The following is a 65,651-nucleotide window of genomic DNA, read 5'->3' as shown; positions in this document are numbered from 1 at the left end:
ATTATGGATTGCACTTTAAATATAAACAAATTCAACGGAAACACACAATGGAATATCAAAGACTACCATAACATAAAAATCGCGTAATCATTTAAAAAATAATATTTACAATTTTAGAATTTCGTCAGCGGTAATATTAAATTAAACTTTGAATCTGAATTAACGATGCAGATAGAGTTTGAGGTACACTAAACAATACAAGTAGCAATCTTTCTTCTACTTCTCATTTCCTTTTTTGTTAATAAGTAAGCGATGTGAATTTGTTTCTCAACAAAATGAGGTCATTGGCTGGAAACCTGTCTTACCTGCCCCCGTACGTCCGACAATGCCAACCTTTTGTTTGGGTAAAATATCAAAACTTATGTTTTTAAGTACCGGATCCATGTCGCGTCTATATTTCATCAATACATTTGAAAATTTTATTCTTCCTTTGGTTGCCCATTTTTCTTCTATCCGAGAATCTCCAGTTTCCTTTTCTACTTCTAGGCTCTAAAATGACAAGATGCTCGTTATATTTAGGTGTTGACAGAGGCGCCTCCTTTAAAAAGATAATTGTTATGTAGAAATATGTCCACCAACATATCTTTAAAAATACATTTTAACATCATTAGAAGGAAATATTATTATTTAAGATAAACTTTAGTATATATCAAAACAGGGCGGTCGAAATGCTCCTTTGCATGCACACGTATACAGGATAAACGAAATACCAAAGATATTGGAAGTTAAAAGTATCATAAACGTCGAGAAGATTCGTAAAGGTATTTATATTTGTTTTATTTAATGATATGCTTTATTCTGACTGCGGTAAACGACAAAGACAGAATAGGTTATCTGGAAGGAAAATCTTATCAAGTGTCTTTACTTCATACTCATATAACCGTTCAATAGATGTAAATCTGGCCTCCACTTCATTCACCATGCGGGTGCTGAATTGGACAATTGTGGTCAACTAAAATTACATAATCATAAAACATTTTAGACAAAAAATGCTCGTTAATGAAATAGATGCATATTTTAAAGTTGAATCAGTCACGCACTTAACAAGCAAAAGAAAGGCGGAAACTGGCGGTCGAATTGATATATAAGCATGAATTTGGAAATATGTTCCCTTGTAATCCCTGATACAAGAATGGAATTGAAAGAATATTTCAGGCGGTGATACTTTTATGACAGGTACAAAAAGAGAATAACAAGATATCGTCAAAAGTGCACTTGAAAATATATAAAAAGATTTATCGGATAATTGGAAACAGCTACTGAATATTAAAGGCCTTCTACATATTGGAAAACTCATATTAGGGATATTGAAATCATCACGTTGAACGTCATAAAAGATACATTCATCAGTCTGAAAATATCCTTTGTGGCGATACTTTAACAGATTTTTTTCGGGTTTAACAACATTGGATAACATATTAAAACTAAATCAGATAGAAAATTATTTCAGAAACTGCAGATTTGTAAACGATTTAAAATGATACTAACATTAATAGACATGGTCAGTGACAGAGCAGCTAAAGCTGGCGAGAGAGTGCCTTTGGTGGCCAGAACAATCACAGTGGTAACGATTGCTAGAATAGAGCCTCCAAGATCAATTCTTAGACCCATCCATCTGACACACGATTCAAACAGGAATAATCCCACCGAGGTGTTGTCCGAATACTCTTTACATCTGCGATTGGGAGATATAAAGATATACATTTCAATTACGACATAAATACTCATTGCTACATGTGCTACATCGATAATACGAAGCATACTCTCAGGATATTAAGTTCAATCAAGAATAGAGAATTCACATTTGTTTGGTCTTTGCTTATGTCTTAACAAAGCAGGCAAAATTTTGGACAAAGCTTGTTGAAATGTTTTCTTATGCGATATTTATCTATAATGAATTAATCGAATCATGCTCATTTCAAATTTAACAACATTATACTTCTGATATGCATATTTAAGAAACACGTGCGATACTAGAGTTTGTAATATGAGACTTTATATATCGATTAAAATTCTATTTAACAAGCGTTATAAAAATATGATTTGTTGGAATTCTTGAACTTAAACTAAACACAACGCATTTATGTTCAGATATCTATTTTTCAAACATAACGTATATGGCTATTATTCCACAAGAGTGGAAGGTAGAAATTTAGCAGCATTAAATAACTAAATTATGTTTGGAAATATAGAATGTACAAAGCTTCATCGAGGTCAAGCTTACCTTTCCATAAAATTATTTTCCTGTGCGAATGAAACAATGGTACTCAAGCCGTTGCAAGATGTGTTAACATGGCTTAAAAGTGGCGACCTTACGACATTTTCTAGTCTTTTAAGATTTCGGATTGGCACAGTTGCTATAGTTTTGACAATATAGACAAACACTACTACAGGAATAACCACAATGAGATAGCTAGGAAAATTGTAGGCAGTAGAGACAAGGGAGGCAATTATAAGGAACAGGGCTTGTAGTAGATTATCCGTCAAATTTGGGATGAATATGTCAGCTGCAAAAGAATTAAAAACAGATCAACATCAGACTTTATCGTCATACGTTATACAATATTGATATAGCATTACATCGGTAGCCCATTAGTTCCAAAGCAATACATTTTTTGTTTAAAGGATGACTTAAACATACACTATATCATTACGTTAATTGACGATTATCAGGCCAGGTTCCAAAATCACTGTTTTGTCATTAGTAATCCTAAGAACATTTGTCATAAAATCATTTACATCATAAATTGATATCTGATTCTTTGTCACCTGGAAAATGTACTGACCATCTTCTACATCCCTCGAAAAACGATTAAGAATTCTGCCTGTTGGATTGACGTCAAAGTACTGCATTGGTGCACTCATCACTCTCCCTACGACCGTATTGTGTAGGTTAACAGACGCTCTTATCATAACCTGAATGATGCATAAAAGTATGCATTTTAGAAGTGTTATGTTTCTTCATACGTGTATGTTACATAATTTAATCGTTGCTGTAATGTAGAAGAGACATAATCATTAGCACATCCACATGTCTGATATTAAATATAAGACAAACATCAGTTCAAAAAACGTAAGATGCAATCGAAGTATTATTTTCGATAAAAGTAAATCTTAGCAATAGGACGTCATTCGGATATTACTATAAAACCATTTCCGAGAACCTAATATATAAGATAAATGAAATGAGAGTTAATTAAGGTATGCTTACGTTTTAGTTATTGTTTGTAATGAGACCATAACAAACATGCTTTATAGGTAATGGTTATACATTTGTTTAGAGGTTTTTTGTTTGATATCTCAGTAAATACTACTTACCACTGCCGATACCACACCTTTCACTACAGCTAGTCCAGCTATCCCTGCAGTCGTGGCAATATAAACAATCAAGTACCAGTCCGTATCCTCCATCGACTCTTCTATTTCGAAATAGAGTGATATGTTCGAAGGTGGTGTTGTTGGTGTTGAGACACTTTCAGACAATGAGAAATTGGCATCTGTTGTATTACATTCCACAAGAAATATCCCTTGCACGTCGGTTGTCTGAAAGTAGATTCAATAAGTATTACGACACCAGTTTAATCTTACTTAAAATACACATAAACGCAGAAGTAGTAGAAGCAGTGTTAAACGTAGCAGTAGTAGTGGGAAAAGTAGTAGTAGCAGCAGCAGCAGTAGTAGTAGTAGTAGTAGTAGTAGTAGTAGTAGTAGTAGTAGCAGTAGTGGCAGTAGTAGTGGCAGTAGTAGTAGTAGTAGTAGTAGTAGTAGTAGTAGTAGTAGTAGTAGTAGTAGTAGTAGTAGTGTAGTAGTAGTAGCGGGAGTAGTGAGAGTAGTAGTAGTAGTAGTAGTAGTAGTAGTAGTAGTAGTAGTAGTAGTAGTGGTGGTGGTGGTGGTGGTGGTGGTGGTGGTGGTGGTGGTGGTGGTGGTGGTGGTGGTGGTGGTAGTAGTAGTAGTAGTAGTAGTAGTAGTGGTGATGGTAGTAGTGGTAGTAGTAGTGGTGGTGGTGGTTGTAGTAATAGTGGTAGTAATTGTAGTAGTAGTAGTGGTAGTAGTAGTAATAGTAGTAGTAGCAGCAGCAGCAGTAGTAGTAGTAGTAGTAGTAGTAGTAGTAGTAGTAGTAGTAGTAGTAGTAGTAGTAGTAGTAGTAGCAGTAGTAGTAGTGATAGTAGTAGTAGTTGTAGTAGTAGTAGTAGCAGTAGTAGTAGTAGTAGTATCAGTTTTAGTAGTAGTAGTAGTAGTAGTAGTAGTAGTAGTAGTAGTAGTAGTAGTAGTAGTAGTAGTAGTAGTAGTAGTAGTAGCAGTAGTAGTAGCAGTAGTAGTAGAAGTAGTAGTAGTAGCAGCAGTAGCAGAAGTAGTAGTAATATCAGTTTTAGTAGTAGTAGTAGTAGTGGTGGTGGTGGTGGTGGTGGTGGTGGTGGTGGTGGTGGTAGTAGTAGAAGTAGTAGTAGTATCAGTTTTAGTAGTAGTAGTAGTAGTAGTAGTAGTAGTAGTAGTAGTAGTAGTAGTAGTGGTGGTGGTGGTGGTGGTGGTGGTGGTGGTGGTGGTGGTGGTGGTGGTAGTTGTAGTAATAGTGGTAGTAATTGTAGTAGTAGTAGTAGTGGTAGTAGTAGTAATAGTAGTAGTAGCAGCAGCAGTAGTAGTAGTAGTATTAGTAGTAGTAGTAGCAGCAGCAGTAGAAGTAGTAGTAATAGTATCAGTTTTAGTAGTAGTAGTAGTAGTAGTAGTAGTAGTAGTGGTGGTGGTGGTGGTGGTGGTGGTGGTGGTGGTAGGTGTAGTAATAGTGGTAGTAATTGTAGTAGTAGTAGTAGTGGTAGTAGTAGTAGTATTTGCAGTAGTAGTAGAAGTAATAATAGCAGTAGTAGTTGTGGTGGTGGTGGTAGTAGTAGTAGTAGTAGTGGTGGTGGTGGTGGTGGTGGTTGTGGGGGTAGTGGTAGTAGTAGTGGTGGTGGTGGTAGTAGTAGTAGTTGTTGTAGTAATAGTGGTAGTATGTAGTCACTGTATTTGTGGAAAGGTTAGTGTTCACGATGAGGTAGCTGATGCATTTTAGTTGTTGAAATCATATTATATTCGAACTCAACATACTGTTCTTTGAATCCAAATTCCAAGCCACCATTCACTGAATGCGACCGCAGATATGACAAGAACATAGAGCAACAACACAAAGGCTGCCACTGCCTTGCCTCCTGCTTCTCGAATGTAGTTTAAATAAGCGTCCACGCTGATATCGCCAGCTTTTGATGTTTCTCTATCCGTCAGAATACCTGCAGAACACAAAATGGTGATATATATGATATATATATTTATTTTTATATATGTTAAGCAATCTATACTTGTTTCTAATTACAACTTCACCAATGAACACAAGGGATATGTATATGCAAAATCGACTTTGTTGCGGACTTCTGGGCACTAATGGCATTACGAATACCTGATGGTAACTACAAAAGCAGAGAGATTATGAATGTATTCCTATAAAACTTCAGCACTGAATAACAACTGATAAAATTTCAACACACATACCTTTTTCATATCTGTTGTAATAGTTTTTCGATTCATTATAAACTGCCCTTTGCTCTTTCATGGTTGTATCAAACGATTTATCCGGATCTGTTCTGCCTTCATCTGGTGTTTTCTCGTCTGTAATTAACAATCCATATTGAATAAAAATAAGATATGTATGTAACAGAACATCGACAATCTTATTAATTCATTTTCATAGGAGCTTCAAACATTGAAGATAATTGGTATTGTAACTCGACGACAAACGCTACATACACAGCTGTGGTGTGGTGGGATTCCGTAAGCTTGAACATTGAGATGTGGAAACTATGAAAGAATTGGCAATCGAGGAACGCCTAATTCGTCAGTTATCTAAAATTCTATAATCATTATATTTCGCGTCAAGTTTGGGATAAACCGCATTGATATTTTATTTAGATGACTAACAAGCACAGCAATCGTTAGTGGAAACTATGTATCGATGATTTCATGAACAAGCGATCCGTTGTGTTGCTAGCCATAATATTTTATACTAATTGATATAGTTTAACATGTGCATGCACTAGTCACACCTGAAACACAACCCGTAAAAAGCCTCGTTTAATATATCTTACAATATCTTACATTGCACTGCCTTCAAGGTAAAAACTTTTTCATTTCATATTACCAATATCGGTGCTGTCCTCGTTGCAATTAAATTGTTTCATCAGTTTTGTGTAATGTCCGTTTTTGGTAAACAGGCTCTCATGGGTTCCATACTCAATTATTTGACCATCGTCCATAACATATATTTCATCGCAGTGTTTTAAATACTGAAAAATACAATTATTATATAACCATTTAAGTTACAAATATGTTTTGTCGTCAACGTTTAGTAGAGAGATACATTCCTTATTTGTTTTTATAAATATACGAATTTTACTAGTTAATTAATACAGTATTTGAAAAGAAGAATAAAATGTCATTTTTTATGAATCTCAAATGAGTTTTCATAATCGTATACAATAAAACAAAGCAATTAAATTGACAAAAATGTATTTTTAATATATTATGTTGTCTTTGATTGAGTGCTTTGATAAATATCATTATGAAGTTTTGATCGTGAGGGATGAGTTTACCTGAAGTTGGTGAGTTACCAACACCACGGTCTTATTCTTCAACACTTTATCAATACAGCGGTGAAACAAATGCTGTCCGACCTGAACGTCAACTGCGGAGAGCGGGTCGTCAAGGAGGTAAATGTCTTTTTTACTATAAACAGCTCGTGCCAGGCTCACACGTTGTTTCTGACCTCCACTAATGTTTATTCCCCTATCACCAATCTAACACAACATGAATATAGTCTCACACGCTGTTTCTGGTCTTAACTAAGATTTATCCCCTTTATTGCCAATATAAAACAGATTATGAACAAAGAGAAATAACCACCATTACATTTTACGGTTTTGGTTGTCATGGGAATGTTTCACATGAATGGGAACGAGTTCGAATCGTACTTGTAGATATAATTTTTTTTTATTCAGAAAACAGCATTGACGTTGGAAAGGAATGGTACATTTATTTTTAATATAAGTATATCCTTTATACAACGTTTCCGGTTGTGATTAGAATACATTCAAATCTTAACATAGTTTTGAGCATCGGATTATACAAATCTTAGAAATGAAATTGATATTACTGGATAGCCCAGAAGTTATCGCATTTAGTACAGTGATGCTAAATATTTTGGTGTATTGTGTTCGGGGTCTGAAGATGTAGATAGAATGGATGTTACAATCTGTACTTTCGTTTCAGAAAATGAAATTAATCATTCTTACAGTCATTAAACCAACTAATGTGCTTCTGTAATTGTGTTGTCAACGTGCTGGAAAAACGCCTATATGTAGTACATTTGAAATTGCAATGTTAGTATTTCCTTTTACCTCTGTCATGTCACCATTTGCAAGTATTTTGAGATCTGGATCCAAACTGCAGGCGTGCAAAACCTTATTGTACCTACACAGAAATTGATCAACAATCAGATATATATAAACAATATTGTATAACAACTTTCACTGGTAGGTTAAGATATTTGGTCATTTTAAAATTGGACCATTGCCAGGTGGTGCTTAACATATGATATACTGAATAGTTGATAATTTAACTTATTTATCAAATTCAATAAAACATATTAGGAATGATGTCAATAAAATGTGATCTCGAAAAGAAATTCTAAAGAAATATGAAAGTCGGGAAAAAAAAGAAAAAAAAAAACTTTGTCGATGACATACCATTCTCGTTTATAGGGTCTTCCGAAAAGAACATTTTCTCGTAATGTTCCGTTAAATATCCAGGCCTGTTGGGCAGCATACGCCACGGAACCAGCAACAGCAAGATGACCAGAAAGCAGAGGCATCTGTCGTTAAAGGAAACGATGGAGGAGAATAGGCGTTTGATGTTCGTTGTCACGTTCAGACATGTACATTTATTTCAAAATCATTTCATTTAATGGATGGAAATTGCACTCATTAAATTTGGACTTGTGATCAAGAATGATTTTGTAAAAACCTGATTTACTCGGGACGGGGTAGTTATTGTCCATTCGTGTTCATTACAACATTTTAACAAAGGTTTTGCTTTCAATTGCTGTCTTTAACTACTTCTTGTTACTGTTGCACGTTATGTATAATTTGTCATTTTAAGCAGGTTTCATTCGACCTATGATACCTTGAAACATATGGATCACATTCAGGTTGGGCATAATATACATTATGAATATAGAATGCCCTGATTACTCAAAACATAGCATGTGGAAATTGGTTTGATTATACCTCATTAAAGAACTGTTTTCTAACAAATATGAAGCTTAAATATTTTTTCTTTTCTTACCCTCCCAATCAATGCTTGCAACAAGGACGATTTTCCACTGCCGACGGCTCCGCATATTCCAATGTGTTTACCCTGAATACGAAAGATGCATTCCAATTGGTTGTAATAACATAAATAGTAGGAAATCATGAAGGGAATACGTATAACATCAAGATTGAATGTTATAAACAATAATATTAGTAATTATTTGGTGACATTTCGATGACTACACGTTCATGCTCTGTAATCTATTGACGTTACCAACCTAGAAATATATCCAGTTGTATCATATAGCTATATAAACGGCAATTAGTAACAGCTGCATTGTATTATTCCATTTTAGGTTAAAAGAATTGTGGTATTCAAAAGTATAAAATGCAATACACACTTTCGACTAAAAGTGAGATTTTTGCATATGTTGTATGTTGAAAAGTGTCACTTGTTTACAGAGATATCTTGGTAATTAGCAGTGAATGGCTAACAAATAAAATGCAGAAAATATTCGCAGTTATGATAAACTGAAGCCAAATCACAATGGTAGTTATGCATATTTGATATTTGTTAGCTATCTTCACTATTATCACCTTTGTAACTGTCATGCTGATGTTCCGGAATACTAGTAATTGAGTAGAGGTTAGGTCAATCGGTTCTATACAAAACAAAGAGGAATTAACAATTAATTTACAAACATCTTACATCAGAGGAAACATATCGTACAAAAAATGAAAAACTTCGAATTACATTTTGTAACGCATTGTATGGATGTTGTAGGAAGAGGCTACATACCATTACATAGCATTGTAAAATTCATATGCATTACCAAAGCCTTCAGATTAGTTCATAAAACTATTACAGAACATACCAGTGGTATCCTCAAACATGGGGTTATCCTGTGACGTGTTATTGTTCTCAGTACCCCACATTAAAACGGTATCCCGGAGCTCAATATCATTGTTTGGATTGACGACTTTTCGATTTGGCGGCTCGAATTCATCTTCCAGCATAAACCGCTAATTTGTTGATAAAACACGAACAGATAAAAGCATTGGTCGTCAGTCTTTACTTTTTTCGTGAGTGTAAGTGATATTTTTTTTTATTAGTTTTGTTCAGTTTTTGCAATAGTTCCACATTAATATTTTTATCATTTTTCTAATGAATAGTTTTTGTTGCTGTTTTTGAACAGAGGAATTTTGCATAACATATCGAAACATTGCTTCAGGTCAACTTATTACAAATAATGTAATTTATTCGATGAAATAAACAATTGCACTTCTAAAGAGGATAAGTAAAAACAGCGTTTCATAAAAATCATCATCAATGGTTGGGTACTACCTTTATTCTCTCAAAACTGATCATTGTTTCTCCAAATATACGACCAGCGTACGGAACATAAGCAACAACAATCCTCAGAAACGCAAGGGTGGCAACGATAGAAAAGCCCTGTAACACAGACGATACTATAACTAATAAAGCGATTTCTTCAAAGTATATAATATATATAAACTCTCTCTCTCTCTCTCTCTCTCTCTCTCTCTCTCTCTCTCTCTCTCTCTCTCTCTCTCTCTCTCTCTCTCTCTCTCTCTCTCTCTCTCTCTCTCTCTCTCTCCCTCCTGTCTCCCTCTATCTTCCTCTCTGTATGTCCGTCTGTCTGTCTTTTCTCTCTCCTCTCTCTCTCTTTCTCTCCTACTATGTCTGTTTGTGGGGGTGGGGGGGGGTGGGTGGGTGTGTGAGGGTGTGTGTGTGTGTGGGTGTGGGTGTGTGTCTTTCTATATATATATATATATATATATATATATATATAATACATGATGTATATATGTTTTCACGTTTGAAAAAAGAATGACCGGATCGAATCGGTATGTATTCTTCACACCTATGACATACAAATGATGATACATAAGACACAATGGAATGGCTTTTTTTCTAGAAATTCGGAATACAACATAGTAGAGCCAAAAAATGGCATTATAAAACTGTGCCTTCCTTCTGAGACTCTTGGTGATACCTATGATGGAAATGAGAGGCAGAGCAGATGGGAAATTATCTTTATGAGATATGTAACTTCATAGCAGGTCGAAATAAATAGTAATAAGAGATGAACTCAATATGCTAGAAAAAAACCCAAAATGTCCTTACCGTCGATGCTGTCAGTTCATTTCCTGCATTTACATATGCAGATATAGTAGCCACAGTAGCGAGTGATGGAGTGATCGGAATTATGGCATTGGATATTAGATTTAATATTGACATCTGCAAGAGTGGTTTAGTCTCGCTGTTTCTAATATCTGTAGAAATTTTCAAAAAATATCTTGTGAAAATATTAACTTTTAAAAAATAACAATTGAAAATAATGTAGTTTTAAAAATTATTGAAAATATTGAAATCAAGAAAAATAATCGATTGCTTTTAGTGAGTATATATATATATCTTGATAGCCAAAACAAAACAAACCATTTATGATGTGACTTTTATCAAAGAAACGTTAATCATTACAAAAGTAAATATATTTTTTTCTTTTTTTATTATCATGTTTATTGTTATTTTGCAAATGAGAATATGCAGCTTAACCTATTATAGATTTCTTAAACGATTCCTCCCAGGCATACATTTTTATCAACTTCATGCTAGAGAGAACTTCATTCATTTTCCGTATCTGTCAAGAAAAAGATAAAAGCAAGAAATCATATGCTAATGATGATTGGTGAGGTTTTTGTTGTACGTGTACTTCTGATATTGCCAGACACCAGATTAAAAAATTCCATTAAGAAGAAGACAGAGTTATCAACAGTTCTTGTCGAAAGGTTGATTAGAAATAGATATCACTGCTATATAAGAAAACCATTTGTTCTGTTTTTGGTTATGTATACATCATTAATGTATTTTCGTTTGTCCAAAATGAACGATTATTTTTTTATAATTTCTATCACCGCTCCTGTTCAAATGTCACTTCTAACAGTACATTGACAGTACTTACCCGTACATCTGTCCATACCAACGTCCTTCGTCTGAGATATGATATAATTTCAATTAAGATGACCTAGATGTTAAAAAAATAGCGGATTGAAAGTAATAAATAATTAAATGTGACTCTTCTACCATTCATAAATGTTATCCTTATATAGTCAGTAAATGTATCGTTGACTTTGTTCTTAAGAAAATTATCATTCCAAGAGGAAGCAAAAATCAAAGCCAATGTAGTGTAAGTTTCGCCCTCGTGAAAAGGAATGTTTTCGCATACTTTCCCCACCTAAAACCAATAGCGATGTTTTAACCTTTCTAGACCTTATTAATTACCTTGGATCATACGTAGTTTCTGGTCAAGGGATACTAAGTATGAATGTCAGGGTTATGTCAGTATATCTTCGCTCTATGAAGAGCTTTGTTAATCATACCAACCTTAGTGAAATGATCAAGTTTTAACTATAATTGATAAACAAAAAATACAATGTCATACACTTAACTGTATATCCACGAGGTGATCACTTTAATCACTTTTATGGTTAATTAATGAAATTGCATGTATGAAGTTATATAAAAGATTGAAAAAGAATTGCCGTATGATCACCACGAAAAATAGATTAATAATCATTATTCCAAATCCACATAATTCAATATCATGAGCACATTGTAATATTAAGGATCGTTATTCATCCTACATTGCGTTGACATATAAATTTCAAATTTTGCAAAATTATTTTGGATTTGTTTTCATCGAGCAACCAGTGAAAACATTTTTATTGCATGACCATTTGACATAGAATAAAGCATCTTTCACACAATCAACCAATCCATTAATTTAATAATTATCTCGCTCAGTAACTTTGGTCGGACAAATACAAAACCAAGAGAAAAATACAAAACAAAACATGCCATTTAATGGCGTATGAATAACACTGACATCGTCATTTAGGTATGTAATCAATACATCTGGCATCTTACCTGGATGATATAAAACACGATAAAAGTCGCAAGGGCTACGAAGCCCCATAGGCCTATAAGGTGATAGATATAGGCAGTTCCAATGATCAGAAAAACGGGCAAGGTTATTAGGTAAACGACAAGGGGAGTGTTAAGATACATCCGCAAGGCGTCAGACCCATATATTGTTATAACCTGAAACAAAATAGTGTATTTAGTGGTTAATGAGGTCAATAATGCATTATCTTTGAGCAATAAGGTCACGAGACTAAATATAGACTCTAGATAATTAAGTGAATGGTTATCTATTTCATTCATAGCATGACACGGAAACCATATATTTGTCTTGAATGTTTTAAAGCCAACTTTGTTGTTTATATATATGAAATATATATGTAATTTCTGAATAATTTTTAAAACAATTGGTATAAAAAGAAGTAATGACATGATGTTTTATAAGTCACAATGCCGTTATTTTACAGCGCCTCTAACACAGACCAATAATACATACTTCTGACACAATCTTCCCATTCATGTTCTTCAACTTTAGTAGTTTTTTGAATGTCATTCCAAGAACTGCTGCTCGAAACCTGATTCCTGTAAATACACGATTGTAAAGTTATATATATATGTATATATCCCAAACAACAAAATTGCAATAACATTTTAGTATGAAACGTTTCACGATGAATTCTTTCCATTCGTTCGTTGACGCTAATATATATATATATTTATATTCTTTTTTGTATTCATCTACTTAATTTGTAGGTAGATGCACCGGTAGACAGATGTAGATGGACATATTGAACTATAATGTTATGACCCCTTATAGATCATAGTTAAATCTTTGATTTACTTGATGCTGGATTTACAAGTTTTGACAGCAACATTTAGCACTCATAAAATCCTTGATCGACGACACTTAATTTATTTTTAGGATACGTGTATTAATTACCACATTTCTACAGTAAATGCTATTTAGTAATTTTGGGATACCCTCAATGCCAAAAAAATGCAAGAGCATTGCTTACCAATTAATCATTATTCACTAGTATAGTAAAATGCATATTTTGGGGTTTGAATTATTTCAAATATCATTTACCTGTTTGTGTCCCATAAAAGAGGACAAAGGTATATAGACAAGACCTTAGAAAATGTCCAATAATGGATACTACTGATATTCCAATGACGAACGACAATGATGAATCCGCGCCTTCTATATACCGAATAATAACAACGGTGATGTAACCCTGGAGGAAAAACAAAGAAAATATACATAATAAATGCCTAAAATATAGAAACCAAAATCGTCTCATAATATAGAATTATAATAGATTTCAAAATAATTTACTGAGAATTTGGCAAATTGGGAATATATAACTTCTCTGTGAATCAGGCGATATGAAATGAAAATTCGCGAGAGTTTCATATCATACGATATAGATACTTATGTAAGATTCTACATATGTAAATATTTTTCGAAACATTTTTCAAGGCTGTGGAAACGCACAACTATCTAAAAACCATCGTGTATACAACGATCGCACATTGTCCACACCCACCCACCATACAGTATCTAGCACACAACTAAGCAATATGATCCCACCTTTTTGTGCAGTTGGTTAATTTTACAGATAAAACTCGTGTAATCATAGTTAAATAGTGATTATATAAACATCAAATATGATCGGTGATTACAAAGGTCATTTGAGTTAAGCAGTTATCAAAATACGACCGGACGCTGCGTTGATTAATCTCTTTAATATAAAGTTTCACACCACAGAGAGTAAAACGGCCACCATTATGTCTCAGACAACAAAAGCTGTGTTTCCCGTGTAAAAAAACACAACACTTAAAATGAATATGATAATATATCTTTATCAACAACACTCTTAATCGCAGGTGTGTAGAACTGTTAAGTCTGTACCTGATATAACCGGAATTTTAAGACATTAAATGCACCACATAAAATGGTTTATTTATCTATACATGTGATAAAATTGCTGCAACAGTATATTTGGTTGACAATTGAAACAAGCAAAATAGCACAGACAATACATCACCAATGACTCGTGATACTCACCGTCAAAAGAAATGTCACCACGGCACTTAAACACAGTGAAATAACAGCAACTGAAAGTCGAAGCCATATGAACTTCAACCATACCCTCAGAAGTGAACTTTTTTGTCGCCCAAATTTCTGTAGTTCATCTATCCATATTGATTCTAATCTGGAAAAAACAAGGTGATATAATCATCTTTCAGAGTGACAAAACAAAGATTTTGCACATTTTTTTTCTAAAAATAAAAATAATTTTTGATAGGCTGAGGTATACTTTGTTTGCCTTTGTGGGTGGTAATTCTTTTGTACCGTGTTCATGTTCTATTCTTAACAATTTGTTTAGGATATTTCTCTAAAAGAAACATATCGGATCTAAATGACATTTATTTTATTAAAAGAAAAAAATGTTAACTATTTACAAAGTACGATAAAAACCGAAAAATGTTCTGTTTCTAAATTCTTAATTCATTTTTCACGCTATTATAAAGGCTACCGTTTTTATGCCACTGAAAAAAGAAAAGATTTTAATGATCTTTGATATTCAAAAGAGATATATAGATGTTTTATACTGTTATTGAAATTACATCTTATTCTTTTGAATGTGTGTTTAACGTTAATTAGCAGCGTTAAATGTATACTAAGACACGTGACTTTTTAAAGTTAAATGATAATCAATACCATTTCATAATCATCTTTTTTTCATTAATTTATCGACATTCTGATTTTGAACCTTTCCGTGTTGATGTCACATGACTCCAACTCTGAACATGTCCAAACATCCTTCTCTCTGATTTCATTTTTTCTATCTTTAAAGAGCTTCAGGACAAGTGGAGTCAGCCATCCTAGTGTCATGTAGGACAGAAGTCCCGCTTCATTGACAGGGATACGTTCATTGCTGAAAATCAGTTAAAAAGCAATAAATGAGTCCTATACATTTTGATTTGAAAGTAGTATAATTTATGATCAGTAATTTGTCTTTTTTCACTACCAACTGAATTCTTGTTATCATAGGAATTTCTGTACTTTAAATCAATTTAATAAAAATTTCATATTAAGCATTTGTCCTCAAAGGGACCTCCTATTTTCATAACATTATATTGCATCCAAACACTGCCGGGTTCATAATATCCTGTGGAAAATCATTCGTGGAACGAAACAATACTGTCATTAAAACACATTAACCGTTATAGACAAATTCGTATCAAGTATATTCATTTGGTTGGAAAATAGTAGGCTATTTACATGAGTAGAAAAAATCTGCACTGGGAAACGACAGAATGTTCTGAAATTGGAATATTCTTTATACTGATTTACTTATTTAAAAGCTAGAAATATAAACTCATTTTATAGATTGTGACAATCATAGGTTAGTCAGTTGCCGAACTCGGTCAATGATGAGATTGAAAACATTGACTCATATCCCAGAAACATACATAATGTCCCATATTTAGCTCTGCACACATAATATATAATAACATCAAAAACAATAACAACATGTCAACATAATCCTAACCAAAGGCTAAAAGCGACAAAACAAGAGCATAAAAAGACAAAGGAACTATCGAAATTAACAATCAGTAAAACAAGACATTGTGGTCCGTCAACTTTTTCAAGATACAATTATTAATTGTGATTCATCACAGATTTAAAAAGAGTATGCTGTGAAACAAATAAGAGGATACCCAAAGATAAGTACAAGAAGAATAAGAAGAAGTGTTCCGGAAGGGTAAGCGTAATTTGATTCCTCGACGGCACTCGACATGATAAGCTTTGTCAGTGCTAATATCATGTTTTCAGATGGAAACAGTGTTAAGAACTGAACAACTAGACAACGAGATCATAATGACGACAGTTATCATACCAAATGATCGCTATCAACCTGCATGTATCAAAACACCATGTTGTATATTTATGTGTTGTGGGCACCTAATGTCTTAACAAGAAAACTCAAACATGTAAAATGGCAATGAGATCATGTCACTAGAGCCATTGGTCCCTTTGCATTCATAAGGAGTAAGTCTCAATGCACATTAACGTTAAGGTGGCACAAATTTAACAAAAAAAAAGGTATCAAGAAACGTCTTAGGTCTTAGAAATCAGATTGCCTCAAAGTCAATTAACTACATAAACTATGTTAGAATATTTAAATCTACATCATTTAAATCAAAGATTCTCCTTTAAAGTGAAATTCGATATCATCACTTTTGACCACTATAACTGCGCTTATTGCAAATGAAATATAAAAATCATAATTACACTTATTAGATATATGCACATGAATTGCAGATACATTACTTTTGTGCCCTGTTCAAAATATTCGCCTTCTCCGAATTCTTAGCAAATATGAGCTTATCAACAAGCTTCCAGAAACAATCCATGACCACTGCCCATACCACCGTCCTAAACCATTGTCTGCGAGATATTCGTTGATTGATGTTTTTATTAAACAGCTTTAACTACATTTACACCTGTGGATTATGGGCCACTTAATAATGGAGATACTTGAATGATACTGTTTAATATTGAATATCACATTATAGATAAAAATATCTTTGTTGTAAGATTATTACTTTAGAAATGATGTGTTTTAAACCAACGCTCAGGTGACAGCTTGGTTGTTTACGTATATTTGACGAATCTGAATACATGTTACATATATAAACTCATAACGATCACATCACTGTGCTACACTCCATTGGTTACAAGTACGAAGCTTCTTTTTACCTTGACATTTCTGTCCTAGATTTCAATCTAAAAACATGGTAATAATCCTACTTTTTCCACCTTAGTCATTGTGTTTATTTTTCAAATACAGCTCTACAGGACATGTCTGTACTTTATTTACAAGACACATAATAGTCATGTCTTTTTTTCGAGCTTTAAGTTCTGTACAACAAGGTAAATGCGAAAACAACCTATGCATATTGCTTAACACACGGGGATGAACGCACTTCCTTTAACTTATAACTAATATCTGATACAATACATGTGCATACATCTTGATCAGATGAATGGTAATTCATTACAACCCCATGGATTTTACCTATGCGTCTTTGAGAAACAACAAATTAAGTACAAGAAGGTTTAGAAATTGATGCTATGACAATACAAATGAATGTGAACTAAACCTAGTTGTGATTACATATAAGATCTTGTAGAACCGATTTTCATTTATCAACAAAAGTGATTAAGTGGAGCCTGTAATGCTTTAAATCTTGATTGATGACCATCGAAATATAATGAGCTGTAAACATGATTGTGTATAAGTAATATTATGAGGTAAATATGAACTACAATTTTCGAAATACTTTTGTTTATGCGATATTTTGGTGTAAATTTGGGCCATTTATATAAATATAATATTATGGTGTAAATTCGGGTCATTATTATATACATGATATATTGGTGTAAATTTGGAACGTTTGTTATATATATAATATCATGTTTAATGCTTAAAACGCCATAGATACGCGAGAGTCCGACTGCGCATTTCAATACCGTAGATAACACCAAAATCACCAAATCACCTGAATAATCGATAGCGCTATGCCATTTCCTGAACACCCCTCTACTAATCAAAGATGACGGTACTCCTTACATCGGAAGGAGGGCGTTGTACGAACTTTGTTCAACAGATGTGAAACGAAAGAACAGACAAGACAATCGGCAAGAATACAATCACACCTATAAGACCATGAAGAAATATCCAATCTCTGTTCAGTCTGGAAAATTAACGGCGATTTGGATGAAAGCAAAAGAAAGACAAAGAAATAAAACACCAAAAAGATGGAAAAGCAGCATGTAACAATTCAGAGGATTTGTTATGGCCATGGTATTGCAATTGTCATCAAATCGCCGCAAGACTCCCCGCACTGTTCTAGTCCATCCTGGATTATGTCTCTTTCAGTTTGAATCAAAATATGCCATACTGGTTATAAAGCGATACATCGAAAAACATTAATGTGTCACGACCAATTACAAGCATATTATATGAACATTCTGCAATAAAGAACGTGGGTAACACATATTTAACATGATCTCTTTTGTAGGCAGTGCGATTATATTTTTGCTTACGGCATTATTGAAGATAGAAAAGTATATAGAATCCTAAATGTTGTTATCTAAATATATTTAAATACGTACTAACATTAAAGATGAAGTTGACAAACAACAGCTGTCCTTTTATAGAACTTGCGAAATGAACACATAAATGCAATGGATCAATATCAGAATATACCAAACAAGCTATGAGTTGTGTACGGTATTAGTGTAACATTTTAATCATGGTAGTTTGTCTCTCCATAAACAGGGTGTTTTCGCCATTTCGATATGTGGATATTTCATACCCATGTATTTGAATGCTTTCACTTGTGATCAGATCAAAGTCATATAAGGTAAAGATATTCGGTAAACCCTAGTTCAGGTTTTAATGTATTCCAATGTACTTGTATTGACTTAATATACGTACGTCAGTGGACAAGATAATTACCCAAGTTGTTTAGCTAATTATTAGAAGATGTTACCATGTAAATGTACAAACGAGACCATTGAAGTCTTGATGTTTCTCATGCTAAAAGTCTTGTATCTTGATCGGTGCACAAGATGACTACACAAATTAGTTGGCTTAATAGTTGCATCACTTCGCAGGTACTATCTTGTATAGGTAAAACGAGACCGTTATAGCTTAGGCATCTCGAAAGGGACGAAGAATAATTGATAACCAATAATTTAGACGCGTCTCAGTTATGTAGAAAGGTCATGAAAACCAGTTATCGTTGCAATTCAGGTAAGGTATTAGAGTTTAACAACCTTCAAACATACATGAACAATTACAAACATATTGTAACTTAAATATGATCTAAATGAATTATTTCATTGGATTTACTTGATAATGAGAGACATAGTATAAATGTTAGCATTTCAAATTACATGGAGCGTTTGATTACGTAACTGTTAAACTATCTAACATGTCTAAAATCACACTGTATGTGTTGATGGAATGAATTGAAATGTCATCACCTTGAAATGAAATTAACCTTTTTTATATGTACAGACAGTACAAGGATCATTTAGTAGTATTATGAATAAAATAGTCCTTGTATTACACTATTGGTACTATCAACTTAAATTTCTTTGTCGTCAAGACTATTAAATTCTGGTTCTTCTCGCTATGGATGAAAGCTACCACTTCATTGTGTACTGAATCAACACTTCTAGGTCTTCTAACCATTGTTTCATAAACCTGGTAATGGTAATTGTTATGCTTAGATAATACACATCATTCAGCAAAACCTTTCGGAGTACTGTTTTTACTAATATTTTGCGGTGAATGTTACTATACAAAACATAATTGGAGGACAGGTACAACAGCATAACGGGTTAACTGACTAGACTTTTTTTTTCAAAATAGGAATAAAAGTTGCCTCCCTTATTCCATTATATCTGGAATGTTATAACTGTATATTTAACAGGTGCGTTTGTATTTAGTACAGGTTTAGAAACATAGATGTATTCAAATTCTATACGTTTTGGTAACTCAAGAATTTGCAAAATATTTGTTATCTTCAATAACCTAAAGTATTGTCTCATCGCTGGTCTTAGCACCTAGTGTCAAGAGTAGAACACTGTTTCAATAATATCAACATTATAATAATATTTTTGAAGAGATCGTTTAGCGTTTTCATGAGAAACTCATTTTGTTCTGTTGATAGCTAAACGTCAGCGCGCCAAAAAAGAACTGGTGTATGATAGATTCCTAATCATAATATATGCAAAATCATGAATTCGCAAAAAAGAATATTTATCAATGAAACCACTTTAACTTTAAAATAATTCTAATCAACCTGTATCAACCTGCGGTCTTTTGTAACCTTGTGTTACACGTTTGTGGGAATAGACCTTTGAATATCGAATCAACTGCAAAATATAAACACCATAGACTGGGGAGGCATGTATACTGCTATCCAGAAATGGAAAATTTAAATAGGGAAATTGAAATTATCACAGCTATCATACAGCTAGGTGGAAACTGTCCATGTTGGTTTCGTTGTGGGAAAAGGCAGAGATAAATGGCTGATGTAGAAGAGTCTGTCTTACTATTGCATTCCAATTCTGGTGCATATGCACAATAGACGTGGTCAATAAATATATAATTTAAAGAGAGAACGTCATCAATATACATGAAAGTGGCATCGTACGATTTTCAACGTCTTTGTGACCTGTTTTGATAAGTTCGTAGATAAATATAGACTCGTATGTCAAAACATTTTGGTCAACAGAGGGGTAAAATTACGTGTAGTTCCTATTGGTATGCCATAGTCTGTTCGAATATTGCCCCAAACTTTGATGAAGATGTTGTCTACCAGGTACCGGGATTTCGACTTTCCGTACATTTCGTCTTAGATTTGGACGTAATTAATACACTTCAGTAAAGTTCACAACCTTTTATTTGTACCGCCCTTCATCTTTCTTAAAGGACACAGGTTTAGAATGTTGTATGGTGGTGTACACAGTGGAAAATCAAATGTTCTTAACGAGGATTTTTAGGGGGTGTTTAGGACTGATGTAAAGATTTAAAATCCATATACTATCTATTACACTTTTGTAGTAGATAGTATCTCTTTAACACTAAGCCATATTTGATAGTACTAAGAATGGTAGGAAGTAGTTGGACGAACAGCTAGGCAAGGCACCAATAAAACGCTTTACATGTGAATTATTGTGCAATCTAGACAACCAATATATAAACGGCACAGGCTAATTTCTATCATTAATAGGCAATTTTAACGATTGTAATATTGAGGCATGATTAACGCAATTTGATTATGATATTGTTTTCAGGTTTTAGGGTATTACACGTCAAACATTTATCTAAGGTCTATATTTCTCATTACTTTGACATGTCTGTTGTCAATACTTCGCCTAAAGAAAAATGTTCAGCCAATCTGTTCTGATGTCTTCGAACCGATCTTGTGACGATACATGAGAAACATCTTTCCATATTTTCGACACTGTCTTCAACTGCATTATCGCTTAGCAAGATATCCACCGACATATAAGATTTTAAAAATTTACATCTTATCATTCAACTTTTTTTTTTGTTTCATACGAAACTTCATTAATCGATGAGCTTATCAAAACAGTTCACAAGGACATTGCAAGGTCGTCTGATTTCGCTTTCAGATATATTGATGACGTCTTGGCTTTAAATTACAAGACATTTATTATCCACTTTCATCGTATTTAAATACCAGAATTGGAACTCAAAGACACGGCATACTCTTCCACAATAGTTCAATATTATTACCTTTAATATTATCTCAGTATTTTCCTACAAAACCAAACTTGACATATTTCCACTCATCTGTATGATAAGAATGGTGATTTCAATTTCCTTATTGCTAATTTTCCAAATTTCTGGATAGCAGAATCTTTCATCCCGAAACTATGGCGTTTATGCAGGTGGTTAGATATTAACTGACCAGTTCCCATTACCACGATACATTGCATAGAATCCTCAACTGACTGAGAAATTAGCAACTTGATTACGTTGGACATGGCGGATGTCGTCGATGTAGCAGGAGATGCAGATAACCTGATCTTGTTTTCCTTAATCTAAATCTCTCTTTATACAATTTTTTCTGCTTTGCTTTTTGTTTTTAATTTAGTTTGGATTATGATTATGTTGACATGTTGGCTTTGTTCAATTATGAATATTACTCAATTTTTATGATATGGTATATTGCATATTCAATTCAATAATAATAAGTACTTGCGCTAATGCTTCCGGAATAAATGTGATGATATATATGTGTATCTGTTTTTAGCCATCAAAGTTGTCATTATAAATATTTCCAAAGGATTCAGTATCAGCTGTGTCAGAGCGAAATCAATGGAAAGATGATACCGACATGCCTGAGTGATTATACATGTAAGGCACCATCCCCTCCATAAATAGTCATTGAAACATGCAATCACATGCTCGCATCGGTTGTAAAGAGGATTGCAAAAATGTTTTTTTGCATATAATTTGCATAGATTAAATATACACCTTCACATCTGCTCAGCGTACAACATATTTTGTTTCATGTTTAGAATGAAGTTTCTATTCTAGTTGAGGATAAGAATCTTCATATGATGCAATAGAAACTCATACAAAGTGAAGTGAAACTCGTAACATTCCTTTATTACCTTAATAGAGGGCTTTAAATCTGGCCATATGTATGCATATGCAAGCTGTTACGAGAATTGGTATCCAGATCTCTGATTGAAATATTGTTCGTTTCCTTCATTAAAACATTTTTTCCGTTTTCGTAGAGAGCGCTACCGAGTATAGAAATCTAATATTACAATCAGAAAAAAAACTGGCAGAAATGAAAAAAAAATTATGAAAAGATTTCGTGCATAAATTATTCAAACACCATCTACTCTATAACACTTGTTGAGTAAAGTGATATAGTGGACAGTCATGGATTGCTTCCTGGAGCTTGTAGACAAGGGATTATGTAAGAAGGATTCAGAGAAAAGGAGACTCTTGGACGACAACAAAATGTAATGTATTTATAGATTTTGATAAGCGTGTGGAATCTCGAATGTACTAAAATCTGAAGTAATCCGAAATTTCGAGTGATAGATATTGTATGAAGTTGAGTATGAATAGATAATTTTTCTGAGTAAAAGTTTCAACTTCCATCAATTTGAACATTTGCTGAGTTACACCACTATTCCAATATTAATTAATCTACAATTTTCACTTTAAATCGATGAAGTAGTAGTTTCCTTTCGATAAAATTGAATTAAAAGCTGAGATATTCTAGATATTCAGATGTTTAAAGTTTATGTATGTCATTGCTAATTCTTTGAAACATTAGGAATCGGTTTATATTGATACATTAGAAGAAAATTTGAAAAATGAAATGCAATTGGCAGAGAAATTAATGTACTTCGGTGGTCATAGATATTGTAACTCGTTTAAAGCATTCCTGAAATTTTTAAACATAGCATATCTTGCATTTTCTTTCCGGTGGAATTTATGTACTGAATTTCAAATAGAATGTAATCATATAGCCTTCTTTGAACTAATCATATCAATTTATTCAATGTTCGCTTCATTTCTGTTTGTAAAAATGAAGCATTTTGGCTGGTGCCTTTCGCATTCTTACTTTCATGATATAGCTACATTTGTGGTAACGCACAAATTACCGAACATTTTGAGCCCACATCATTCAAGATCGCAGTTTCTGTGATTAGGTAATAATGGTTAGTTGATATTACGGGTTGAAAAACTAAACGGAAAACGTGAGAAGTAATGACTAAATGGTGATCACAGGCGTATCGCTGTACCCTGTAAAAACAAGTATTTCTTTCTTATAGTTGAACACCATAGAAAGTGGGAAAATGGTGTGCCGCAGGCCAAAAACAAGTATCTATATACTGGTACATTATGTACATACATTACAGGTCTGGATCCGGACCGACTAGATCTTTCAAGTAACAAACACAACTTGTTAGGTTTATCTGAGTATATGAATTATTTTGTTTAAAAGAACATACAAAAATGAGGGAATTCTGACGGTATGAACTTTTAGGTTATTTATTGCCGAGACAAAATGACAAGTCAGTTTAATTTTTACATGCATTGTTTCAAATGTATATAGAATAAGTGTCTGTACACTAAGGCCGGTCACGTGTAGCGCTTTGTGAACAAAATAATTCAATTTACGATTGTATATAACTATTTAGTCTGTATGGCACGGACAATCACGTAACACAGTGTTTCAAAAGATGCAGGTTGATGAAAATAACGGGGAAGTTCTACGGTCGTCATCTTGATTTTTTAGCAATACTCTATCTTTTATGAGATATAAAGCTGGACATGTTTGATTCTAGTTAATTTACCCGTTGGTTTCGTTATTTTCTACCTAGTTCTCATTTGAGAACATGTTATTAATTACTTGTATTGACCAAGGTTTAACATGGCGGGTGTCGTCGATGAAGCAAAAAACGCTCTCTCTTCCGGAATACCTAGGCTTCTCCCTGTACTTTTCAAGTAGCCTTCATGTAAATCTGTCTTTTGGTATGTTTTGCTCTAGGCACTATATTTTGTAGTATTCTTATGTATTTAGAAATAGATATTAAAAAAATCTTAAGTAATAGCAACCTATGCTATAACTTTATGCGTTTATTGTTCGTACACCGTCAAGACATCGCACACATATCGGGTAACGTTGTCTGATTCCACACCAGTAGAATATTTAAGGATCTGAGTTTTTAACACTTAGCAGATTTTATGAAACGAGTCTGAGAAGTTCATTTTATTTCTGCAAGCCTTTGTGAATAGAAATATATTTGATATACTTTCTGCCACATACATTAGAAAAATTATATTTTGACAGGTTTGAAATAACATCAAAATCAAATACTGTCCCTATAATGGTAATAAAATCGATTGCTAACAGGCTTAGCTACTGATAAACGCTGTATGGTATATCATATTAGTGACATAAAGCTAATAACTACATGTACATTTCCACTACCTAACAGGTCTATTTTGGGTTATATTAAAATAGTATGTTATTATTGTAGCTATTCGTACCAGCCGAGATGTGAAATATCCTACTTAGTGACTGCTTTACCTTGGTCTAAATATAATATTACAACAACGTACTTTGACACAATAACATTGCAATTGTATTTATGTTTTTAGCATCCGAATTAATTATATAATAATTGAAATTAATTATCTTTCTTTTAAGAAGATGTGCATCGAGATTCGTCTTTTTATTATGTATTCTTGCTGTATCACAGTTTCACTTTCTGATTCCGTATACTTTATGCATTTGAATTCATTCTTTTAGCAAAGGACCGATTCCTGTTAATGATGTAGGATTTTTATCATTTCTCACGTTCGGATGGCTGACCCCACTTATCCTAAAGCTGTTTAGATATAGAGATAAAGAAATCAGGGAGGAAGACGTTTGGACATGTTCAAAATTGGAATCATGTGACATCAATATTGAACGGTAATGAAATATGTCAATAAGTTTATGTATGTTGAAAAAAATGTCAGTAATGATATTATTCATAATTACACAAATGGATCGGTTGTTTGAACTCGGACATAACAAGAACACACACGGACATTTGATCACACAAAACACAATTTTACTTAAGCAAGCCTAGTCAAAAGTTCATACGAAATGGAATAAACTCGGTCGATCGAACGCCTAATTTCGTGATTATGACATTAAATGATATTAAAAACACTTGCTTTATCATGGACATTTCAAAGCCAGTCATTAGTGATAAATTATAAGTAACAAATGGTCTCCCTCTTTACCAGCTCCTGACGGATAGATACTTCATGTCCATCAATAGAAACCGTCAAAAATACGTATTCCCTTAACTTTTACGTCAAGATTCTGATATCGTTTAATCATATGTGCTTAGCCACATCCCATTTTCCTCTTCAATGATTTTTGTTCGATTCCAAAAAGTCTGGATTAAACATAAATAAATATACATATATATGATTACATTAAGAAGGCCCAAAGCCAGCTATCAAATAAACCATTTCACTGCAAAGTCGATAATTATTTGACGTGAGAACATGCTCAAGAGGGTAATGTTACCATCAACTCATAAATGATAAAGGAGATGTAGAATAAATACAGATGCAGTAGAACTTTAACGCTGCAATCCATCATGAACAGAGAATGTCTACCTCCCCAAACTCCACAAGACTGGTTACCATGGTATACCTTACAACAATACAGTAGTTGTAGTTTTCGTAACCCGGAAAGAGAAAGCTAATACAGTGCAATCCCAACCTGATGAACACCTAATCATTCCTGTGAATTCTTCCTTTTAGTGATCAAACGAGAAGGTTGGTAACGATAGGCTTGTTTGTGTTCTCGTTTGTGTTGTTTCATTCAATACAAATTTCTTATAGAATCCGATTCCAATTGTGTGAAATGAATATTGGTTTTAATGGAGTTATTAACTGTATTATCATCTAAATAACATTTCAATACTTACTGCATGTTGATCAATGTCAAGATTATTAATCTTGTTTTGATCGTATTCCCATATATTGCAATTTTCTTTCTTCAGATTGGAACCAATCTGGATTGACGAACTGCAAGTGTATGGACGTCAAAAATGTTCGGTCCTTAGTGTGTGGCTAAAATTTTTCAGCGTTCAACTAATGATAATTTTCATAATTCTCTGTTTTACTGCTGCGGTAACATTTGTAACCACGGTGAGTATCACTTGCTTTCTTAATGTACACTGGTATCTTGACTTGTCGTGCTTGCAACAAAGACGACTTTCCACAGCCGAAAGCGCCACTTATTCCAATGGTTTTCCCCTAGGTGACAATATAAATATATAAATCGTTTTGGAATGATTAGGGTATCCGTTCTAAAACTCTCAAATCATGATTAGATCAATCTATTATAATAACCATAAATAACTTAGGTACTGTACAACTCTTCATTTGTTTCAGGGTTTCATCACCGTTGTTATAACCCAATACTTAGAAGGTCCGGAAACATCAGTGCCTTACGCCTTTGTAATATTAATCGCAACAACATTTGGCCACATTATTAGGTGTTTATCATATACATTTCTTCGTTATTACGCAATACAAATCGGTACGTTATTTTCTCACGTTTTATTATTCGTTTTCTCTCTCTTACTTTTTCTCTAATTTGTGTTGTTTTAAGTTTTCGTAGAAATCAAATTTAACACGGTAAGGATACAACCATTGCCATGTTTTCTACTGAATGTTACTTTAATCCATATTTGAAGTTTCAATATAAACGCAACTCCTAAGTATTGTTTGTATCGTTTCAGATCTTTGTCGCTTCCGTTAGTATTTATTCCAAGTCCTATATTGTTTTTTAGGTATAAGGTTTCGATCTGGAATACTAGGGTTGGCATACAAAAAACTACTAAAACTAAAACATATCAACGGAAGAGTTGCAGCTGAAGTAAGTTCTTACATTTGTGCGAATCAGTTGTTTTTGTTAACATATATTTGACAGTGATCTTCGGATTTTATTAAGTTTCCTAGATTTTTTTTAATCCTTAAGCTGCTGTTGATTCCTGTATCTGTGTCATTTCGATATGAAAGATATTTTTCAAATTAAATTGAATCAAATAACCACCATCATTATCATTTCCCTACGTTATCGATTCCTTGGTTTGAATTGAAAAAAACCAATGTTTTTGTATTGTAGGTAATAACAATATTCGGGTCCGATGCATTAAGAGTGTTTATGAACACAAAGTTTTTTGTGTTCCTGCTGTCCGCACCCGTCTACCTGATTATTGGAATAGCATACCTTTATTATCTCCTCGGAATCTGGTGCGTTATTGCGTTTGCGACATTGATGGTCTTTTGCACTATTCAGGTAGGACTCTCTTCTGGCTGTCATTGTTCTCTTTTTCATATTGCATGGTAACACCATATATCACGGAGAAAAGCCTTAAAGAAAAGGACGGTAACAATGCATCACTTGAAAATTTCATTCCGGTAGGAAACAGGATAAAACCCAGTAACATCTACTTACGATATCTTTAAGACCAAAACATCCGACTTCGAAGTTGGTCGTGACGACGGCCGACTGAAAAACAAACCAGTGGCAACCACAGCTTGGTCGGTAGAGCATTAACCTTTACAAAATCGAGATGATTAGTTTGTTTGTTTCTCGGATGAGATTTTTGCCGGTCTGTTCTGGTTGTGTCTTGGACAAAACACTTTTCTATAATTGATAGTGATGACATCCGAAAGGCTTCCCGTATGTTTTTTCTGTGAGGAAGCCACTGGCTACTTTTTCTTCAACCATGTTTATCCTGATTAATATGCTAAACGTAGAGTAAGTAAACTAAAACATGCAAAATAACCTTCTCTATTAAGATATTAAATATCGATATGGAGGAAATGAATATATAAATGTTAATTGTATATATGAAAAAATAATAACACCTTGATATAATCATTTATAAACAGTGAAAAGATAAAATGTCATTAATCCATATATATACCAGAAAGCTAAAGACATTATTATTTTGGAAACATTCATATGTTATTGCTTTTGGATAATCAATTTATCTTCGATACAATCATAAAATAAAAAAAAAACTAACTATACATTACTTACATAGCTTACTTATATATCAAGATATCGCAGCTTTTGTTTGCTTAAATACAATGTTTATTATTACAAAAGAAAAAAAACAATTTCCTTCAATCATGTAATTCATTACTATTTATATGATTTCAGATACTACTTACTAGACTAGCCACTCCTATTCGACGAAGGAAATTAGAATGGACAGATATAAGGGTATGTGCCGTGTTTGTTGAGCGTATATCGATTTAATGAACTGCATCCAAGTTACTCAAAATTAGCCATTTTTCTACTCCAATGATGCCCCCATAATGTATTTTGTGTTATCACAGTTTGGCAGAATTTTAATTTCTGTGTTTGAATTTGTGGAAGCAGGTCAGTCGGTATAATAAAACTATTTAAACCTGTACATATTCCATTGACAGATACGAAAATTGACAGAAGTTATCTCAAACATTAAGCTGTTGAAAATGCATGCATGGGAAAAATACTTTAGGAATACTATAATCGGTGAGTTGTTTGTTTTATATATAAGTGTTTTTTTAGAAGCAAAAGTTCGTTGACATATTTGACGTTTCGGAGGAAAATGAATATCACAGACAAACGTTTCGCCCTGAAAAAACAAAACATAAAAAAAAACACAAAAAAAGAAAGAAAATCATTACATTATGTGATAGGGGCATATTACAAAAGGGTCAAGTTGAAGTTAGTAGCATTATAGTGTATTTGATGTTATGGCATCAAAAAAAAAAGATGTTTTGCAGCACGTAGAAAAACATCGCTTCCACAGACATCCAACATTGCAGAAATATCAAATTAAAAGTATTATCAAAATTGTTGTCTTGCACGCTGCCACAATCATAACATAATCAATATCAAATGACACTATTCTTTCAATATTGTTATGCAATTAATGAAGTATATCTTTAAGACATCAGGACAATGGAAAGTAAACCACTGTTGCAATCGGCAATATTAAGTTACATAGCCAACGCCATCATTCCGTTAACACCATCGCTAGCTACCGTAACGACTATTACCGCCTACGTCTACGCTGGAAATGAGCTTGATGTGTCGACGGTACGTGTATTTTTTACTTTCATAACTTCTGCTTGATCACACCAAAATAGAAAGGTAATTTTAGTTAGCAAAACTTTTGATTTTTGTAGCATTTTATGATAGTGGACACAACACTCCATAAATCAAAACTTATAACTGATATAGATATCAGATTTACTTCATAAAAAGTATTATCGCTCATTATTTGCATATGTGTTTTGATGTCGTGTTGTTGTTGCAGGGATTTTCAGTTGTTGCTACTCTCACATACCTGAAGGTCATAGTCGCCTTTGTTCCGTACGCCGCCGAGATATTTGGCCAAACATTGATCAGCTTTGAGAGAATTAAGGTGTAAAAAAAGTTCTTGCTAATCTCACCATATTATATTTTTCCAGAAAACAGTTAACAATACGTAATTTATCTCAGATAACAACGAATGTTGAACGAATGTGTATTACAAATGGATAGTGGAATTTACATTACTCACATATAATAAATTCAGTGGTTATGTGTGGCCTTGAGACTTTAAATTGCGTTTGCGACGATGTGAAATTCTTAGTTAAAGCCATGTTGGACAAAAGAAATTAATTTGCATATTAGACTTATTGATTGATCTGTTGTTCCCGGAAACTTAATTACTCCAGGAATACCACTTATGTTTATCTGTTTATATCGACAGTATTTTCTGTTGGAAGAAGAATTCAAACAGCCGAATCAATGTGTCCAAAGCACCAAGAATGCGATCGAGCTCAGTGACGCAGTGTTTCAATGGGATGGAGATACCAAGAAGTATTCAAATAAAGGTTTTTTATTCGAAGATCTAAAAGTTAAAGTGCAGTCTAATTTGATAACTCTAATATTATAATCATTTGCCTTCCTTATTTCTAAAAGATACTTAACATTAGCACAGAGACTCAATAAATGGATAACATATATCAAACACTTGGAACATATAGGACATCAAAACATACGAATGACACCTAACTCTGCTTGCAGCAACATTGTTGATATGCAAGTTAAAATATGTCCTCAACATAATTTTTGTTTTATTTTTTTCTGTTAATTTAGATAAGTTGAGAGATACAAAACAATGGATAAACCGTTATTTTTCATAATCATAGGCATTTAAATTTCCGTGATCATTCCACAAAAAGTAGAGAATACCGTAACTTCAAACTCAAAAGTAGTTAAAATGAGGAGTTAACATATCAACAAATCACATTTTACAGAGAGACTCTTGAAAGGCAAAATAATCCTTTGCATATCAAATCGAGTGCGATCTCTAAATACTTACTTTTCTGAAGGAATGTTAACTTTATAGAAATAGAAGTCTCATTGACCTACCGAGAAGTTACAATTCGATTACATTGTATTTGATTATACATTTTGTAAACATTGTGCATATTTCATCACAAATGACATTTGTTCCCATGATTTGTTATCTTTCAACTAGCAATCTTCATTAAATTTATTCAATACCTTTCTAAATAGGAAAGTTCGACCTCTTGTGCTCCTATGTTCAATCTAGCTGTAAAGTTATTTCATATGCAACAATAACTACATGTACCTTATACAGAAATGAAACAAAACAGAATACCAGCATCACTGATACTACATGACATCACAGTCAGCAAGGTAAGAGAATATTTAGTATACGTTCTAACTATGCACATGAAATTTACAACCCTCAACTTATATAAAATGTAAAAAAAATGCTTTGATATCAATTGAATAATTCATTTTTAATGATGTTTGTCCATAATGCGGATGGTAAATGATATTTTACTGATTTTCCAAACGACACATTTAAATACAAAACTAATGGTCGCTTGATTGATATGATATACTTCAGATGTATAGTCAAAGACAACAGAGTACATATCAAAACAAAAACGATTTATTTATTCATGTTATCACCTAGGGGAAGCACATCGGAATATGTGGCGCTCTCGGCTGTGGAAAGTCTTCTTTGTTGCAAGCACTAATTGGTAGGGTAAGCTTATTTTCAAAAAAATAATTATTTTCATTATGAATATATTTTTTTATTGGGATGGGGGGTGGGGGGAGGCGGTCGGTATGCTTTTCGACTGGATTGATAATAGACCTACTATCTGCAAAAGATCTATCAGCTTGAAATTTGTTCTCTAAAAATGATGATATTGGTTGAAGGAAATGCGTTGTAATAATCATCTTGTGGATTTTTAGGTCTATGTTCTGGTTACCATCTCGTCACACTATGTTTACATTAGTGTACATAGGATTATAGTACAGGCGAAAAAGTCGGTCGATTCCTTACCATGGCATAATTACGTACGTCGGTGCTCTTAAGCACCACACTGGTTATTTGTTTGATGAAGGTGACCGTGTAGTCATTGAAACGTCACAGTCTAACCTTTTACTGGTTATTTTATAAGAACTTCCATTTTATTGACTTTAAATTGATTAGATGGGAAAAGACCGGTAATACTTCAAGATGCAAACAGAACTATATCTAATAAATAAATGTTGATTTCCAGATGCCATTAATTACCGGTCATCTTGCTATTAATGGTTCAGTTGCTTATGCGGCACAACAAGCCTGGATCTTTAACGGAAGTGTAAGAGAGAATGTTCTCTTTGGAAGCCCTTACGAAGAAGATTGGTATGACCTTGCTGTTAAAGTTTTTTTTATTTCCTTCTTTTTTTTTTTTTTTTTTTTGTGATTTATTTTGATTTGTTGGTTAATTAAGTTGATAATAGTTATTGGGAAAAAAATAAAGATAATGAATATGGAATCATTTCAGTTTTAACGTATTTTAAATTCTGGAATGTCTTAAATGCAATTCCCTCTAACAGAGTTATAATTACCAGGTGTGATTAAGCCATGAAAGATATAGCAGAGGCTTTCTCCATTTCTCCCTATTACAATTAACTGCTGTATTGGAAAGAGAAAAAACATTGCCAGAATTATTGATGACATCACGAAAACACATTAATTATAAATATTCATCATACAGGTACACTGAAGTTGTAAACGCATGTAGTCTCAAGCCAGATCTGAACATTTTGGCCAATGGTGATATGACTGAGGTAAACGGATCATTAGAGTGATAATTTCAATTTCCGTATTATGAATTTTCCATTGCTATATGGCAACACACCTACATCCCAAAGCTATTGTATCTCACAAGTGATTCAAAAGACAAGGGTCTGTGACCAATATTACGATTCCCGTAACAGATATCGTCATCTGACAGATTAACTCATAACTCTGGGTTTCGAATATCCAGATTGAAGAAACATAATGATTCCGTTATATACCTTGTTCGTGAATATGCTTTACACGAAGGGGCCGTCTGCCAAGCAGAATAGCTTACTGGTCTTATTCTACTTGTACTTTTTCAGGACTGTTCGTGTCAATTTTTCTTTTGCTAATATTCAGTTCTAGTTTAATTGAATTTGAATTTTCCCAGTAATCATGTGGCAAACTCCACGGCTACGGTAGTCAAGACTGTTACAAAAACATATTTAAATGAAAAATAGAAGAATCTAGCTCCAGAAGAAACTATCTAGTGTAATACATCGGTAGCAAAAAAGTTTTGATACATCACATTCATAAAGAATGACATGGTTGTAGATTGGTGATAGGGGAATGAACTTGAGTGGTGGCCAGAAACAGCGCGTTAGCCTTGCACGAGCTGTCTACAGTAAAAGAGATATTTATCTCCTTGACGACCCCCTGTCTGCCGTCGACGTCCAAGTTGGTCAGCATTTGTTCAAGCGATGTATCGATGGTGTTTTAAAGAATAAAACTGTTCTTTTGGTAACACATCAACTTCAGGTAACATGCACGTTTAATCGAATAGACATCGTTCAATCCATCGTGGTATGAATTACATTTTTATGTTCAACTTTAATAAACATTGTAAAAATAAACTCGGCAATATTTGAAGAAAGGAAACAACCTATGTGATTGATATTTTGAATTGAGTAAGTTTCTTATGCGATTAGATAAAAACGTGAGGAATTTTTCTATGAAACTGTTGGCAAATGACCATGTAACATTCGTTGAAAGGTTTACGAAGTTAAATGAGATCGATAAGACACAAAATTCGAATATTGGTGAAAATATATATATGATAAGCTTTATGCTTTGAATCAATAGTGATGTTCGTAACCACTTCAAACCCACAAGTCACAACATATGAGCATCATGATCAGCAGAACAGCATTCATTCGTGGAATCAATTAATCAATTGTCCATGACATTGTCCAACCTTGAACTGACCATGGCTATCATGTATATATAAGCAGACAAACAGACGAGGTGATAAATACGATATTACCATAATGACTGTTGAGTCGGATCGTTTTTTTGGCCAATGTTTTTTTAGTATTTGGAACACTGTGACGAAATTTACGTCATGAGCGAAGGTGTGATAACGGAACACGGTAGCCATGATGCGCTGTTAGCCCAGAAGGGTTGTTACACAAAGCTGATGGAACAGTTCAATTCTAACTTGGATCACCACAGCACAATAGGTATTGGTTATTGAAGTATGGATGTCTACGCTTATTCATTTAAAATATAGCATATGTATATAAGCATATCTCATGATTAACAAGCTTCTTTATTGCCGTGGCCTGGAAACATATCTGACCACATTGTTAATAACGGTTCAAAGGAAAATTAGATTTTAAAGCATAGTTTTAGCTTATCATCAAAAGCTAAGATATTATTTTTGTATAAACAAGAAACATTGAACATTTGTATGTCTTTGAATTGGTTCTGTTGCGAAATGTTCATCATCAAATACAAGCCATGAATACAGGAAACAATACTTTGACTTTGAAAAGGTAATGAAAAAAATATTCTAATACCACAGATGATAAAATTCAGTGTGAGTACGAGACAAAATCGGCATCGCTGAACGTCAACAAACGTAAGCAAGAAACAGGAACTGCTGACCACGGCTATGAAAAAGGTTGGTATCATGGACCGTGGCCATAATTGTTCCCTTGTTTTTATTTTCTATCAATGGAGATTTTATTTCATTTTATATACATGATACACGTACCTAATATATCGTTATTTACATGTGACGATGATGCATTGATAATTTGTGAGTGAGTTTTTGTTTGTTGATATATCCCAAGCATATATAAAGTATAACAACGAGCTAATATTCTTAAAAAGGGCATACACATAGAGCAGAAATACTTCTCAGACGACGAATGGAGATGCCATTGTTGTCATCGAAACCTCGCTCAATCAACTATTGGTTGTGTTTTAAGAACCTCTACTGACATTAACACCTAGAAGAAAATGTACCAATTATCATGGTTCAAAATTGTTTTCTAGTTTATTCGGTTTCTGGGGGTTCTTCTTTTCAAAATATATATTTATTTGTCTACCACAAGCCAATAATATTATAATTACATCTATTCTATTGTCATTTACCCGAGCGCTTCAAAATGAAAATACTTCGTACTTGACTAATGATAAAAATATATCGATCACACCTTTAATAACACTGTTGCTTGCTCTGTCATTCTCAGGTATCTTAACAGACAGAGAGAAATCGGTGAGCGGCACCGTAAGTAAAGATACGTATTTGAGCTACATCAGAGCAGCAGGAGGAAAGATGGTGGCTGCTTTTTTGCTTCTGCTATATACGTGTTTCATTTTAACATTCTCGTTCAGTGAATGGTGGCTTGGAATATGGATTGATCAAACGGTAATCAAATATAATGAATACTTTTGCTATCAGTTTTTTTTTATATCACTACTACATTGTACACTTGTCGCAACTGAAATAACAAATCCGACATCCATGGGGGAAATTTTGTCATTGATATGAAGTAATATTATTGATCATACTTCAAGATGTAGTTGAAAAATACCACCTATATGGTAAATTTCATAGGTCAAATTTTAACGATTTTTTTTAAAACAAACGAATTATATCTTTACGAATTCAAAGTTCGCGATCTGGATGTAAAATGATGTGTCATACATCCGTGTCCTAAAATGTCAAGATTAGATTTTAGCGGTCATGTTAAAGTACCGCGAAATAGCGTAAATATTGTTCTCGCGAAAATAATCTCTTATACGGTATTTCGCTTAATTGATTTTACTTTTGCTAACTTTTTTATCTGATAAAACATGGTTCCATCGAATAAGCTCATAAATTCATTTTATGCAGACAACACCATCGCCAGTGATGAACTCGTTGCACTCCAACGGGACGGAAGGAGATGCTACGGGATTTGGAAATGTCTCTATGCTCGATGTATTGACATATACTTCATTATCATCTGGAAAAGAACACGACGAATCGGATTGGTATTTGACAATTTATATTTCTACGGCTGGAGTGATGATTGGACTAGCTGCATTAAAAGGAATCATAACAGGGATTGTAAGTGCTTCCTTCTGATACTAATTCCAGCTATGACAAATATTTCTGGACACAATAAAAAAGTAACAATTTATTTTCCAAATACAATGAAACCTCTCTCACAAATGAGATCACCTCATTATTAAGATCACTTTCTTTTGGTCCCTAGCATGTCCAGTTGAAGCCTTTGCATTGTGTGCATCATTTTTTAGACCACCTCGCAAAGACGTCTAATTTCATAAAGTCCCAGAGATTGAATTTAATTTTACTTCACTAATCAGACCTGTCATAAAGTTACCTACAGTGTATTTCACTGTGTATAAATGCCAGGTATTAGAATAGTCAGCTTTGTTTAAAGGCCCAACGTGCCTTTTCTGAGTTAACACCGTGTTTAAATGTGCGAAAATTTACTCGCAGACTAATATAATGACTATGCAAAATGTACTTAAAATTTAAGGGAATGATCAGGAAATATGTACATGGTAAACTGAATATTTCAGACCGCCCCTCTATCAAGGCCAACCACATGTGTCCAGTCTCAAAAGTTGTCAAATTGTGAGGTGTTTCTGTATATTAGAAGCACCGTTCCTCAAAGACGATTCCGTCTGCTAAAGAAACATCATCGTGCAGTGTGACTGCAAAAACCACATGCATAATGTAGATATCATTGTAATGAACATTTATATACATTAAGCTTCGAAAATCTGTATTATCTTAAAGGGTAATATATGAAAATGAAGACATGACGTACTTATCAATTAAAACGCCTTTCGATTAAGATATCATGTTTTATTAAGGTGTACATAAGAGCTACAGTTAATTTACACAACAATGCCCTTCGGAGAGTGATGAGTAGTCCAATGCGGTACTTTGATGCAAATCCAACAGGAAGAATTCTTAACAGATTTTCTCAAGACGTAGAAGAAGGTAATCGTATTGATAGGAGTTGAATGGACTGGGTCGGTGGCCCTGTGGGGATGGCATTGTCCTTCGCAAAATATAGTAAAATTTACATGAACATTGCATTTTGTTTTATCATGTATAGTAAAGTGTATTAATATCAGGAACTGTTATATTATCTAAAGACTGCATTGGTCCAGACTAATGAAGAAGAAAATGAATTAGAGAGAGCATAATGATATTCTAATTTACATCTTTAAATGTTTAAGTAAACTATTTTGTAATGACGGAGAGGAAATGTATTGGAAACCTATATTGATATGTTTGTTGATATATTTCTTGCTCTGTTACAGTTGACGTTATCTTCCCTTTTATGTTGGATAATCTACTACAAACCACAGTGATGATAGTTGCCTCCCTTGGCACCATAATCTACAGTTTCCCTTGGATCCTGATCGCCGTTTCTCCTATCATGTTATTCTTCTATGTGATCGTGATCTTGTCTTCCGTGTCAATGCGAGGTTTTAAGCGCCTTGAAAATGTGGCGAGGTCGCCATTGTTGAATCACGTAACCACAACATGCAACGGGATCAGTACCATAACTACCTTTTCTCAGGAAACAAACTTCATGGATAGGTAAGAAGGAGGGATAGAAATGTGTTTCCTTTAATGAAAAAAATACCTGTCAAACTTAATCGATCATAAAAGTAACTTGTTGATGGATATCAATATTTGGCTAAGATTAACCAGACATGACAGCATCATAAAGATAAACAAGAAGTGTTTATGAAACTTTATGTCAGCGGTTCCAACAAAATTCTGAAGTGGGACAATAAAACCCTACTGTGTAATACATGTGTTAATTGCTCGCAGATTTTGTGAAACACTTCTATCTTCATTATAATAATAATTGTTTTACTTTCTAATGTGGGTCAAAGTCACGTAGTCAACACTTATGGTACCATCGGTAAGGCCTTGGCACAAGAAACACATATGCCAAATATGAAAGCCTTACTATTACGATGATATACTCATGGGTAAGATTAAATTTGACAACAGACAACACAAAAACAATATGCCCTTATCTTTCCATCCTGGGGCATAAGAATACCATATGAAGTAACAGCAATAACAACTTCGTCACAATAGCACTTCAATCTGTATTTAATTTCTTTAAATCGAAGATGTAAACAGTACACGGATACAACATCGATGGCTTTATTACTATATGACTCCTGCATGAGATGGATGGGCCTAACGATGGACATCGGTGGAGCTATGGTGGCAATGGTTACAATGTCCGTAGTGCTGTTCACCAAGGACTCTATATCTCCTACGTTGGCAACTTTGGCATTGACAATGTCGTTGAATGTTGGTATAACTTCATATAGAAGACTATTTTTACCACTTGGAAATTTATTAACTCATGCTTTGACACTAAAATTAAAAAGGATGAAAGTGTTTCAAGATTGTACAAAATACACACAAGTGAAAAATACCTATAGATACAAATTTGGATAAGACACAGTAGAGCCAAACAAAGAAGTTAATATCAATACAGAATAGGCCAAACTAGTTAAAACGTATATGCATGCGATAGTTATTTAATTACCTATATTTTTTTTACATCCATTCCTTTAGCTTATTGGGACCATATGCAACATGAATCTCAAACAAAAAATGATAAATCAATTGATGATAAAAAAATATTTATTAATCAAATATTGTGATCTCAAACATGATTACACATGGATCTTACAGCCATTGTTATTTCGGGAAGGGTAAACTTAAATTCATTGTAATAGAAATGTAATACTGTTGGGTTTGTTCACTTCCATGAATTAAACTTGGCTAGAATTATAAGTTCAGTTTTACACTGATCCACTCCAACGTTAAAGTGCACAGTGTTAACCTTTGATAACATTACATTATTAGTAACCCTGTCAATAGAAATATTTACATGATTACCATTTTATACTTAAAGACAAAATCACTTCATCAAAGGGCAACTAATGCGAATGTCCTTTGACATTTGGTTATCTTTTATTTCTGTTTTTTTTTTAACATGTCACGTTAATATAACAAAGTTTTATATGACTGATTCATAATTAAACATTTTCTTGATTGCTTGATTTTAGGTGACAGGCCTAGCCCAGTCTTTTGCTAGTACGTTCAGCGAGGTCGACGCAAGGTTCACATGTATCGAAAGAATCCTTGAGTATGAGGTACTGTAGAGATCTTAAACTTTTAAAATTATGCTTGCATATCACCATCTGGGTATCTATTCACTGAATTTTTTTAAGAATAGGGTCGCCTTTCTACGTATTATCATTCATCGAATTTCTCTTCTACAACTACACTGTTAAATATTGTGCATTGTGATACATGCTAGCCGCCGTGCCGGTCCGTTGCTGAAGTCCTGCTTTGAAGAGACTTTAGCCAAGATGACGTTATATATTTAAATAAACAATAATACCATAATAAACGTTTTAGGGTCTCGATAAAGAAAAGGAAACAGGAAGTGATGAAGTGGAGGGGATTTGGCCAAGTCAGGGAAGGATAACATTTTCAAATGTGGTTATGAAATACCGTGCGGACTTGGATCCCGTACTAAAGAATATCAGTTTTGATATCCTTCCAAAACAGAAGATCGGAATCGTGGGCCGTACTGGCGCAGGTAAGACGAGAATGAAATCAAGGTTTTAAAAAAAGGAGAAACAGGAGACTATCCCTTCCGGACCACCTTGTCTTATTATCCTTGTAAATATTTAATGGTCTCCTCGTATGACATATCATGTCTTCGTTTTATTGTCTCTTTATCACATTTCTAGGTTGATTATTTAAATATATCGATATTTTACAGTTTTCTCCCAAATTAAAAGTGGATGTTACATCTGCAGTATCTTTGGCGTCAGAGGTATTTCACTAAATCCAATTATATGTCTGCATTGTCAAACAATTGTTGACTGTCATTTGGATTTTTAAGAACCTCAAAAAAATTTTGGACCGATATTCAACACCTCTTCTTGAAAAATTCTTTTGTAAGAATATTTTACTTCCTTTTGTCCTTAGTATTCCCTACCTAATTTCATCGAAACTGAGTTTTAATTAAAGTTATGTGAACATATCATTATTTTCTTTAACCGGATCGAAGCCAATGTTATCTTTTACAAAATCTGGACACTTACAAAATATATATCTGATATCTTTGTGATCCCTATTAATATGTATTTTTTCCTTATATATTAGTTTCAAGATCTTTTATTAATTAGCTTCTTGTACATGTCTTCATATATTCATTGCCTTTATTTAATTATGTACCTGCTTATATAGGAAAATCATCTTTGAGTGCCGCATTGTTCAGACTAACTGATCTCAAGGAAGGCCACGTGATGATCGATGGCATCGAAATTGGGGCTGTTTCTCGGAAATTGCTGCGTTCAAACCTGTCGTCTATTCCACAAGACCCCGTGCTGTTTGCAGGTACACTAAGGCAAGTTAAAGAAATACAACTGCATTTCCAAAGAAAAACAGCCATATGTTCTGGTTCTAGTCCTTTAACAAGACTATTGCTATTACTGAGGGAATTACAGCATATGAATGAATTTATTCACTTAGGTATCACTGAACTAATTATAAACGACAGATTATGAATATTTTTATAATCGTTGTCCTAGATCAATTAAATTAATCGTAAATGTATTTTTTTTATATAACAACGAAACAAGGGTAGAAATGTATGAGAGATTGCCTTATCGTGATATTCAAATTGGCCTGATTTGGATTAAGGGTGTTCACTTAGGTTTCCATTGCAGTACTATAGAATCATTATTTACAGGTATAACCTGGATCCTTTCGAGAAGTATACGGACACGCAAATGTGGGCAGCACTAGAACAAGTTCATATGAAGGAAAAGGTACATATCTGATTTTATTATACTAATAATTTACAACTAATGACTTTTTGTATTTTTCTTATAATATTATTTGAAATCCTTATCTGAAATGAGTCTTAAAGATAGAGAACCTAGGGATTGTTTATTGTATAGATACTTTTTATGTTCACATCGTGTTTATTGTATAGAGGATGTATGATTACAAATTATTACCTCTGTTGTTACGGCATTTATGTTATAATCTAAAACAAATGTCTTTAACATAATTACATGAATACAAAACAAAAACATTTAAGGCGATATTCTTATAGATACCGCATATAAATTTGTCAATGTTTACTACGAGTAAGTGTGAATAGCTTCTCGTTCTTGTGGCTTCGGCTCGAATGACTGGTTTTATTCTAACAAATTACCAATATATATCCCCGGAACATACCTTTCACCCTCATGTATTACGGAATTGAATTTTAAAATATGCAATGTTTTCTTGTATGCTTCACAATCATGTTATGATAAATATGGTAAATTATGTATTTAGATGAAACTACGTGACCAGACTCTTGACATGTACATAGAAGAAAACGGAGAAAATTTTTCAGTTGGTGAACGGCAATTAATATCCTTAGCACGTGCAATTTTGCGTCAAAACAAGGTAAATAAGTCACTGTACTGTCATTATTTATTATCATTTTGTTAATCATCAGATAAATGTAAATTACATTTCATGCAGAATATGACGGATAAAAATAAGAAAAGTAATATGCATCCGTTTACAACGTCGTTAAACAGGGATAAATATGAAATTTAAACAAAGATAATCAATGAACAGAGTAAAGATGATCAACAGTATGTTTCATGTTATTGCATCATATTGAAATGTATTAATATATATTGTATATATGTACTTGGCGTTCTTTTACAATAATCTGAAATTAACGAACTTAACTTAATTAAGGGTCTAGTGCACCTGTCCATTCGGATGTTTTTTCGGTCACTATGGGTTTTAACATTTAAAACAAAGGTGAATTTCCTAACCATGTAGGGGGTTTCTGAGATGCTTTGTATTTCAACTTCAGATTACACACATTATAATCAATGCGACCATTTGCAAGTTCTAAAGCACAGGTGGTGTCCTGTTTGGGTGTCACTAACTTCTGTATTTTGCAGCAACTTTGTGTTCACTTTAACAGATCATATCATTATTACTGACTTCAGATCCTCATACTTGACGAAGCCACAGCGTCCATTGACACCTCCACAGACGCTAAGATTCAGCAAACGATCCGCAACAGTTTCTCTGACTGTACCGTCCTGACGATCGCCCACAGACTCAACACCGTACTACACTGTGATCTCATTCTTGTCATGGAAGGCGGGCGGCTGATAGAGAAAGGCAGTCCGAAGGATTTGCTACAAAATCCATCATCTCACTTCAGCAATATGATACGTTTCCATAACATGGTACTGCCAGATAATTAGATTTATTGAAATGAAAAAATGAATGGTCGGACGGCGAAGTCGTAATGCATTAGTTAATGGAATTAACTCCGATTTCCTTCAAAATATCCGAATTCCTCAAAACGTAGCCACCCTCTTACGATCTTTCATGCGACCAAACCATTGGGCGATAAATATAAATATATAATTCAAATTTTGAAATCAAATGCACTTTTCTGTATATCTTGTTAATACCTTCTTTGCTGACAGTAGTTAATGATTTATTTCATGTGTGTACAATGTGTACGAATCGATATATTGTTAATCAATATGGCATATTAAATGTTTGTCTACGTCTCATGTTTTAAGGGATGTGGAATCAGAACATAGATTTCTTAAACATGTATGTTATTAAGTTTCTGTCATACATAAAAAGATACATCAATTTGACTGATTTCTTTTATAATGGGATATGTAGTCATAAAGTCAGTTTCTCAGATTTTTTCTGACAAGCCAAACTAACACTTATCCAAAGGAGGAATGTCGTTCCATATTTTACTTCAATTATATAAGACATCTTTTGTAGTAAATCAGATATCATATTTGGCCACATATGGGACCACATTCCAAAGCGTTCCGAATGATTCCGGGAAATTTGTTTTCTTTCCAATACCACATTTTTTTATGAGATATCTCAGATAGAAACGAGATTGCATACCTTTCTAACTACATCAGCTGCTTTCATATACCACAAAAAATCGTGAAAAATAAGAAAAAAGCGAAATAACCATGTTGGAAGTTATCTAAAACGGGAAAATTCATATCAGGGAAATTCGTTAACTTTGCCTATCAAACAGCTTTGTTATGAAGTTGTCACGATTACGTTCGCTGTAACTAAAAGACATACGAAACAAATGATGTTTATAACTTAATGGGTTAAAAGTGTCCTCCATTTGATTAAATAATGAAATGCTTGACGATGTTACCTTTGTGTATTAGGATACGTTCACCGGTGTATTGAGTATCAAGCGAATGACTGATCGATCAAAACGTCAAACTAAGGTCGAAATATGTTGATTTTCCGATAGGACAATGCCAAATATGAATTAACTACTTAGAAACTAGAAAGAAAAGATAAAGGGAAAATAAAATGAGTAAATTGTCAGTAAATGTTATGAAAAACCATTCAGGGAATTCACTGCCGCTATGGAATTGTTAAGCCGTTAAACATTACAAATTGTTCAGTAATGGTCGTGTACACCATTAGTATAAAACACAAATAAGATTGTATGTAAGCACTTTTACGCATCGTTTGTCAGGAACTTGAAGGAGATTTCAGATCAGTGAACGAAGAAAGCCGAACAATTCACAACGAGTCAAAGATTACCGCTAACAGATAATGTCACATAGCATTTACTGGGAGAATGTCAAAGTCGAAGATAAGAAAACAATCTTCGAAAGTGTCTGGCAAAGGAAGCCATCTGGATGCGCCGCAACAAGATGGTATTTAACAATGATGAGGGGCCTATACATTCCCCCACATCTTTTATCCGGTTTAAAGCAAAATATTGTCAAATTGATTTTCATAATATGATACGTTACTACTGAACTCGACATATTTGCACTATAATATCGCCTTTACATGTCGGTATGCATCTCTTACACTGTATAGCACATTAAGGGTTCAGAAAACGTATATAAGCAGGGGCATTCAGACGCATAGTAATACAAGAGCATTATAAGTTCCTACTTCGCACTTCGTCTAGGGAGATATTGAGTGATGTATAAATACTAAAAATATTTCCTTGGTCCTCTAGCAAAATCACTCTTTTATTATAAAGGAAATGTGCAGAAGGAAAATTTTGTGCAGATAAATAAGGATTAAGTTATTACATGTCTGAACAAGAGACAAAATCATACATTCATACTTTGATGATAATCGTTCAGTTTGTTCTACCGCTATTTCGTTTTGTACCAATGGACCGAAAGAATATCTTGTAAAAGTGAATCCAAGACAGTATGTTATCATTTAACCACTTTCTCTCTCAGTGTTTCCATTGCATCACTAAATGTCCAGCAATTCAAATTCCAATCAATTAATTGAGTATCCCAATGTTTTTGGACACCAGTACAATTGTGGCAATGCACAATGCACCAAAAAAACTACGTGCGTACATTGTGCAGCACATCGTCCGCACATACGCGCAAAACAGCAACTAGTTCGATAGAGTCGCACATTTTGTGCAGTTTGGTAAAAACGATTGCGCAATATTACGGATTGAAAAATATATGGAAAACTTGTGAAGTTATGACTAAATAGCGATCACAGTCGTATCAAAACTGATTGGTGATTATCGAAGTCATTTTTTATTCTACAGTTTTAGAAATAACGCTAGACAATGCATTAATTCGTCTCTCTATAGTATAGTCTCACATCTCCCAGAGTGGCGAGCGATGGGCCTCGGGCAACAAAAATTGCATGCAAGGCCTGTCTCGTGTTACACTTGGTAAACAAAACATTTTTAATTACGAATGTATATAATTATTAAAATAAATCCACATGGGTCCAACAGATAGCTTTATATTTTATTAGGAAATATACTTATTTGCACTTTGATAAATTTAGAAATTAGATAAACCCTATCCCACACTTATTAGTCATTTCCAAATTTATACCAACTACGACAAAATCATACATCTGTGCGATGGAACCGCACAAAGTGCGCATGAATGTACGATATCTTATTTCGGCCGTCTCTATCGTGCTCTCATCGCACATTGTGTAACGTTGTGCAATCCCACAGCTGCACGTTATCTTTTCGTTGGATCACATCTACTGCAATCAAACGAGATGGCATCGGTAATTTCCGCATCAGTTAGACTCAAATCGATCACCGAAAATCACAAACGACACGAAAGTATATAGGCATAAAATTAAATACATTTTGTAAGCTCAATTTCACAGCCGTTTCGCCCTTTTAGTACATTCATGTGGTGTTTAGGGACTGTTTGTAGACCATTTAGGTGGCTGCAGAAAATCGATCGAGATAGATGTCACAAACCCGGAATAGTTCCAAAATAAATCAAAATTTTAATCTAAACGGACACAAAAGCACGTACATAAGTTGATGTTTAAACATGGCACTATTTGCATAATTAAAAGTGCTTTAATAGACCTAATCCAGTAATTCTTAGAACAGATGCTTCACTATCCTTTACATGGAGGTAGTGGCCCCTGGATTATCACTATTCTTTACATAGAGGTAGGGGCACCTGGATTCTAGAAGCTTTCCTAGGTACGTAAATACCTTTGGAATGTTTATCAAGCAGTTGACATTTATCGAATCCTATATGTATTGTATTTAAGAAAGAGGCATAAATTAACGCATTTATTTACAATTACGACAAGAGTTTTAAAACAAAATCAAATCAATATCATAATGATAACAGCTAATGCCAAGACTTCTTACAAATGCTTGTGAGATGAAAGAGTCAAACACAACAAGAAGATATCGGCCTTCCAGCAAACTCAGGAACACTAGGGCAATATTTGAACAAAAAAATGATTTACACTCCTGAAAAATTACAAGGAGAATAAGATCAAAATGACCTTTCATCTTCATTAAAAAACAAATCAAAAACATTGAAACAAATTAATCATGGTTGAATTCAAGCAAATACATCGTAAACTGCGTACAACTAGCTCAGCTTGTTAGATAATTTGATGGAGTGGCAGACTACTATACTAAGAAACCGTGATTCAATAGTTATTGGAGACACTGAAAAATGTCCTATACTGTGTTGATGATTCTCAGTATCCTTATAGCCAAACATTTTATTCCGATAATTCGCATGTAGTTAAATTATTTCGGGTGCTCTTGTCTGGGAATAATTACATGCTAAAAATTAGCTGGGAAAACGTTGACAATAAACAACAAGAAACCTTCAAGATCAACAAAATATGAAACTGTTACAATTTTTGTTACATCAACACATTCAAAAGTATATCGATGTCTTATATTGTCTTGTACATTGAAATATAAGTAAGTGATTTTTTCCAACGTATCTACATATACACACACATCATGGGAATATATATTTTGAAGTTAAAATACACAATAAACATTTATACATATGTTTGAAGTGATAATTTAGATTCAAATATGATTTGTAGATTTTTACATAATTTGAATAGAATTCCACATTATCAATTTACTATGTTTTAAGTGAATAAAATACTTTATTTATCTAAAGTTCCAATATTCGATACGGTCTATGAAAGTTCAAAGTATACGCTTCGGGCGGCATAGGTGATATGATACTTCATATCCCGAGTTTTTAAAGAGCATTCACCCATTTCAGAACGTCTTCCTTATTTGTACATTTGGCAGATGCCCTTGCTCAGTAATGGGCCGCCTTCGTGTAGAAGGAGACAGGGCCAAACGACATATTTGACTTTACTGCCATTTTGTGTATAGGATTTAAATCTTTCGCTGGGAGGATCTCCTTTTTTCAAGTTCCAATACATGTACACTGGGGGATCCTGTACGGCCATATCCCATGATACGCGAATGCACCCCTCAGTGAATTTTTTCAGATGCTGCATCAGCGGTTCGTCTCCTACATATTCGATAAGGACCTTGTTCACCTTGTCAACAACAAAAACAGCAATAATCATGTATGCATACTCACTCTTTTCTTCATAACGTTTATGTAAATGTGCGTTTGTGACTCTCTAATTCGAAATAAAACAGACGTTTGAATTAATGGAGAATTTTAAATGTGCAACAATGAAATACTTACTTAAACTGGAATAAATATCTTTTAATTTATCCCATAAATACGACTACGTCAAAATTGATATATAATGTAATAAACTTCTTTGCAGTTTTTGGTTTGTTTTTGCACACACTGTAGTGTGAAACCACTTTCAAAGCCGCCGATTAATCTCCACTGACTTACAATTTTGATTGGTTAACCTTTGACCTCCAGACCAATGCGATCTAAGTGTTGTCGTCTGTCGATAAAAAATCACCGTGACCGCCAACGGTCAGTTTATAGACAAACTGGAAACTACATATATGATTAGTTTAATATTCAGCTGTCCGTTCCTACCTCACCATGTCACGTCATCAATTGGGCGGGATAATTTGAATGACTAATATGCTAACAAAACACATGAACAGTATGATTTTGATACTAATATATCATGATTTTATGTACAAATAAACAAAAGTAGGTGATCTAAGATATATGATAGCCGTTTTTTCATTACAAGCAACATTTTGTCAGGCCGCCGTAGGCGACTTTAGTCGACAATTTTAATATCTTTATTATTAGCCAAGATATGCTTGTTTCAGTAATGCTGCCATTGTTTTCGGATATTTTCTGGAAAATATTTGTCGCTGAGCTGTACATTGTGAGAGATATTTGGCGCTGAGCTTTATATTGTAAGAGATAAATGGCGCCGAAAGGGTTAAAGTTCATAAAATGTACTCTCGAACTCGTTTGTTAGCGGTTAATGGCGTCATTGTTGCATAAGATCAACGTGTGGAACTATTTTCAATCAAATTCGCTCTTATTTACTTTTTTTATTTCCATTTTGTAAAAAAAATACAAATGAAAAACTTGAAATTAACAGGTTTGTTCAATATGTGATAGAAACATAGCAAAATATATTTGAATGGACGAAGAAGATTAACCAATGATAGAGAATTTTTATTAGTTCAGTACATTCCGAAATCTTCATTTCTGTATGGTATGGCATGATGAAAACATGTTACATAAATCGTATTAAGAAGTGTGTTGAGAATGCTTAGCATGTAGAAGTCAGATAATAACATATTTGCCCATACCCCACCGTTTTCTTACAAATAGTGACTATAAAAGATTGCTTTCTTGCATTTCTTGCGAAAAGTAATTCATGGTAGTTAAGTTTAATTATGCTACCTGCGTTACGATGTTTTCTGACGCTGATGAAGAGGCCCTCTTTCGAAGGTTTTTCAAATCTTTGATTTCGACTTCTTGGAATCCAATTGCTTTCAGCGTCTATCAAAGAGAAACCATTTTTCATCAGTTGTTTAAAACTTTCTGCTGATAACAATACTATTCCAAACATATCAAATGAACTAAAATGTTTCCGAATAATGACTCAAACAACGTCATGCATATATATCGTACCAATAACAGTATTAAATGTTTTCTAAAAACTGAAATGTGCCCATTTCACTCTAATATATCTTCTGCATATAGTGTAACGCTTTGCGATCCCGCAACTGTAAGATTGATGTATCACTTCATGGCATACGTGCAAAACACAAAATAAGGCACCACAAGGAGTACGACAGGGCCTATTTCTACCTCATGGACAGGTGTATATTTCGATTAAGATTAATCTGTAAAGGAACAACTACATTATCGAATCGAATTCATCCATAAATTATCTGGGACATATTTCGACCACATGTGAATCGAGAGTAAGATCCCAACTATTGTTTGATTAGTGTTTAAACAACTTCACAAATACAGAAAATACATTTCAATATATAATACACGAATACACTAATAATATTTGACTTCTGTAACTGAGTAAAAACGACACTGAGTGCATTGGATGTTGTCGAGAAAGTGCAGTTTCAAGCATTTATTTTGGATTTTGCAAATGGTTACAACAACGAACTTTGAACATAATGAGTCATATGTATGTATACATGATCTGTGTTAAGAGTGGAAATAAAGATCATCGTGATCTAACCACATTGATACTCACAATGAAATTGATATGATGAATTTAAAAATGTTTAAGCGATTAAACACTTGTAACATATGTAAATATGTACAAAAGTCTTACTTTATTTTCTTCCTCTGTTGTTGTCTGTGTAAGAACTTTGGCCAAACGTTCCCATTGAAGGTCAGCAAGTCTGACGCATTCCGTGTAACATTTCTTTGATGAAATATTTCAATATTGAATAAACAACTTTGCATGATTTGTAATCAATCGTAATGCACAATATATGCATATTCGTATGTCTATTTCTATTTAGAATAATATCCATAGGTCTTATATATATATAAAGTTGAAATTACAAATGGTTTAAATTTGTATGTCTATCTTAGACCTACCATCATGAGACTTTGTCTCATAGTTTGTGTCCTTTAAGATGACATTTACTTGTTTGAATGATATCAAAAGTTAGGAGTGCAATGACAATTCAGCAAATGTTTCAAAATTTATAAACATACCTTCACAATGTCTAGCAACAATGATATAGCCTCCTTTGGTTTCACTGGTATCATTGCTGTTCCCTCTCCCTCTGTTAACAACAGAAAGGCATCTGTCCACTCATTGTCGTTGAGTTCACGGAATCTTTCCCCAAGGTTCATTGGTCTGTTCGGATCATTGAGATCAGTTATGTTCGGATTCCCATCAGTCAGTTTTGCACCAGCCACCTTGCTAAGCCTGCATATTCAATTTCAGTCTCTCGGAGGTAGTACACAAATAATTAAAGAAAATTGAAATATTGAATTATCAATACAATAAAAAGCACACATCACAATCTATATTGAAACATCATTTTCTTATATTCTGTATTATATTGAATAATGGTACCAACAAGATTTGTGTGCTGCCTTACTTCAATGTATTATCGCTACCATTGTAATAAGGATTATATTCCTTGCATGCTACTAACTTATCGTATATACTGTAGTTACATATACATACTATACTATTTATGTTAAATGGTTAAATAATTATTACATCTTACCTTCGACGTAAAACATTCGCCTCTTCCTCCATCCTTTTATAATTCGTATGTTGATTCATCCCTCTAGAAAATGAACAACAGATACACACAATAAAATGCATGATAGTTTGTCATTGTATGCCGTGATTTGGCATGCTTTGTCATTGCAAAATATAATAATGCAGTCTTATGACTTAATGCAAGGTTTATAACAACTCAAAATGTCACTAAAATGTCGAGGATGATCCGATATATGCAAACTAAAATAGTATGCATGAGACCTATTTCGGGTATGATGAAATTAAGGTACCGAATGAATTGTGGTGTATTTTTAACAGGAAAGGAATAAAAAAGCAATATTATTGTTATTGCGTTATGAAATAATGCAACATTTTGAAGATAAGAATAACCATACTTATCACACAGCAAAGACTGCACTTTGAGAACAAAAGCTAAAATGAATATTTTAAAGCATGCAGTCAAATTGTTCTGAAACGATTACAATGAATGCAAATGTGATAATTAACTACCTTTAGCCACCAACATTGTACATCGTACATCCAATAACCATTTCTTTCTTGAGGTTATTCATTTTATTTGCTTGTCTTCGTCATAAAAAGGATAATAAATTTATCACATATTTGATTTTATTGGTGTGTACCTGCTACGTTCAGTGTCTATTTCGTTCTTGAGAGCATTCATATTCCTATTTTGCCTTGAAATAAAAAAGAAAATTTGCATTTGTCAAACATATATTATGTATATCATATATGTGTTTTATTCACAAGCTATGTTTATTGATATAATAGATGTTTTTTTTTTTTTTTTTTTTCTTTTTAGAACGATATATGCAGTCTAGGAATAGCAATGACTTTCTAATCCTATTGTTTATTCACCACATTAATTATCCAATTAAGTGGATATGTTTGCAGATAAAACAATTATGCACATCTATATTCAATAATTGAATAGTTTTACTTGATTACTACTTAAAATTACAATGCCAAATACAATATTTTGTAATTAGAAGAAGCACTGGATGGATGCTCTATTTCATACCCCCACCTATGGTGGATCCAAAATGTTTTTTTTTTTTTTTTTTTTGTCAGGGAATCAGTGTTTCATCATTTTCGTTTGCAAACCAGTTATTTTCCTTTGCTTACAGAACACTTTGTGAACATGGCATCATCTTTAAATTGTTACATATCAATATTTGGCATAAGCGAGATCGATGTTTAAATCAATATTTGATTTGTTACTTACATGATACTTGTAGCTTTAAACGAATACGATTGCCGTTATATCATTATGACGAAGCGATATAATTAATAATCGATCATTTGAAAGCAGCCAATACATTATCATATCTTATGTAGATCGAAACAGCAGATTTGGCATTCTGACATATTGGCACTCTAAGTGATATTAATTACCGACACAACATTTGTATAGAAAAGTAAAATAAATACAGGGACAGAATGGAAACTAGTTAAATGCATCCTCAAAGATTAAATACGAATACCCTTTGTGTTAAAGTATAGGAAAATAACAACAGGAATTCTACATCAACACACTGACTAAGATTACTAAAAATTTTGTCAAATGTGGATCCGGAATTCAACGTTTTTTCCAACAGAATATATTTACCTGCAACGTTCTTCCTTCAACACTTGTTTGAGATTATAAATTTCTTGCTGATGCCTTAAAAGAAAAGAAGAACTCTATGAAAAAGTTATGAAATAGTAAAGTTACTGTCATTCCTGTGTCGTTTATTTTAATATTCATAAACGTTGTAACTACGTATTTTCTAATTCATAGTAATCTGTCCGAAGAAACAAAAACGGAAATTGATATTCATGTTTGTGTACATACACTGTACAGATTAGAGTGAAAAAAGAAACATTGTTGGGCGTGTTTGTGTACATATACAGTACAAATTAGAGTGAAAAAAGAAACATTGTTGGGCGTATCTTTCATTTTACTGGCTGACATTTTTTATTCGCTGTATCATTGTATTCTATCATTAAATTCTGGATAAGAGATCGAAGGTACTGTTTGTGGTTCTTCACACATTGAATCGCAATGCCGCGTCTGTCGAAAGATGAGAGAGAAGGGGTTATTGGTATGATCCAAGTTGGCGGTGCGAAGATCTCCAGGATTACAGCATATTTCTAGGATAAGTCCTCTCACGCCATGCCAAACGATGTTGTCGAGACGTTCAACTACCAGGAAGAGTAAAGCATGACGTATAGAGGGAAAGTTGCTGTGTATTCGATTGTTCGTGATAAAACTATATTTGATTTCAGCGTCATCAGGCAGCTCAAACATTATCACTACAGATGATATCTCACAAAATAAGTAAATGGATGGAACAACTCGTAAATAGTCATAAAGCTGTCTTAAATAACGTGAAGTCATTGAAATTGACATTGTTGACATTACAAAAAATTATGTTTTTATGAAAACACAAAAGAGCCGTGGACTTGGAAGCAGCTTTGCTCCCACGTAAAGGACTTCGTTTGGTCGACCAGTAAGCAGCTAGATCACCAGTAAGAGGTTGAAACGTCATCGAATGTGTGCGAGGAGGCCATACAAGCCCATGGTGGCGAAACAGTGTTTTTTGTATTCTCTACCGAGAAATAGAGAATTACAAAGTCATTAAGTATGTCGAAATTGGGAGGAACGCTTCACGCAGATTGCTGAGTAGTCAAGTTAGACATATTACAGTTGGTGGGTAGTGTGATATCCTAGGACGGCATATTCATTGGAAATCGAACCAGACATTACATTTTTTAGCAATTGAAATGAAATTCAGTATCGGGACGAAAGTTAAGCACCCCTTTCTGAGGTCCATTTTGCGGTATGGTAATGCGAAATCCCATACTGGTTCAAGCCATTCGACGATATACATCCTACAAAGTCATTTGACGCCTGATTTACTTTATTTCATTATGACGTAGTTGCCGCCAATGTAAATCTTGATAACCTATGTATTTGTAAAGTATATATATATATAATTGGCAATTGAATGAGATGGAATGATACTCACATTTGAATCTGTTCATCCTTGTCCTTCTCAATCTTTTTAACTTTATCAACTTCCCTTGAAAACAGAAAAATAAATATATTTGTACATAATATACACGAAATAACCTAAAAGGAGAGTAACTAAATACCAACTTTATTAAATTTACAACAATTCCGAAACAAGCTTTTACTTTATATTAATCACTAAAAGGCCCGATTGCAGGCGCGCGAGGGGTCTTATTGCGGAAGGAAAGCGGAATATCGGGGGAAATCCCACGTGTTCTTGCAGGTGACCCAATACCTTTTCACGTCTGTTTCTAGAATCGAGATCTGGAATGTTGTTGTTATTACTATTGCACCACCCTATTAACCATATAATACCGATGTTTAATTCAATTATATGAATCAAATTGTTTTCGAAACTACAATATGCTGTACATTAACAGCCCATTCAATGAGACAGTGGCCTAAAATTAACGGATAGGCGATGGATTCTTCATATTGATACTAGTCGTTCTCATATCATATCTGTATCCCCCTCATAAAATTGTCCGGATACTTTTTTGGCCTTCATAGATATATATAGGGAGGGGGAATTACATTTACCATATGATGGTCATCAGAAAATTATCTAGGGGGAGGTTTATCATACATGTATATATAGGGAAATACATATATAGAGGCCACCAGAAAAGTATCTAGGGGAGATTTATCATATCTATAGGGGGATACATATCAGAACAAAATCTAGGAGGAGGTTATATTTAACAATATATAGCAGTGACGTGCATCTAGAAATAAACACAATCATGATGTTAGTTATATCTTTGAAGCTGTTGAGATCCCCACCCAAAAACCATATATAGCAACGTTATGGAGTAAGAGATAAACACATATTCATAATGTAAGAACTGGCCCTTGAGTTTGGCCCCACGCCTCTGCACTTAATTTCAGGATGATATCTTTGAAACAGTTAAAATCCCCTCCCCATGAACTATAGATATATATAATTACTTGGCATCATGATATAAACACATTTGTTATGTTAGAATTCATCATTGGGTGTGGCACACACACTTTCTGGGAATAAAAGAGAAAGATGTCAAATGATTGAGCTTTAAATTGGAAATACCCAACCTATAGGCATGTATGTCACTGCTGGCTTTATGATCCAGGTGAGCAACACAGGTTCTACTGGCCTCTTGTTTTTGTACAAGTTCTAAAACGCCCGGTGTTTTCTGCTACATGAGACATCATGAATTAAAATTAATTATTTTCTTTATGTTTTATATTTTAATGAGCCAAAGACTGATTCCTATCAATTAATGTAAAACTAAGTCTTTTATAATTGTTATCGGTAAACTGCCTGTAGACTGAAATAATTCAAGAATTCCATTAAGATGATGGATCTCGACCAGTTTCATTTCGAAGTAGTTATCCATCAGATGGGAACTACTTGGTCTTTGGCCTTTTAGATAAAGTGTAAAGAGAGGTACATGAATTGTGTGGCGCCAAAGTATGAGTATTGCTGAGTTTGACTTCCAAGCAAGATGCAGAACATTTTAAATTAAAAGACACACAGTATAGGATTATTATTTGAATTTTAAAATAATATCTTATTGCTGTACAAGTAAGTAATTACCTACATTACAGATAAACAATCAGTTATAGCCTTCTAATATTGGCTACATAAAGATAATTAGGTACGCTCTGCGCCACCTTGGTACTGTACAGGTGTTATCCGGTCAGGTGTAATCAGTTAATTGGACACCTCTACAGGTACCCAACTGGCTGACCAACAACCACAGTATAATCAGCAATTTTGTAAAACAGATAAGTTATAGTATTGATCTCAAGGGGGATACAAAAACTATAGGAGGATACTTTTCTGATGGACAAAAAATGTAGCCTCGAATGCTTTTATGAATGGGGGGAAAGTATTCGGGTACTTTTGTGATAGGGATAAAGATATGATATGACACCGGTACTGAATGACAATCAGTTGAAATAATGATACTGGAAATAGCTAACAGTGGTATCAATAACAATGATACTTACTTTTTTATCTGCATCTCCCTGTCCTCCGCAAGTCTTCGGCTTTTCTCAATTTCCCTAAATATAGAAAATAACATCATTATGCTATCACATCATGTAAATGAAATAATGCAAAAACTTTCAAACGCATCAATAACTAGGCCTAGTATACTAGACTCCTAAGGGAAGTTATCATTGATTACGAGATGCAGATTTAGAAATATGGGGTAGATGTTGACAGGTAAATTCATCATTTGAACTCTTGGCCCTAACTTTATTACATTCTGATTTATCGACAGTGGAGTCAGTTCAACACATACGCATTTTTTAATCTACTCATCATTTTCCTTCTCTAGTTTTATAAATTTATGTTAATGAAGTTTAGCTTAGCAGGGAAATATTTCATATCAATAAGACAAAATAATTGTAATTACCTATGATTTGTGTCTCAGTTACAGATACAATTGTAGTTACGAAGTCCTCATTGTGTGTTGTATGTCGAGCACATAGGGATACAGTTGTAAAACTAATATGGTTATAAAGTAACAATTTTATTTATCAAACGGTGATCGTTTATCATCTAAATGTCCTTTATATAGCATTCCACCTCTTCTAAACTAATTCAGATAAAAATTCAAATGTATCGATGGTTGATGTTTCTCTGCGTCTGTATTGACCTGACAAAATGGCCAAAAAAGTCGTAATGTGTACTTTCAATATTTCGACCGAACGTGTCATTTCATTTCTTTTGTGAGTTGCTTACTGTTTTAAAAGAATATTGAACATCTGAAGTCCACGTTTTTCTTCATCGTTAAAATTCCCTGGGATAGTGATATCTGCTTCTGTGTTCTGTTGATAGATCTTCTGCGCGTCTTTATACCAGGAAGTTCTCTTCTCATCCATTTGTTCATAACTAATAAAGAAAAATGATAACAAGATTCAAAGTAGGGTTCAAAATGGCAGAAACAATTTTGCCAAAAATGCGTGATGCTTTGACGAAGATACGGTTTACTAACTATAACAATGTATATACTTTCCTAAGCTTGTATTATGACTGATATTGATTGCTTATTGCTATCTTGAATCCTATACTTCATGACTTTATACAATGTTTCATTTCACGAGGTTTCGTTCCTGCTTCCCTAAATACATGTTTTTTGCATATCACAGTGGATTCTATATTCGACGACTTTTTCAAATGCCAGTTCCTCGATTTCCATGAAATGTGGTAAGGACTGGCTGATTGGATTACATGTTCTCCGGTAGATTCGTTGTTATTAATTGTTTTGTAAAAAGCAATCATGACCTAGCTTTATATTATACTGACATTCATGATTAAAGATTCAAGGTATCATTCATAATAATGGATGCAAGCTACAAGTAACAAATGCAGTGTGTAAATAGTATATATACTCCTCTTTCGATGACACCAGCTTTTCCCAGTCCTGCTTGATATCTTGAAGTAAAGTTTTCACAGGAGGTGCACGTGCCTTCTCACATCTAGGTGACTGGTTATCTTTTTCCCTTTGATCCGTGCATGTTCGAAACTTCTCCGCAGTTCCTTCTATTTCTTGAAGTATTTCCAAAAATGCTCTGAAGAAATTCCCAACATGTTTTTACTGGTATGACAATCAGATAAAAACAATATCTGACATTGTGATATATATATAATGCTTATATACTTGAGACTTGAATTCTCGAAACATCTGTGGATAATATAAACTACATTATGTACATGGCTGGGCTTTATAGATTAGTGTGATAGGAAATCAGTGTTATAAGTTCTTTAAAACAGGTTTGAAATATATAGGCATGTCGCTGTAGCTATGTTTAATATAAAAAGTGCCTTACTGTTGTGATTCCTTGAGGAGTAGTGTAGCGTCATCCTTTTGACATTCTGTATCTCCACATATCAGAGAATGTATTTTCTTAATTTCGTCTAGCAGTTCTGTTTGGTCCTGACTCGTGCTGGTGAAACAGTAACATTTGTTTCTTAGGTTTATACGTTATGGCGTATCTGGTTAGAAGATTTGCTACGATTCAAAGAATAGGATATGTCTGGTATATTGAACTAACCATGTGTTAAAAATTTCACAAAAGGTTAATCGGATAAAAATGTTGAAGAGAGATTACACCAATTCGAACCATGCTACATCCATACAGTGAAAAATTGACACACTTACTTTCACCCATGTCACAATTTTCACTAAGCATCCGCTTTGATATACATTAATGGCATATATATTAACTAATTCATCAAAAAATATATCATTCCAGTGGGTACGACAAGGTGTTTTATGTTGATACTCTAAACATGTTAATGGTGAGTCATATTTGGAAAAAAACAAACCTGTTGTCAGTTTCTTTCTTGTCTATCAATTGTCCATTTACTGCAGAACTCATCGTTTCTGTACCGTGTTGTGATTATGATACTCTACATAATAAAGATACAATTACAAAGTCAGCACATGATGTACAAACATGCACGATACGGTATCTAGCGCACAACTCTGAGATAGGCTCGCGCATTTTGTGCAGATTGGTAGAAATGAATGATGAATATTACAGATTGAAAATTAAACGGAAAGCTCATGTAGTTATGTCTTATTAGTGACCATATGTATATACATATACTTAATGTCACTGAGACTGGTCATGTGTGGCACTTTGCAAATTAAACACTCTTACGAGTATATTTGACTTTAATCTACATGTGTCTGATCTATGAATATATGGCTCAATAAGAAAATAGATTTACCAGTATCTTTGAATATATTAAGAAATTAAATAAACCATTTCCCACACTTATCGTTATTTATTTATTAGAAAGTAATTTCTAAATTCATATTTTTATATAGAACAGCAAATCGTGCCTATAACCTGCAGACATCGTGCATATATCATACATCGTGTAACGTTGTGAGAACCCCAAACTGTATCTGCATGAAAATCACGATGTTTGGCGTATATGTTATTACAGAGAGAATATACAAATTCATCAATAATAAGGAGGATGTTGTTATTATCCTTTTCTACTTTTTAGATTCAACCATTGCTTGTCAAATACATATTCGTGATCCGTGTCTATCAAACAACACTCGTGGCGTAAAGTAATGTCCATTAATGATACGCATCTACCCCGTTTAAATAACATTGATTAATAAAGAATATGAGGACATTTTTACTGTCGTCAAAATAATCTTTTGGGGGGAACATTCTATTCCCTTGTGTGATATATAGTTGGGAATTATTTTATTATCGTTAGTAAACCTATTGGTTCCGCAATTGTTTATCTTATTCTTGTTTTAGGAACAAGAAATCACTTTCTTAGATTGACTAATATTTACATTGTGGGGGTTATCTATTAATGAGGCTGAAGCCGGTTACACCACCGGAGCGCATGGCCTAAATTCTCCTTGTTATAAGCAATCTATCTCCCTGTAAATCTTTGCTTTTTTCATAGACACTAACCATAACCTTAGTTCCATCGAATTTGAGTTTACATTTAGAATCAGCCGGAATGTCGGTAGTCCCTTTGTTGTTTTAGATGACAAATTATCTTCATCAGGTCGCGCCTCCATTTGCTTCCTCTTTTCAATCTTGGTAAGAGTTATGGTTCTTTGACTAGGAATCGATGTCACAATCCTAACGACGTCGAAATCGATGCAATTTTAAGATAAAAAGTTCGGGAATAATCACGAAAATAACGATGCATCAGTGGACTGTTTCATACAAACCAATCGAGTATTTCTAACACAATACAGCTGTTTTATGCAGTTCAGTTCATGGTTTGGCTCCACTCTGTTAATCTCTAAATTTATATTTTGAAAATATTGTTGTATTCACTTGTACAAGTCTATGCATTAAGTTGCAGTTGAATAATACTAGACACTCATTTGCTATTTGTAATGACTTTTTAACTTTACCAGGCTGTAAACAACAGAAGAGACAGCATACATATACACAACGCTGTTCACTTGTGTGTCTTTGTACAATCTTTGCATGGACTTGTTTTTAAAAACTTTTCCATTTTACTTCCTTTATCTTCACATGCACAATATAATTGTCCAAATAACAGCTTTTGAATCGTAAGCAAAGTTAGTATCACTAACATGTGATATAGTTATATCTTCAAATGGAATTGTTATATCAGTTTGTTAAAAACAGATTGTTTACCTGCAGTATATTTCCAAAGCTTTCAAAGTCAGAATTAGCACCCACTTATACACCAGGTAGACTCTGCTGGGTATGTTTATTTATGTATTTCTTGGAAGTGGTTTATATTTTTACTTAGGAGTCATTTCCGCGAAAGCATTATAATTCGACGGAGTGCATATCAAAGATTGCGTGACCATGTGTGACCTGTCGGGTAAGTGTATATGTATATAATCCGTGTTGTTGTAGACTCGCCAGTGAAGAGTGCATACACAAACATACCGAAACGCAAACGTAAAGGTCTGATTGTACTTTTATTTAAAAAAAGGGAAATCAGTCATATATATTAATCACATTTAGCACGTTTTCTTCGTGAATATGTAAGTATGTACTTAAAGTAGCTCTTGTAAATTACACATATAACAATTCTTACGTCTGAAAGCATGGGTCATAAAAACATTAGAACCCATAGTCGGTAAAATACATATATTTAATATAATATTGATACCTCCCTCAGTTTCCAGCTAATAATTCCTTAAGATTAAAATTCCCTTTTAAATTTTTCATTTCATTTTTATTTTAATTTTTTTGTTTTTGTTTTTGTTTTTTTTTTAAGCTATTTTTAAGTTTCTGAAACGTTAATATAATTTTAATACAAGGTAGTCCCTAGTAAGATCAATCATGATATGTTTGCTTTAGTCATACGAATGCTCATCCAAGCATTAAGTAGAAGTATTGTGCGAGTGCGCACGGGTTTTAAACATGATTAACAGATAAAATAAAACATGGTGTACAGCCTTTTTGTTATCTAAAGAATAGAGTTGACAGCTAACCTGATGTCTTTAAACAAAAAAGATGCGACATATACATCGTAACTACCTATATATACTGTAAGATTGACGAAAATATACACATGTGAATATCGCCTTTTACTATACATTTAGAAGTATACACAGTAAAACCACATAGCGAATTCACCTGTATCATACAGCTGTGACGTCATGATAAATCCTCTCACTGGTAATATTGGTTTAAATTTTGAAACATAGAAGGTGACAGAGGTAAAACAAAAATTGATCGAAAATAATATTCAAAACTAGATACATAGGTATACCCATGGCTCAGTAATGTTCTTAATTTTCACATATTTGATAATCTCATATGTAATAGGTACGTCAAATGCAGTATGTATTCTGTAAATTGTAAATGTTGGGAAGTTGATCAGTTTTTGCTTGCCGAGGTAGCCAAAGGAGTCATCAAAAAATATTCTTTCTCGATAAATGTTCAAAATCATAGAAATTGGTAAAAAGTGTAATATATTTTGCCTCTGTAAATGAAAGGATTATCAAAATCAATAAATATAACAACTTACATGTTTTATTCTGGACAAACGATGGCATATAACCTATCACACATATTATTCTAAAGCATATGGTGACTTCTAAGATTTAGATAAGCACGATTCTTCAGAACAACTGCCTTTATTTAATTAGCGGTCGCAAGCAACCTCATGACACATGAGGACACAATATCGGGGCATTTACAAACGTAAAAATGAATTATATCATAACATAATAAAAAAATATTTGTTTATGCTCAATTTTTAAATGTACAATCAGTCCATTTATCTATTCCATTTATTTATCTATGACTTTTAAAATTTAGTTTATTGTATATTCTCTGCCAGCAGAGAAACGATAATTCGGGGGTTTGTTGGAATATCAACTTAGATGTGATCTCAGAGCTTTCAGATTTTTTCTTCACAGTTTTAAGTTCTATCTTCATTCGTTATAAACAATCAATAAGATACTCACATGAAACAATAATGATACTGAAATATATTGATCCCTAATTCCATTCAGTTTCACCATTATGGTGTTAAAAATAAGGAAACATTGTTAAGGTTATAGATATGAGATCTTCAGGATAATGAAATATCGTAACATCTCCGATCAATGTATACCAAGCAATGTATATTCAAGATCATATGTTTCTAGTAATACATGTTAAATACAGTTTTACTAATATAGATTGCAGTGATAGTCACGAAAATCTTATTTGTTTGAAAATATAAGCGACGGAGTGTTTGTTCTTTTGTAAATATTGTCAACTTTGTGAAGATGAACATTTTGTAGATGTAGTTAGTTTCTGTCTAGAAAAACACTCTGTGAGATGCTTACACATGTTATAATAACTTTAACTATATATAAATGAGATGTGTTATTGTAAACACTCGTAGACCAGAAAATCATCTGCATCATTGTCATCCTAGTCGAGAAAGACCGGCTGTATGATGCCTTTTGCCAGGAGCGGCCCCTCTTTATACAACAGCATTGCTGGCCAGACAATGAAGTCGTAACGCCTGCCGTTTAGTGTGAAGTTATCGAACATATCCTTGTCTACAAAATCAGCGTATTTGATGTCCCAATGGAGATGCATCGGTGGATCCTGAAGCACCATGAACCAGCACAATTCAACGATTTTCCGGATATAAGGGTTAAACTTGTCATCCTTAGCTTCCTTTGAGTATTCGGGAGACATCCCTTTCTCTCGAAAATGCTGTTAAAATATTTCATAAATGCGAATAACCGACGAATCCTTGAACAATAAACACCTACGTGATAAAAAAAATTACTCATTTTTCCTCAACTACCTAGCTCTAAATTTGTGTTAAAAGCTGTTATTCGCTTTTTACGACCATGTGATATACAAAATGATTCTAAGCAAAGAAATCAGAACATTTTTGTTCAATCCGCAGTTGAATAATGTTATTTTTAATAACATTTAGATAGCATCAAAGTTTACATTTGCAAAATGGAACATTTCTTTTCTCTAATATTATCTGTGATTTTAGATCTGAAACGTGGCAAACAATTAGCATTTCAACTCTAGAGAATCCATTAATTTCAAAAACGATTCAAAATACTCACGTCTTCAATCACATCAGTAGATCCAATGTAATTCTTTCTGAGATTCAGGAGAAATTTGGTGTCCTGTTCAGTAAAATCTCTTTCCTGTGAAAATCAGCATATTGAAATTTACACAGATCCAGTAATGTAATTTGATGCGGATAAATCACATTGATAAAAAAAACCCTCATAATAATGTTATTATCTGGAAATATAAACCAGAAAACAACACAGTAAAACAGAACTATTTTGATGGAAGGAAGTGTTACCTAGGAATTTCACAATTTTAAAATGTATTAAAGAACAATGGAATAACTTTCCTCTTTAAACTTCCTTTGTGTTAACAGATGTGTAAGATATGTTTGGTACTCAATAGAGATAGTTGGTTAAACAATTTATTAGAATAACAAATAACAATACAAACTGATTGGACAAAGACTATATCTAAACTACAGTGTATTAGGACTACATAATTCTGATAGTACCTTCACCAATATCAACCACCTGATAGTACATTTATCATATACAAAAACGAACTTAGGGACATTGTTATACACTGAAAATGAAAGCTACATAAAGAATAAATAACCAATATGATATATACCTTACTGTATCTAACGCTAATTACAACACACGATGTGACTACACATGTAATTGCAAAACAAAATTATAACTTATTTACCAAAATATGAGTACTGTTGAAACGCAATCAGCATTTAAACAATTCCAATAAAAGAAATAAAACAGAATTTTGCCAGAAATACACGGTTCGTACTTAGTTCAAAGGCTTACTTAACTTTTGAAAAAAATGTAACACGTCACTTGCATCAGAGAATGTGCTTATTGCGTTACTTTCAGATAAGACGGACGTATTGTGTTACGGAAAATTTCCAACGACAAAATTTTGAAATATATCACAACTATTATATTACAACGTGAATGCTAAATTCCTCATGAACTTGGCCATTGCTAATCTAAGGAAAAACATTTAGTGTTCCGTTGTATCGAACCCTTCCACCAACAGTGTCCAAAACAAACAATGTACACATATGTCTACATAATATACTACCTTTTGTTCACCTCCCTGTGTTGTTCATTGACAAATGAAGACGAGAATAATTGTTATAAGAGTTAAAACAAAACTAAATACCTATATTTGAAATATATCCTTGTAAATAAAACTTCAAATCGTACGTAAAATTGTCAGTTCAAATTTTATAGATCCCTGTGTCGAACGACAATTTCTCTATTACCAATCGGTGTTTTAACTAACTGATATTTAAGCTATGATGCCTGATAATAGGTTTTATTTCAGTGTAATTCTATACATTCATAATATACGTGTCAAAAGATATTAGCATTATAATGAGAACATTGTTGACGGTTTCTATCAAACACTACTTTTGAACCTTCACGTCAGTCTTCCTGCAATTTGATAAAGTCAAACTTCTTAATCTGTAAATCAAATTTAAGTTATTCGATTCTGCCTTGCTACATGCAAAGAATGTGTACGTATTTTATTTCGATCGAATCTGTGTAATTCTATGATAAAAGGAAATAGCTTTTACATTTACTGTACGGACACAAAATATATAACTTTCGAAATAGAGAAAAATACAAATCTGGCTTACTATTTTCACTTCCCATAAGAGCGCTTTCTTAATCTGCTCCCATTGATCTTCAGCCTCCTTTTTGCAATATTCGAAGCAGTCCTTAAATTAGGAAACCAACAAAACATTTCGTCAGACATGATTAAGTAATCAAATTTATATAATAACGCAGTCTGACAGTTATATACGTCATAACACTAAGTACTACCTTTCTCACACATCAATCACCAATGATGCAATTTCAAGAAGCTAAAATGAGAATTAAGATAGCCTAGATTAAATGATGAATTGTGCTCAGTGTGTAGGAATAGATGTCACAAGGGTCATCGTGGTGATCATGAATTTAAAAACCTGGAATTCCACGGCACAATGTATTATATTCTTTTAACTTCATTGTATATGTAAAAAAAAACTGCAGTGCATCTTTTTGTCGATAAGAGTGTTTGTATCATGTTGGTGCTTTTCATATCTATTTTGGTACGCGTATTTGTAAATAAATTGTGGTTCAGGAATCCATACTATTGATAAAATTATTTGCATTAAATTAAGGACTGAAGCCCGGTATATACAACAGTATGATAAAACTTCCTGGTGAAAATGGTCTTTGATAAAAGGAGAGGTAAAGATGTTCATATCAGTAGGTTTGCCATAACAGGTGATCAGGGAATGCTGGCAGAATTTCAGACATTCGTCCAAGAGACTAAGATGCGCAGAAGTCTTAGTACTAAACAATGCATCGAATTTTTATACCTTAAGCATGTGTAATAATGTATCTATTCCCTCCCGTGGAGGCTTGTCGAGGTAGTTCTTCTCCAGATCATATGCGTCGTACCACTCAAATTCATATGCCTCTTTATAGCGGTCCCATATTGTCTTCCCTTTCTTGAACCCCACGACATCGGTAACATCCGGGTCTTCTCGCACCAGATCCGTACCTGTCTTCCGCACAAGCCTATAGAGAAATATGATAATCTCTTGACAAACGTAAATGAGTATTTAAGACATTGCATACTGAACAACTTTATTTTTGAACTATAAACTGATACCTAAAGCTGTGTTTAAGGTAGAATTTCACAGATTTAATACATCAGTTACAAATTAACTCGTTTCTCATTACTTGAGATTATTATCATTATAAGTTTTAAAGCGCTGTAAACGCGTCGTTTTGTTTGACGTATTTAATTTGTTCCATAATTATTCCCCCATTTTTATTAATAGGAATAAAGTTTCCAGTGTTTTTAATCTAAATCTATCAATTTTCCAACCTTACTGAAACCCAAACTCATGTGTGTACTCTTTTGTGTCGTTAAGCATACCACTACCATTGCAGTTGTTCAGAAAAGAAAATATAACTGGAAAGTATATGCACATATGAGGGTTGCGATTATGACAAACATTAGGGCAATATTGATAAATATCAACGTAAATCTATGTAAATGAGTTAAGAAGTTGCAGTGATAAATTCTAGCGAAAAGACATAAAAGTGTTTCTGATATACTCTATCCCTTCATAATAATTATCAATAAATGAATAAATAATCAGGATGTCCTTGATTTACTTTGAGGTCATTTTCTCTGCTTTTATCTCTAGTCTTCGCATGGCTTTTCTTGTCTCCCGAAGCTCGGCTGCCTTCTTCTCTAATCCACTCTTCTCTTTTTGTAATTGCACGATATCGTCCCTGTTTCTGTTACAACCGTAAATTTATTTGTTATTAAAGTATCATATATTTACCATATAACATAGATAAATGTGAAGTAAAATACGTTAAATATATCTCGTTTATTTCTATTTTATAACAAAGACGTTCTTTCTATCGTTTTCTGCGCAATAATTTCATGGTTTTCTTAAGGGAACCATACATTATCGGCAGATTTGCAATACACACTGTATAAATATATATTTGATGAATAAAAGAATACACCTCCGAGGTATTTCAGTCGTACCTCAACAGTTTTGTCTGTATATCTTCGAGTTTTTGCCTGTACTTCGTGACGATGTTGGAGGCTGTATCTTTTTCAACACCTTGTTCCTGTTCGCC

At 33.5% G+C, this 65,651-nt stretch overlaps 3 protein-coding genes across 3 annotated transcripts in view; 1 reads left to right on the top strand and 2 right to left on the bottom strand.

The window, feature by feature from the left end:
• Positions 1 to 16,088, bottom strand: part of LOC132546207 (ATP-binding cassette sub-family C member 5-like) — a 19,687-nt gene extending 3,599 nt beyond the window's left edge. Inside the window, exons 1-23 of the mRNA XM_060209918.1 lie at positions 16,009 to 16,088; positions 15,057 to 15,221; positions 14,348 to 14,495; positions 13,367 to 13,514; positions 12,776 to 12,861; positions 12,286 to 12,459; positions 10,915 to 10,999; positions 10,483 to 10,631; positions 9,679 to 9,786; positions 9,209 to 9,356; positions 8,931 to 8,995; positions 8,368 to 8,439; positions 7,770 to 7,894; positions 7,422 to 7,494; positions 6,618 to 6,821; positions 6,167 to 6,311; positions 5,521 to 5,637; positions 5,083 to 5,261; positions 3,319 to 3,543; positions 2,787 to 2,916; positions 2,225 to 2,507; positions 1,489 to 1,675; positions 306 to 489 (exon numbers count right to left, since the gene is read on the bottom strand). Coding sequence (XP_060065901.1) covers positions 306 to 489; positions 1,489 to 1,675; positions 2,225 to 2,507; positions 2,787 to 2,916; positions 3,319 to 3,543; positions 5,083 to 5,261; positions 5,521 to 5,637; positions 6,167 to 6,311; positions 6,618 to 6,821; positions 7,422 to 7,494; positions 7,770 to 7,894; positions 8,368 to 8,439; positions 8,931 to 8,995; positions 9,209 to 9,356; positions 9,679 to 9,786; positions 10,483 to 10,631; positions 10,915 to 10,999; positions 12,286 to 12,459; positions 12,776 to 12,861; positions 13,367 to 13,514; positions 14,348 to 14,495; positions 15,057 to 15,221; positions 16,009 to 16,088 — 3,280 coding nt within the window. The remainder of the gene's footprint in view (positions 1 to 305; positions 490 to 1,488; positions 1,676 to 2,224; positions 2,508 to 2,786; positions 2,917 to 3,318; positions 3,544 to 5,082; positions 5,262 to 5,520; positions 5,638 to 6,166; positions 6,312 to 6,617; positions 6,822 to 7,421; positions 7,495 to 7,769; positions 7,895 to 8,367; positions 8,440 to 8,930; positions 8,996 to 9,208; positions 9,357 to 9,678; positions 9,787 to 10,482; positions 10,632 to 10,914; positions 11,000 to 12,285; positions 12,460 to 12,775; positions 12,862 to 13,366; positions 13,515 to 14,347; positions 14,496 to 15,056; positions 15,222 to 16,008) is intronic.
• A 6,705-nt stretch (positions 16,089 to 22,793) lies between these two features.
• Positions 22,794 to 42,175, top strand: LOC132546206 (ATP-binding cassette sub-family C member 5-like). The gene is made up of 23 exons (XM_060209917.1): positions 22,794 to 22,830; positions 27,233 to 27,318; positions 27,568 to 27,741; positions 28,887 to 28,971; positions 29,393 to 29,541; positions 29,762 to 29,869; positions 31,442 to 31,513; positions 32,037 to 32,161; positions 32,517 to 32,589; positions 33,137 to 33,340; positions 33,894 to 34,041; positions 34,386 to 34,484; positions 35,059 to 35,096; positions 35,706 to 35,921; positions 36,698 to 36,827; positions 37,154 to 37,436; positions 37,985 to 38,171; positions 38,939 to 39,025; positions 39,294 to 39,477; positions 40,134 to 40,293; positions 40,639 to 40,717; positions 41,235 to 41,348; positions 41,912 to 42,175. Exons 1-23 carry the CDS (start codon positions 22,794 to 22,796, stop codon positions 42,173 to 42,175), a joined length of 3,102 nt encoding a protein of 1,033 aa, XP_060065900.1.
• Positions 42,176 to 46,505: 4,330 nt separating this feature from the next.
• Positions 46,506 to 57,342, bottom strand: LOC132546205 (uncharacterized). The gene is made up of 13 exons (XM_060209916.1): positions 57,290 to 57,342; positions 56,791 to 56,907; positions 56,353 to 56,532; positions 55,703 to 55,852; positions 54,964 to 55,017; positions 52,928 to 52,981; positions 51,526 to 51,579; positions 50,540 to 50,593; positions 49,900 to 49,962; positions 49,376 to 49,592; positions 48,984 to 49,076; positions 48,083 to 48,181; positions 46,506 to 46,781 (listed from the first exon to the last, which is right to left on the bottom strand). Exons 1-13 carry the CDS (start codon positions 57,340 to 57,342, stop codon positions 46,506 to 46,508), a joined length of 1,464 nt encoding a protein of 487 aa, XP_060065899.1.
• Between the last annotated feature and the right edge of the window lie 8,309 nt (positions 57,343 to 65,651).

Source organism: Ylistrum balloti, unplaced genomic scaffold (genome assembly GCF_031769215.1).
Source record: "Ylistrum balloti isolate Yb309-2 unplaced genomic scaffold, AGI_CSIRO_Ybal_v1 Utg369876, whole genome shotgun sequence".
NCBI lineage: Eukaryota > Metazoa > Mollusca > Bivalvia > Pectinida > Pectinidae > Ylistrum > Ylistrum balloti.
This window is presented reverse-complemented; position numbering and strand designations above follow the sequence as displayed.

Excerpts from the sequence above, each read along its gene's own strand:
- LOC132546206 (XM_060209917.1), top strand. The coding sequence starts at position 22,794 with ATGGATTGCTTCCTGGAGCTTGTAGACAAGGGATTAT. Across the intron at positions 29,542-29,761 it reads ATGAGCTTGATGTGTCGACG|GGATTTTCAGTTGTTGCTAC; the intron begins GTACGTGTATTT and ends TTGTTGTTGCAG. Across the intron at positions 40,718-41,234 it reads AAGTTCATATGAAGGAAAAG|ATGAAACTACGTGACCAGAC; the intron begins GTACATATCTGA and ends TTATGTATTTAG.
- LOC132546205 (XM_060209916.1), bottom strand. The coding sequence starts at position 57,342 with ATGAGTTCTGCAGTAAATGGACAATTGATAGACAAGAAAGAAACTGAC. Across the intron at positions 50,594-51,525 it reads TTGAAGGAAGAACGTTGCAG|GCAAAATAGGAATATGAATG; the intron begins GTAAATATATTC and ends TTTTATTTCAAG. Across the intron at positions 48,182-48,983 it reads CAACAGAGGAAGAAAATAAA|ACGCTGAAAGCAATTGGATT; the intron begins GTAAGACTTTTG and ends TCTCTTTGATAG.